The sequence below is a fragment of the Brassica napus genome, chromosome A1, assembly GCF_020379485.1.
Source record: "Brassica napus cultivar Da-Ae chromosome A1, Da-Ae, whole genome shotgun sequence".
In the NCBI taxonomy this organism is placed as follows: Eukaryota; Viridiplantae; Streptophyta; class Magnoliopsida; order Brassicales; family Brassicaceae; genus Brassica; species Brassica napus.
The window spans coordinates 19,286,787-19,358,712 of record NC_063434.1 but is presented as its reverse complement, the minus strand read 5'-3'; the positions used below and the strand labels follow the sequence as shown (position 1 = coordinate 19,358,712).

Here is a 71,926-nt window from a genome sequence, read left to right as displayed (position 1 = left end):
GGTCATGACCACTGAGATCTTGCGTAGCATGCAGTATAAAGGGTCTGAGATTATGAGGGAGGTTGCTTGGATTATTTTTGATGAGGTCCATTACATGCGTGACAGTGAAAGAGGTGTGGTTTGGGAAGAAAGTATTGTCATGGCTCCCAAGAATTCTCGTTTTGTGTTTCTTTCTGCCACTGTTCCCAATGCCAAGGAGTTTGCTGATTGGGTTGCAAAGGTGAGATTCTACCTTTCTTGTGTGGATGGAAAATACATTTCAATCTACATTCTTATGGTTGACATGATAACAAAGTCTGTTCAAGTAAAAAGTGATTGAAAGCTTTTATTTTGTATGGTTGCTATGGAGATGTGATTTTAGTGTTGTTATTGCAGGTTCACAAACAACCATGCCATATTGTTTACACCGATTATCGGCCAACTCCGCTTCAGCACTATGTCTTTCCTGCCGGAGGGAGTGGCCTTTACTTGGTTGTGGATGAAAAGGCTAAATTCCATGAGGATAGCTTTCAAAAATCTCTTAACGCACTCGTTCCTGCTAATGATGGTGACAAGAAAAGAGAAAATGGGAAATCTCAAAAGGGCTTGATACTTGGAAAACTTGGTGAAGAAAGTGATATCTTCAAATTGGTGAAAATGATTATTCAGCGCCAGTATGATCCCGTGATTTTGTTCAGTTTCAGCAAAAAGGAATGCGAGGCACTTGCTATGCAGGTTTGTTTTCTCTACGTACTCACACCAACAATTTTTCAAAGTGATCTTGTTTAGAGTGGCCGTGATAGTGTTCAGAAGACCATTGTATATACTGTTTCCACCAGTCACTTAATAAAGAGTTTCTACGTCCTGAATATTACCAGTATGCTGTTTCATTGCAGCAGCGTTCTATTCATTTTATTTTTGTGTACGTTTTGTTCTTATAAACATTTGAACAATTGTTTTTATCATTCCTCTAGTGTCCTAACCTGCACCTTGCTGTGTCTTGTTTTATGTATATTGTAAAACCTGAAGTTCATTGTGTGCTTGTTGTCGCTCCTACTGTCTAAAATGTGATTGTATTGTCTGTCTATTTGCTCCACAGATGTCTAAGATGGATTTAAACAGCGACGATGAGAAAGACTCCGTGGAGACAATCTTTACTAGTGCAATCGATATGCTTTCAGATGATGATAAGAAGCTACCTCAGGCAAGCATTCATTAAACCTCTTTCTAAGATGCCTCAGACTTTGAATAATGCTTGAGACTTTTACACTTTGATTGCCGTGTAGGTACCTTCATTCACAAAACAATATGTCCGTAATTATTATACTCACTAACATGTAATAGCTTATATTCCGTATTTCTGATGTTCGATAAGGATCCTTTTTTGTTGATCTAGTTTCAGATGTGACTTGGTTGTTAGACATACTAGTTCTGCCGGAAAATTGACATGGTTCATGTACTGCAGGTGTCAAATATTTTACCCATCTTAAAACGTGGTATCGGCGTTCATCACTCGGGCTTGCTTCCAATTTTGAAAGAAGTAATTGAGATATTATTTCAAGAAGGTCTGATTAAGGTAGGTGAAAGCGTAGAACTATATTTTCAATTCTTGCTACCTTTTAGATCTATTTGGTATGAATCTTATGATGTTTTCCTTTGCATTCTTTCTCACCTTTTCATTGCCACTTGAGTTGAAGTATTTTCGTTTAGTGTTTGTTTGCAACAGAGACATTTAGTATTGGATTGAACATGCCAGCAAAGACGGTTGTGTTTACAAATGTACGCAAGTTTGATGGAGACAAGTTCCGGTGGCTATCTAGTGGAGAGTACATTCAAATGAGTGGTCGCGCTGGACGTCGAGGTATTGACAAACGAGGTATCTGCATCCTCATGGTTGATGAGAAAATGGAACCCGCTGTTGCTAAATCAATGCTCAAAGGAAGTGCTGATTCTTTGAACAGGTACCTTGTTAAGTATCTGATAGTATATAGTAAACCCACAGGGTATAAAATGACCAACATACTAAGTGGCCTAGACTGTTTGTTTCTTTTTTTCATCAGTGCCTTCCATTTGAGCTATAACATGCTTCTAAATCAGTTGCGGAGTGAAGATGGTGATCCTGAGAATCTTCTCCGCAATTCTTTCTTTCAGTTTCAAGCTGACCGTGCTATCCCGGATATCGAGGTTCAGTTGCATGAGTAAATGTCAGATTTATTGATTATATAATGTTCACTTTACGTAAATGATGTGATTGTGGTCTGGTCTTTGCAGAAGCAAATAAAAGCCCTGCAAGAAGAGAGAGACTCTATGGTTATTGAAGAAGAAGAAAGCTTAAGGAATTACTATAACCTGATTTTGCAGTATAAGAGCCTGAAGAAGGATATACGTGAAATTGTGTTCTCTCCGAAGTACTGTTTACCCTTTTTGCTGCCGAACAGAGCTGTTTGTCTCGATTGCCCAAATGATAATGGAGAGCAACAATCATTCAGCATTGAAGACCAGGATGCGTGGGGAGTGATAATGAAATTCAACAAAGTCAAAAGCTTATCTGAAGGTTAGAATTCTGACAATTACTTTTTGATTTTAAAGTTATTAATCGCTTTAAACGGTGATGATTCAATCTTGACATAAGCAATTCTTTCAGATGATGATAATAGAAGACCAGAGGATGCAAACTATACCGTAGATGTACTGACCAGATGTTTGGTCAGCAGAGATGGCGCTGGCAAAAAGAAAAGTAAACCTGTGCCATTTAAGGAACGTGGTGATCCCATTGTCGTCTCTGTACCTTTATCTCAGGTAACATGATGGCTGCTTCGTTTATAATGTTTACACATTCTTATGTGGCTTATCCTCGGATTCTACTTTGATGATCTGATTTTTTTATTCCTTATTATCATGGACAGATTAAGAGTTTAAGCAGTGCAATTATGAATATACCTAAAGACTATTTACAATTGGAAGCTCGAGAGAATGCTCTGAAGAAGGTTTCTGAATTACTCTCGAGACATCCTGATGGAATACCCCTGGATCCTGAAGTTGATATGAAGGTATATTGTTTTTACTCTAGTACTCTTCTGTTTTTTATTTGTCGTCAGAGGTGAATACAAACTTTTACCCCGTTATTAGATTCGGAACAGCTCTTACAAAAAGACAGTTCGTCGGCTGGAGGCTCTAGAAAACCTATTTGAAAAACACAAAGTTGCAAAATCTCCTCTGATAGCGCAGAAGCTGAAAGTTCTACACATGAAGGAAGAGCTAACAGCCAAGATTAAATCACTTAAGAAAACTGTAACGATCCGATCCCAGTCTCGGAACTTGTTAGCCAGCTAAAGTCCAAGCACTACCTAAGGACTCAAGATATTTGTCTATAAATACCTCATCTTCATTGTTTTCTCCTCCTCCAAGAGAAAATAAAAATCAGAAGTTAGAGAGAAGAAGAAGTGAGAGAGAGAGAGAGTAAGAGAAAGAAAGATAGAAACCACTGCATGTTGCCACCAGAGATCGCCGGAGACATCACACGTCAGGACATCGTCAAGCTCGTCATCACCATCAACCGCAGCTTGGAATCGCCGGAAACCGCCGCCTCTTAAGCTTTGTTTTCGTCCGTTCAGTAAATCGGATATATCTCCCTAACCGTTGAAATTCTCGTGCATGCAAGACCATCATCGTGTTCCTCTCGTCGAGACGAATCTGTAGACACCGACCACGCCGCAATCGGAGCTCAGACGAAGCTGTACGCGCCTCCAGAAGTTACGACGACCGAGCGCGTGGACTCAACGCGCTGCCACCGGAAATCGTCTCCGCCGTTCTCCGCCGACCAACTTTCCGGTAAGACGCCGCCGCCCTCCGCCGTCGTGACCGACACCGGTGACTCGCCGGTGACTCGGTCAACTCGGCCGAGTCAACTCAGCGAGTCAACTCGGTTGACTCGGTAAACCGGTTGGTTGACTGGTTTGACTGGTTTAAATTAATTTCGGTTCGGTTAAAGTAAACCGGTCGGTTATGTCAAATCGATTTCTGATCAAGGGTTGACCGGATTGACCTTTGACCAGCGAGTTGACTTTTTCGCAAACCTTGACCAATTCCGTTTTTAACCGTTCGAAAGGCGTTCTGACTCAGAATTTCGATCTGATTTCAGATATGGAGTCTATTTGAGCAGCTGGAGTTCATAGATACCACGTCTTCTTGTTGCTAAGGTGAGGGCTTCTCCGTTTAAATCCCGAACTAGTTTAGTACTACCATTATGGAAAGTTTAGTTTCGAAACATGATCCGTCTCTGTGAATCGAGTCTGTTTGAGAGTCTTGCTTGTTCATTATTGATATTGATTGTTAAACCGGAAATAGAATAATAGAGGATTCAACGGTTGATTGAAATGATTGATGTTAAGAACTGTTAAATATATATATATTTATATATGCTAGTCCATGTGTTGATGAGATTGCGGGGTGCAGAGGTGATGGCACTAGGCCGCATGTTTGAGAGATCACGGGGTACGGAGATATCTGTACTAGGCCGTGTGTTTAGCGGGGTACAGAGACGTTTGTACTAGGCTGTTTTGTTTGAGAGATCGCGGGGTACGGAGATATCTGTACTAGGCCGTGTGTTTAGCGGGGTACAGAGACGTTTGTACTAGGCCGCTTTGTTTGTGGAGATTGCGGGGGTACAGAGTGGACTACTGTACTTACGACGCTTGTAGAGTCATATATAATTATATCCTTATAAGGAAATGCGGTATGCTATTATCGCATTGGTTGTAGCATGTCTAGTCCACTAGACATATGTTGATTGTTTTGTGTGGTGTAATAGACGCCGTGTTTGTTTCATGCTAGAGCTAGGCCTACATTTTAGTAGTGCTATGAACTCAGTCAGTGGTTTGCGGTTTAGCATCCCCATACCTCACTGGGCGATTCCCCTGTCGCTCACCCCTCCTTTCCCCTTTCAGGTGAGACCGATGGGCAGGAGTGATTATACCGGACCGGTGCTTTTGGGCTTTTACTACTATCGAGCTTTGGACTTCTATCCCTTTTATCGTTTTATCGCTTTTGGGCCTTTGGGCTCCTATCTATCGTTTATGTTATCTCGTATTTCGGACTTTCGGTTTATGTCGTACTTTATATTTCGAATGTTATCGTTATTGGGCCTTTAGGCCTTGTGATATTGTATTGACTTTTATATTTATAAATGGAGATTTCATAAACTATTATTTATCGAATTGTTTTTATTATTTCGAAAGTGACGGGTGTCACAGTTTTGGTATCAGAGCGGGGTTCAATCCCGGTTCCGTCCGGGATGGCGGTCAGGGGATTCGGTTTTCATCGGTTTTAAACGTTCTTTTTGTTTTAAAAAAATATATTTATTTATATATTTTGAAATTCTTTTAGCACCATTCTGTGCAGTAATTACTAACTCAAATGTCTCTTTCTATGACGATGAGTAAAATCATCGTCATTCGTCCGTCGACTAGCAGAGTTCTCGCCAAATGTTCAGCAGTTGGGTGATATCCAAGTTCGTCAGTTTTCCCAAGAGTTATCAGTTCCTTCGGTCATGATTTCGAGGTTATCCTGGAGTGGATATGTGACGTTTCTGCCACCAGCCCACTTCAAGCAACCGTTCCACGAGTTTTGTTACTGGAGATTATGTGGTGTGTGGTATGACCAATTGGTTGGCATGTGCACGAGTATATTGACTATTGTGGAGGTATATTTGTTTTGTGAACTCGTGGAGATCGCTTTTGAATTGGGGTGCAGCAGCTTGTGTTGTGTGGATGTTGGAGTTACACTTTGGTATGTTTAACAATTTTGGCACGGTTGATCTTTTCAGAGATGTGTCAGTTCGGACAACTGACATAGGATATTGGGAGCTAATTATATTCATCACAGTGCACCAGTTATGCTTGGAGGGCCTATTTGTCTGGAGACTCGTCAGAGATGAAGCTACATTTTTACGATGTCATCCTTAGGGTGGATTTGCTGTCATGGCATCGAGTAGTGTTGGATTGCCTGAGGGCACGAGTTCATATTGCTGGAGCAGATGAAATTTTCATTGCATGCATGCTACATACTGAGGAGTTATGGAATATATGAACATAGAGATTTTTGGCTACCATTTCGATGGTTAAGAACGATGGACAGCATGAGCTGCAGGATCTTCCGGTTTTTGCAGAGTATGAGGATATATTTGTGACCTTTGGAACGGTCACTACAAGACACATGGACGCTCTTGCAAATTGTTTGGAGCAAACAGCACTGGTTTCACGAGTTTATTATCATCTATCACGAGCAGGGATGACTGAGTTGAGAAAGCAATTGGAGAAACTCTTTGATAAGGGATTTATCAGACCGAGTACCTCACCATGGGGAGCATTATTGTTGTTGTAAAGAAGAAAGGTGGGAGTTTCAGATTTTGTATCGACTACATAGACTTGAAGATGGTAACCATCGTATTGATGAGTTGTTAGAAAAGCTTAATGGAGGTTCATCGTTCTCGAAGTTTGTCTTGGCATCAGGATACCATCAGTTTGCTACAGCTGAGGAGTATGTATGGAATGCAGATTTCCGTTATGGATATTATGAGTTCGTAGTGATACCATTTGGGTCGACAAAGGCACCGTTGCATTCATGAAGATATGAATGACGTTTTCGTGAACAGTTGGATAGGTGTGCGATTGTATTCATCAACGACATCCTGAACTATTTTGGAATAGAAAGGAGATTTATAAGCATTTCGCGGATTGCGTTGGATAAGCTTGGAGAGCATCAGTTGTTCGCTAAGTTGAGGAATTGTAGCTTCTGGCAGAGGAATGTTGAATTTTTGGGAAACATGGTTTTGGAAGCAGAATTTTGATTGATCCAAAGAAGATTAATACCGTTTCGGGGAGGTCGAAACCTAAAAGCACTACAGAGATCTACCGTCCTTTTTGGGTTAACAATGTACTACTGGAAGTTCATCATGGGTTTCACCGTTATAGTAATGTTGAAGACGAGGTCTACATGTAAAGATGTTAAGTGTGGTTGGATAGATTTTTGTTTGAGGAGTTTACTGAATTGAAGCACAACTAATGAAGATACGAGTTTTGGTTCTACAGAGGCTAAGGCTTACTTTGATGTGTTAGATACTGGCTTGAATTTAAATCGAGGTAAGAAGATTAAGTGATTCTTATGCATCACGCCAGAGAGGTTGTAGTGATATTTGCGTTACGGCTTTGGAGATCATAATTGAACGAGAAGAAAGTCCAGATTCTCTGGGATCATTAGAATCTGAAATTTATCTTCATTCGTTAAAGCTTGTACTTGGACAGTGCAATTGGATGGAGTTTTTAGCCGGCTACAGTTTGGATATCGCATGCCATCTGGTAAGGATAACCAGGTGACAAATGTCTTGGGTAGGCATATGAGCGACGTATTTGGAACAAAGGAGGTTCAGGAGTTTACTGGGACAGTTGCTAGTCTCAAATTATGTGTCGTTATTGTCAAAGCAAAGACATATGACCTTGAGGATTGGAGCATGCAGTTTTGCTATGGAGGATACTCCATGCGCAGGTTAGCGTTATGGTTTTGGCTGAATAGATCGAGATTGAGGGTATTGGATATCATACAGCTTTGAGCAGGATGCACCTATATCGAAACCGAGTTTGTGTGTTGGACGATAAGCTGTTAAGAAAAGGGATCTTACAGCAAACACATCACTCGTGTTACTCTATCCATCGGAAATATCAAGGAGTTCAAAGATATAAAGCGTTACTATCATTTGCCTATTATGAAAAAGATTGTAGCTACATTGCGTCTATGTCAGATGGTTATGACAGAGGATCAGTTATCAATCATGTTATTTTGAGCTTGCTTTTGCTGAAGTGGAAAAAGAAATGAGACATGGTGATTATGGATATCGTTATTAGATTTTTAAATCACTGTATGTGGAAAGGATGCCACATGGGTAATCATGGATAGACTTACCGAGTCAATCCATCTCCTAAATAATTTAGAAGGCAGAGAGAGCTGATCAGTTGGTGCAGATTTTCATCAACATGATTTTGAGGTTGCATGAAGCTCTTGTCATCATTGTATCGGATTGGAATTCAAAGTTCACCTCTACATTTTGGATTCATTCAGAAGGCGTTTGGGATAAGCGTTCACAGGAATACAACTTATTATCAACATACAAATGGTCAGTAAGAGAGGATTACTCAGAATTTAAAGGATATATTCAGAGATTGCGTCTTCCAATGGGATGGAAGTTCAGAAAGCATCGACCTCTAATAGAGTTTGCCTAGATCTACAGTTATCATTCAGCATTGAGAGGGAACGTACGAGGCTGTTTATGGTAGGCCTTATCATATACCACTTTGTTGGACCAAAGTGGGGGAGCGACATGAATTAAAATTATTAATGGTTCAAGAGACGGTAAAGCAAATGGATATGCTCAAAGATTGGCTTAAGAAAACCCATAGCCGTCAGAGGAGTTATGCAGCTAACCGCTGTAAGGAATTGAAGCTACATATGGGCGATGTAGTAAACCCGAAAATGAGAAAATTTCAGGGAGGATCAAAGACTTAGAAGCTAAAGCAGCTTAAACCATGGTACATGGGATTGTATCCTTCGAAGGAGCGGATTGGAGCAGTTGCTTGCAACTGATTTATCAGCAGTGTGTCAGATTACTACAACGTGGTGATTACTACAATGTGGTTCATGTGTCAGCATTGAAAAAAGCTAAAGGAAAACCAGAGTTATTTTGCAGCCGACGTCAAATCACCGCAGGAAGATTGTCCTCACCTTGTCAGCTAATGTAGAATTTGGATCATCAAGCGGAAGCATTTCAGAGATTGTCGACTGTGTTTGTCAGAATTTGTTAAGAGTGAGATGAAACCTGAGAAACCGATCATATTGATTATTCAGAAGTTCGTTTCAAGGATGTTGGAGAATTAACGAACGACTCGAATTCGGGGACGAATTCCTTATTAGTAGGGGAGAATTGTAACGATCCGATCCCAGTCTCGGAACTTGTTAGCCAGCTAAAGTCCAAGCACTACCTAAGGACCCAAGATATTTGTCTATAAATACCTCATCTTCATTGTTTTCTCCTCCTCCAAGAGAAAATAAAAATCAGAAGTTAGAGAGAAGAAGAAGTGAGAGAGAGAGAGAGTAAGATAAAGAAAGATAGAAACCACTGCATGTTGCCACCAGAGATCGCCGGAGACATCACACGTCAGGACATCGTCAAGCTCGTGATCACCATCAACCGCAGCTTGGAATCGCCGGAAACCGCCGCCTCTTAAGCTTTGTTTTCGTCCGTTCAGTAAATCGGATATATCTCCCTAACCGTTGAAATTCTCGTGCATGCAAGACCATCATCGTGTTCCTCTCATCGAGACGAATCTGTAGACACCGACCACGCCGCAATCGGAGCTCAGACGAAGCTGTACGCGCCTCCAGAAGTTACGACGACCGAGCGCGTGGACTCAACGCGCCGCCACCGGAAATCGTCTCCGCCGTTCTCCGCCGACCAACTTTCCGGTAAGACGCCGCCGCCCTCCGCCGTCGTGACCGACACCGGTGACTCGCCGGTGACTCGGTCAACTCGGCCGAGTCAACTCAGCGAGTCAACTCGGTTGACTCGGTAAACCGGTTGGTTGACTGGTTTGACCGGTTTAAATTAATTTCGGTTCGGTTAAAGTAAACCGGTCGGTTATGTCAAATCAATTTCTGATCAAGGGTTGACCGGATTGACCTTTGACCAGCGAGTTGACTTTTTCGCAAACCTTGACCAATTCCGTTTTTAACCGTTCGAAAGGCGTTCTGACTCAGAATTTCGATCTGATTTCAGATATGGAGTCTATTTGAGCAGCTGGAGTTCATAGATACCACGTCTTCTTGTTGCTAAGGTGAGGGCTTCTCCGTTTAAATCCCGAACTAGTTTAGTACTACCATTATGGAAAGTTTAGTTTCGAAACATGATCCGTCTCTGTGAATCGAGTCTGTTTGAGAGTCTTGCTTGTTCATTATTGATATTGATTGTTAAACCGGAAATAAAATAATAGAGGATTCAACGGTTGATTGAAATGATTGATGTTAAGAACTGTTAAATATATATATATTTATATATGCTAGTCCATGTGTTGATGAGATTGCGGGGTGCAGAGGTGATGGCACTAGGCCGCATGTTTGAGAGATCACGGGGTACGGAGATATCTGTACTAGGCCGTGTGTTTAGCGGGGTACAGAGACGTTTGTACTAGGCTGTTTTGTTTGAGAGATCGCGGGGTACGGAGATATCTGTACTAGGCCGTGTGTTTAGCGGGGTACAGAGACGTTTGTACTAGGCCGCTTTGTTTGTGGAGATTGCGGGGGTACAGAGTGGACTACTGTACTTACGACGCTTGTAGAGTCATATATAATTATATCCTTATAAGGAAATGCGGTATGCTATTATCGCATTGGTTGTAGCATGTCTAGTCCACTAGACATATGTTGATTGTTTTGTGTGGTGTAATAGACGCCGTGTTTGTTTCATGCTAGAGCTAGGCCTACATTTTAGTAGTGCTATGAACTCAGTCAGTGGTTTGCGGTTTAGCATCCCCATACCTCACTGGGCGATTCCCCTGTCGCTCACCCCTCCTTCTTTCCCCTTTCAGGTGAGACCGATGGGCAGGAGTGATTATACCGGACCGGTGCTTTTGGGCTTTTACTACTATCGAGCTTTGGACTTCTATTCCTTTTATCGTTTTATCGCTTTTGGGCCTTTGGGCTCCTATCTATCGTTTATATTATCTCGTATTTCGGACTTTCGGTTTATGTCGTACTTTATATTTCGAATGTTATCGTTATTGGGCCCTTAGGCCTTGTGATATTGTATTGACTTTTATATTTATAAATGGAGATTTCATAAACTATTATTTATCGAATTGTTTTTATTATTTCGAAAGCGACGGGTGTCACAAAAACTGTCCGATCTTCAACAGCATTGGCGTTTAAAGATGAACTTAAGGCCAGAAAGCGTGTTTTGCGAAGGCTAGGGTAAGTATTTCCTAAATTTCTGTCATTTTAGTTTCTGAATATATCTTATGTAACCAAGTTAATGTCGTCTGGCTGTAATACTGTTGTTTGTTCTGTTGATAATGGTGTATAATTAATACGCTGTTTTAACACAGATACATCACAAGCGACAATGTTGTGGAGTTGAAGGGGAAAGTTGCATGTGAAATCAGTAGTGCAGAAGAATTGACACTAACGGAGCTAATGTTCAGTGGTGTCTTCAAGGAAGCAAAGGTGGAGGAGCTGGTTTCTCTCCTCTCTTGCTTTGTGTGGCGAGAGAGGCTCCCTGACGCAGCTAAACCCAGAGAAGAACTCGACTTACTCTTCATACAGTTACAAGACACAGCAAGGCGTGTAGCTGAAGTTCAGCTTGACTGCAAGGTATTCGCTAACACTCTTTTCCCTACTCATCCAAGAAGATTTGGGTCCCAAACTTTGTCTTTTTGTGACAATGTGGCAGGTCGATATCGATGTAGAGAGTTTTGTGCATTCGTTCAGACCGGATATAATGGAGGCGGTGTATGCGTGGGCAAAAGGCTCCAAGTTTTACGAGATCATGGAGATTGCTCGTGTTTTCGAAGGGAGCTTGATCAGAGCGATAAGGAGAATGGAGGAAGTTCTACAACAGCTCATCGTAGCTGCAAAATCCATAGGTGAAACACAGCTTGAGGCTAAACTTGAAGAAGCTGTTTCCAAGATCAAGAGAGACATTGTGTTCGCTGCATCTCTCTACTTGTGATGGCCATTTTGTTTATTTCTTGGCAACATTATTTACACCAAAGTACCGACAAGTTTTGTTTGTACCGTCATTCATTGTTCTTAAGACTTTATAATGTGTGCTAAAGAACTACACAAACCAAGAGAATTTTTTTAGTTTCATATTTTTTTATTGACCATGCTGATTGGTTTGATGTTGAACAAGAAAACGCTTACATCCAAGTGACTTGATAAGACCTGGAGACATAGTAAAACTTCAGTGCTATACACAGACATCTCATTTTTCAACTGTCTTACAATCTTTTATGCTCCTGCTTTCATTTTTCCTACGAGGCAAATGCGTTAAAACAGTGATATAATCATCTTGATCCAGCCATCGATGATGACCTGCCCTCTGTGTTCCCATTTTCGTCTGCATCAGTTTTGGGTTGCATCCTAACATTGACTGTGAGTTTGTTCTTGGGTGAAAGTTTCTTCACTTCTTCGGGTGTGTAGATAAATATCTTTCTCACCATTCCACAGAACTCACTGCATCACAAAACAGAAGACCAAAAAGATTATCCATAGGAAAAAATAAGTGCTGCTCAATATTTGTGAACACAAAAAAAAATTAGAGTTTTTAGACGATAAAGGCACTTACTTCCATGGATCGTCACCAACCATCATCATGTCATCTTCATCATCGGTGTAAACAACTTGCCATTTTTTGGTAGATTCTAAGAGTTCACCCTTGATGTCGAACATCTCTTCCAGCTTCTTGAACAGATCCTCGTAACACTCTGACCTTGTCAAGTCAACAGCTCTGCCTACTGCACTACCTTGCATGTGTACCTAAATCAAATTGCCAAAGCAATCAATACTGTCAATTTTAAGACAAGTTGTGAGCCCCCAAAAATATTGAGATACAGCGAACAATCCAAGAGGCTAGTAATCCACCTTTGTGCAGCTACGTATCTGCCTACTTTGCGATTTTTGAGGAGACCTCAGAGAGGATTTCTCATGATCGCCACTACCCGAAGGAAGATTAGCTTGGTTGATATTTAACGATTCAGATTGCTGACCAGAGTCAAACTCATTGGATGGGACAGGTTGATCAACAGCGACAGCACCGGACACAGAAGCAGCAGAGAAACATTCGTCCACATTCATATTTTCAACCAGCTCAAACCCAAAAAGCCTGCAGACATTTCCATTAGTTTGCTTCTTTTCAGTAGGAGACTCGTTGTTAAGCGCTGAAGCAAAGGATTCAGCTGCACCATCTGCATGAGTGGGCCAGAAGGCTGATCCAATGGATACTCCAAATGATTTGTTCCCACCAAGACCAAAGGCGGCGGTCTTGGCAGGAGGAGAGAATAACGGTACCGAGGAAGGATTGTCTGCCGGGGATTTCCACACACCATCTGCAGTAACTGAAGATAGCATCAATGAAAAGATAATGGAGCTGCCACAAGAAGAACAGTTCAGAAGAGAAAAGAACACAGAATACCAGGAGTAGATGGAGCGGTGGTTGGTGACAGCAAACCCGGAGGTCTCGGTCGTTTGTTCCTTTGTGGAGGAAGATGTGCAGAAGGAGTATTATTTGCAACTAGGGGCTCAAGTTCCCATGGAGAAACTCTTTCAGGACGAAACACAGATGAAGGCTCGTCCCATTGAACCTGAAACATTATCAGTTTGGTAACAAGCATGTTAATAGGATGCATCATTGATTCACTATATTATTTTCATTAAGAAATAAAATTTCACAACTTGCTCCACTGCAAAGTATAAATATTCCAACCTTCAGCGATCTCCATTCAGAATCATGCCAGACCGAAGATTTATTTTCCTGAACACCAACTATTGTGCCACTGAACCTGCAGCATTGTTCAAAAAATAATAAAAAAAAAGAACTTGGAAATATATTGCATTCAGCTTTATCAGCAAAAAGAAAACAAGAAAGTTAGATGTAGTTACCTTTTCTCGGGAGCTTCTTCACCCTCGAATCTCATCTTGAAACGCATGCCTACAGCCAGCTTCTGGTTCTTGGCTTCGAGATACCTATTGACGCTCACAATAAACTCTGACCTACTAGTTCTGATAATAGAAGATATGTCAGCCTGGATTTGCAGCCAAATGATTATCATCAAGCATATGCAAGCAACAGTAACTGAAAGGCATTACAAGATGCATATTTAGAAGAAAAAAGTGTCTGTTCCAGACAAGATACGTCTAAGATAGTAGAAGTTTAACTTTTATATATTAAGCTGACAATACAATGAGGTGGACTGATGAGTTTTGGACCATTAAAGTATTGTCAGAGTTTTTGTTTCCAGACCATGACTCGATTAAGCTTAAAGTAAGAAAAGAAAGACCTTGGCTTGTAGAAGACGGAAAAGATTGTTCCTGTTGTAATGGCATGAGCGGCAGTCGCAAGGACCCCAATATGCATGCTGTGACTTGAAATGACAGAGGAGGGGATATTAGTCTGTTGTCTCATGTGCCGCCTAACACCAACTCGGAGCTCTTCATTCTCACCCCTGAAAGGCATATACTATGTCACTTGCTCAAATATTTGAAGAAAATTAATATTACCAACAACAAATAAAATGATTAAGGAACTTGCCTTAAGAATATGAAAGCATCACCAGCAACCAGTTTCTTCGAGCTAACAAAAACACTCCACCCAGTTGTTAGCAAATGGCGCCTTGGCTGGCCTGGTAGTCGCGATCTCATGATATTTAAATAGTCGTAAAACAATAACATTGTTGCAAAATGTAGAGAGGTCCCAAAAGTTCTAAGTAGAAGTAGCATTGGCGTAAAGGAAATGAAATTGAAAAAACCATCTAATAATTCACCTCGGAAAATGTGCCTAAAATGCCATTCATTATTGTGCAAATCAGTTGCAACCAGTTCTTGCCATGGTGGTTGTTGGGACATATCCTAAAGAAGAGAAAGCAACGTATTAGAGAGAGAGAGAGAAAAGCAGGTGGAGTGGTTTCCAAAAAGCAACAAGGAACAATGGAAGCAAGTCTGACCAAGGGTGGAAGACAATCATCTGCGTGTCTCCGTAGCACAGAAAATCCACCATGTGTGCTTGTGTCCGAAGCAGTTAGTGTCTTGCAAAATGAATGCACTGTGCACTTTTCAGGTTCTTGAACAGGGGCGTCAGGGCTCATAGGTTCACTTTGCTGATGATCAAACAGAAAACGTAAATACAGAACCGTAATTAATGACATAACAAACCAATCTTTTAATGCTTATTAATAAACTTACATCCGCTTCTGGCAATAAGGTTATTTGCGCATATACTTCGTCAGTCTCGGGCTCCGCCTGAGCTTGCAAAGTGAAACACAAGACGGCTCAAAATTGTTAGCCAACACGTTTCACGAACAAAAGGTGAAGAAAATTCTATCAATAGCTATAATGAAATTCAGCCTACCCTTCGCTGGATATTGATCACTTTACAGAGAATCTTAGATGGGAGATTAAAGGAAGGCATCTGCTGTTCCAGACCTTGATGCATTGATGCCTCAAGCTGCATAAGGCAATTAAATGAATAACCGTGATAATAAGATAAGATGATCAAATGATCTTGTGAAATCAAAAACAGGCAGTACAACAAGACATGTTTTTTTTTTAAATTTTATTTTATTTTAAGGTAGAACGCATTAATTTGGAAGTGTTAATATGACATACAGAGTAAGAACATTCCAATTAATATAACCAGTTTTAGCAAAGAGCATGATACGGTACATGAGAGTGTCAAGTGATTCAAACAAATAACAAAAATACCTGCTCCATGTGACCTTCAGGGAAATAATAAACTCTTTCCCCTTCACGAGGTAGGGTTACAAGAGGTCCGGCACAAGCATGCCACAGCTCCCTACATAAAGCATCACTTAAAGCCCCTACAAACAAATGGATTGACGTCAAACACAAAGAGAAAAAAAAGAACGGTTATAGGATGCTACATCGTACCTCAAAGCAAAGCAAGTGCACTTATATTAACAAACTAACGCCAAGTTAAAAAAGAGCAAACACACTGATATAAACAAAAAAATAACCTCCAGGTTTTCCAGATGGATGATTGCTAGCTGCCATTTGAGAATCCGTTTAATTTTGGATACGTTTACCTGAGAAAAGAAAGAGAAACTATAATAAGATTGAAATGTATTTCTGAAGGAGAAAAGAAGATGGACCAATCCTCATCTAATTTGGACAAACAAAACTCTGATATATGTCATGATGATGCATCAACATTTAAACCCTTGCTTTAAATTTTACTGACAAAACTGTGGGCCATTTATGTAACTTTTTTTACTCTACATTGTGTCTAAAGCACACACCACAAGACTCAGATTCTCAGATTTCATTACCCGAAACACTCAAACAAAGGGGGGTAAAAGAAAGAACCATAAAAAGCAAAAGCAAGACAAGAACATATTTCAGTAATTAACTTCACATCTTGCAAGACCAAAACTGTCATTGTTAACTTCAGTGTACAAAGATTTCAACTCAGAACCTAAAATTATCACAGATAGAATCAAATCTGTGAGAAGAGAGCAAATCCAAAAAAAAAACAAGATCAGTATCGATTATTTATCTAGATTGACCCCCAGGATCAAATCCAGGTGCAATCGAGAAACTAAAACCCAAATCTGACTATGGATCTTCGAAAGTCTCCTCCTTTCCCAACATTAACTAAGCAACAAGCAGACCCAAGTGATAAAAATCGAACCTTTCCAAGATTCAACGATCTAGACAAAACCAAGAGCCAGCGAGCTAGGGTTCAAACAAAACCCAGATGAAAAGATTGAGAATCTAGAGGGGTATAGAAGTGGAATTGCTGTCAGAACAGGAGATGTAAGATTAAAAATAAAAAAAGCGTGTAAGTAAAGGTGTATACATACACCGTCAGTGTTTGGTTGAAGCCGACACGAACCCTCTGGCTATGGCTGCCTCTTTTTTCTCCAATGCTTCCTTTACTTTTCTTTATTTTTATTGTCTCTCTCTCTCTCTCGCGGTTGTTCAACCACATGTATGACATGCTCTCTAGTAGTCTCTTTACTTTGGCAAAGGGGCATTTCCTTCAGAAAATTAACCAAAATGAGTGAGCACATGATGTTAATTTATTTTTCGAAATTTCACAATTATGTGAAGTGATCTGTGTTATACTTTTTTTTCCTCAACTCCTTGTCTAAGTGTTCTCTTTTAACTCTTCTTTAATGTTGACTAGGTCCTTGTCCGCGCGTAGCGCGGATAGTATTTTGATTTTTTTTTCATATTTTTGTACTATTATGTCAATTGTTTATATTTTATAAAATGTTATGTTTTTACTGTAAATTTGGAATTAAAAATCTAATTTTCCCTTACTGTAAAGTAAGTTAATTTTTTTGAATCTTACCACAACACATTATACATGAAGAGAATATAGTTGGTCTTTATATACTTATTCGGTGTAATATTAAAAATTTTGATGGTTTGTTTAAATGGTTTTTAAATTATATATTTTACGATTGATTTTCGTGACTATATTCTATAATTGTCTAAAAAAAATTGTTTGTCCCATATAGACATCCATATAAATATGGACTTCTGATAAATTTGTTCATTGGGATATTTAGTTTCACTTTCAACTTTATTCTCTTTTTTTGGCATCCTCATGCTAGCTTGTGGGGCTAGCCAACTTGGTGCAAAAAAGTTTACAAAAGCTGATTGAGATGCGCGTGATCTGACACCTTTTGCTAGGCTATTCGTACGGAATTTTAAAGATCTAAAATATGAGTAATAGAAAGTTCAGAAAATTCTTTGGATACAGCCTGTATTTCGTCAAGCTCCGATTCCAACGCAGGCCAATCTTCCTCCTTTTGAATGAGTATAACCAGTTGTTCACAGTCGATTGAAAGACCATCTCTCTGTGTCCAAACTTCAGTATCACTTGCATTGCCCATAGCAAACCTTCAGCTTCCGCTTGCAGTGGTGATTTGGTGCGTGTATATCGGCTCTTGCTACAAACCTACGACACTATTAATGATTGTTTTTTTTGTAACACCGATACGACAAACTTATGTTTTATTTAACAAAACTCTTATTTTAATTTTGTATTAAAGAATCAATCATATTTTATATTATCCATAATTTTAGTAAATTTGCTTACTTGTCATGTTTTTATTAGGTTTTAGCTAAATCATTGATTTATTATTTATTTTTAGCTAAGTCACTAATTTATTAATTTAAAAATACCCTTAATTAATATTATATATATATATTAAAAATAAATTTTATTTTAGTAATATTAAATTTCTATTTTATATTAAAATTTAGTTAGTTTTTCTTATTTGTCATATTTTATTAGGTTTTAGACTTTTAGATAGGTTATTGATTTATTATTAATTTCTAACTGATTCGCTAATGTGTTAATAAAACAATACCCTTGATGAATTTATATATAATTAAAAATGAATATTATTTTAATCATATAAAATTTATATGTTATATGAATATTAAATAATTGATTCTAAAATAATATAATAAAATTATCAAAATTTTTAAAAATAAGATAATTCTTATATATATTTTGTTGCTATCTGAAAACAATATATTTATTATAAAAGTTAAAAAGATACAAAAAATTATAATTAAATATTATTCAAGAAAAAATACATTTATATAAAGATATTTTCTAAACTATTTCTAAGATATGAGTGTTTTAAAAAATTTAACACGGGATGTTTACAACACGGGATTATGCTTATGAGAGAGTGGCTCGGGAATGGGCTTCGAGATAGGTCGAATGGGCTCTGAAAATAGCTTGTTTTTTAACACAAGCCTAGTCCGGAAGACATGGCATCTTGGTTGGTTCACAATATTTTGCCCATGTGGCACGGCTTAGAAAGGAGGGATTTAGTCCCTTTTATATAGTAGGATTGTATATTCTTTTTTTTTTTTTGGTTTATCAGTATTTTTCGTTAGTTAATTTTTGATATAAAGCAACATTTTGGCTACCAAAATATTTATCTTTTATCGATGTTACTTTTTTGGGGTTCATAATCTCTCTATTATTAGTGGTATTTAGGAACACCTTACTGTTAAATGGACATCTAGTGCTTAGAATGGTTAATTGGAAATCTAAGATATTATTTAAATTTAAATGGTAAAACATACAAAATAATATATATATATATATATATATATATATATATATATATATATATATATATATTATATACACATTATATAAAAATATGATTTAAAATAATTAAGATTCATATTTTTTTTATTTCAAAATAGTGTTTATAGCATAATATATTAAATACTACTATAATTTATAAATAAGCTAATTATTACTCTATATGTTTCATTTTAATTATCATTCTAGGTTTATACACAAAGATTAATAAAACATATGATTTTGTATATTTCCAACATAAAAACACAGTTACCTATACATCTAACCATATTTTAACCAATAGAAAAATAAAGTAGAGAATCTTATTAATAAATTTTGTACTGAAACTCTAAAACGACATTTATTTTGAAACAGAGATTTTTCCTACAACGACAATTAAATCAAAACGGAAGGAGTATATTGTAATAATATTATTATTTCGTAAATGGTTTTTAAAATTATTGTCATGTTCTTAAGGGTTCAGCGTGTAGACATTACCTAAACGATCCTCTATAACATTTTTACAATAAACCAACATGTGAAAATACATTCTCCAAGCGATGCCTGAAGTAGAATCACTATAGTTTCTATACTTGGTTTCCGTAATGCACATAATAGATATTTAGAAAATTACAATTTCATATGAAGGGAAATGAGCATTTTATTCTCCAACTATTTGAAATCAGCAAATTTAATATTGAAATATTGTTCGCACGATTTTAATCCCAAAATTAAATGTTGACTTGGAAAATTAATGATAAAAGTGTTAGACGTTAAGTTATTAACGGGGCATTATAGAGACATTTGTTCTTCTGAAATTGAAATCCCTAAACACAGGTGATTTTCGACGAATGAATGTGACTTCCGGCGAGAGGAGACAAAATCCGGCAAGACATTAAGAAGAACAAGAATCGTTAACAAGAATCCAAAATTAAGGTAAGAAGATCATCGACTACCAAGAAGGCTTGTGCGAGTTCTATGATACCTTTGTCTCAGCCTAGTCGAATTGTTGAGTGTCCATCAGAGATGAAACTGGGTGTGTTCTCTTCACTGCTCGTAAGTAGTAATGATCAAGGTTACTCACACTTTTCTATTATTTTTAGGATGATGTACAGTATAACCTTTAAATTAATATTCTATAAATTAATATACACTAAAAATCTCAATAAAATAATATAATTTTATAGTCCCAAATTGAGTTTTTGGTTCAATTAGTATATCGATAAATTAATATCTCTATAAATTAATAAATAAATTATAGTTTTGGTGTAGTCTTAACATTATTAATTTATAGAGGTTTCAATGTATCTATCTAGCCTTGTGAGATAAACATATTACAAAAAGCTATCATCTTGTGTGAAAATAGGAACACATTTACTGTGGAAATCTGCTCAAGATTAGTGTTTAGTCTTCATTGTAGGGATGTCTTTGATGTTGGTGTGATATCATTCCGAAAATTTGACGGGAGTTGTAAAACGTACATCATCTTGCCATTAGTACTGGTGAAATTTGCTTGGTTCTATGTTGGATGGTACATGATTCCAGAACACTAATAGTTTTTCCTGTAAAAAAGTTAGTATGTACCACTAACTGTGGAATTCAATGTGGCCTACTTGTTTGATTCATTAACTTTTGTTGTTGTTGCTGTATGTATAGTCGATCTCATGAAACTGGAGAAACTGTACAACTAGGCAATTCGAGGATAGACATGTTCAAGGTACAATGAGGCTTGAAGTTGAAAATGGGGACGCATCGAAGCCACATAATCCGTATCTTGCACTGTCAAAGACGGCAATAATTTGTCTCTTGTTGAATACGAACTGATTAACGTTAATGATCAGCGATCTTCTTTAGTATGTTTTCGGATTTTGAAAAGTTAAGAATGCTTGGTTCTGATTTTCTTCTACTGTGAAGGTCTTTGATTTAGTAGGGATTGTATGACTGGTCCAGATATGCTTACTTGTAGGAATGCTTTATTTCTTTCACCCTAAAACTTCAAATCAAGATCTCGCCTTGGGAAATTATTTGAGTCTATGATAATGTGATTGTTCTTTTTAATTTGTGTTGATGTTTGAGACAATTGTAAGATTTTCATGATTTTAATGAAGTAAAGAACCTAGAATTAGCATAACTTATATAGTAGAGAGAGGCTTACAACACAATAAACAGGTTCTTGTTCCTACTATTACCCTCACTATAACAACACAATCTCTCATGTTTGAACACATGTATCCCATCAATGAAGGAACTAGGAACAAACAGAGAAAAAGTAATATTTTATCCACTTTGCATCGTTCATGGCTCGCATTTTCCCAATAGCTTTGATATAGTTTTTGGCAAGTGCGTATTTCACAATATCCAAAACGTTCAATGATGTATTTTGCCTCATTTAGCCGGAAATGCTCTTCGCTCGTCAGGAATCACCTGAGTTTATGGATTTCAAGTATCAGAAGAACAAATGCATACGAGCCGCCTAGGGTTAGGGTTTTGGCGACGCTCTTGGCGATCTGGATCTGTGAAGCAATCCCGAAAAAGCGGAAGAGGAGAGGGAGACTACCGTACACTCCTCTCTCTCTAACGGCATCCTGTAGTGCATACAGCGACGTTACTTTGTCTCAAATAGTTTTCCACCTCTTTGGTGCGGTTCGCGTGCTAGGAAAGGTCTCGTTTTGCTTTTGGCTGGTTTGATGAACCGTCTGGCTGGATCTTGTAGCAATGGAGACACATACCGTCCGGTGAGGAGGCAAAAACAAGGAGAGGAAGATGAAATCATTAGGGTTCCTGCCTTTGATAACTCGGACCTAATAGAAAAGTTCAAGCTCCCACTGGTTGGGAGGATGTTCCATTCCGACAGTAGAAGTGTAGAAGCGCTCTTGAAACACATGCCAAAACGGCGAATTTGGGACATTGAGAATAGAGTTCGAGGCATAAACCTAGGGAACAAAAAATTCCAATTCGACTTTGAAAATGAGGAAGATCTTGAAAGAGTTCTACAAAGACGTCCATGCCATTTCAATAAATGGAGCTTTTCTCTTGAAAGATGGATACCTACCATCAAAGAAGATTTCCCAAATACTTTGGCGTTCTGGGCAGAAGTGTCCGGTGTACCAAGCCATTATAAGAAGATTGAGACTTACCGCGCTGGGTGTTTATGATAAAGCGGATGTGGATGGCAGTAGGGTTCATGTTTTCATCAATCGGGATAACCCTCTAAAGTTCGAATGTAAGGTCGGTTTTAACAATGGAGATGTGGTGAAAGTTACAATCAAATATGAGGACCTCCACCATCATTGCTTCACGTGCAAACGTATCTCTCATGAAGAAGGGACCTGTCCTGAGCTTAATGAAGAACAAAGAGAATGCAACCGCGTCTTAAGAATCGAACAGAAAGAACTTGAAGAACGTGCAACATGGGAAGCCTTCTCACTCCCTCAACGACAGAGTCTACAAGACCCAGGGAAAAAATCTTACAACCGAGATACCGGAGTAATGGAACCTCGGAAGGACATACATAGATCGAGCTCATCACGAAGAGAGTGGAGCAATGATAAAGACTACTCTCGTGACTTGCATGGCAAGATCCAAGAAAGAAGATACTATCACTCTAAGAATGTCTGGAACAGACTGGATAATCCTAATACGTCAGAGTTTCCCCAAAATCAGGAGAGGTATCACCCATACCAGCATAGCTCTCACGTGGGATACAAAGAGAGGACCAGAGATACGGCCTCATCCTCTGAGTGGCGAATCAAGGACCCCAATAAAAAGAGACAGGAGCATAAAGCCGGGATTCTTGGAACAAATCAGAACAAGGAGATGGCAAGAGAAGATCACCTCCAGACTCACAGCGAACCATCTCTGATAACTATAGACGCTCGACTCATAGTCCCTACTACAAGGGTCGCTACTCTCGCTCCCCTCCCCCCAAAAATATGGAATGGAGACCAGTTATCAAAAACAGAGAAAGAGAGGAGGTAAGGGATGTGAGAAATAGAAGAATCGAGCTTACCAAAAACACAGACGCAGCAAGATATGTAGCTTTGAAAGGGAAGGATATCCTGGACTCCTCATCTTGAAAAGAGGTGACCCCGACAGTGATCCCTCCGACCCAAGCCCGAGAGGACAGTTCAGAGCTCCAAAGGGGCTCGAAGAATCATGAAGGGTCTCTGGGACAAAAACCACCTAAGGAACTAGGGGGAGAGCGTACAGACTTGATAAAAGAAAAAAGCATGGAAAAGGAAACCAATATGGCGTCGCCCACAGCTTCAGAAGTGGATAAAGAGGAGAATGAACTTAATAAAAGTATTGATGAATATGCTGATCTTTCTATGGATGCAGATATGGTGGAGGATGATGATCTCTTGGACGAGAATTTTGAAACCGTAGAGAATTTTGAAAGTCCAGATAATGAGAATACAGAAGAAGCTGAAAAGGAGGATGGCTCGTCTCTCCCAGAATACCCTGAAGAACAAAGAGTCATCAAGGCCGAGCTCATGTACGTTAATTCAGGGAAAGACTCACAAAGCTGGTATCAAAGATCGAAAAGAGAAGAATGAAGCTTCATATGCCATGTCTTTGGGGAAGAAGAGAGGATCGAGAAGCCCTGACCTCAGGGGTGCAGCAGCCTCACGGAAACTCGCAAACCGAGGGAGGATGTCTCCAAAGCCAAAACAGCTAAAGCCACCCCGGGAAGCTCTATTCCAGAACAGGAACGCAACAAAACTCCCTCGCCATGAGGTGTACCCTTTTCCGAACAAAAGCAGGAAACCAGTGACAAAAGCAGGTTCGATGGTGTCCCAGAAACCATCCAGTACTCATATATGAATGCAATAGCTTGGAACTGTCAGGGGGCTGGTGCGTACCTGACAAAGCAACATCTTTGGGAGTTGCATCGATGCTTTAAACCTCGCTTTCTTTTTCTTTCTGAAACTAAGAATAATTTTTATTTTTTGCAAGATTTTAAATTTGAATTTGGTTATGATAATTTGTTCACCATGGAGCCATTGGGGTGAAGCAGTGGACTTGCTTTGTCTATATGGATGATGCTGAAGTGAGCATTGAGTTTTCAAATAAAGAATGATTGATATTGCAGCAAAAATTGAAGGACATAAGGTTTTTATGACCTTTGTGTATGGTGATCCGGTTGTTGAATACCGCGAGATGGTGTGGGAGAGACTAATGCGAATCAGCCTAAGAAGATCAGGAGCATGGCTCATGCTGGGAGACTTTAATGAGATTACCAGTAACTTAGAGAAGAAAGGTGGGAGGAAACGTTCTGACTCGTCTTTCCTTGCCTTTCAAAATATGCTGGCGACATGTGGTATGATAGAGTTCCCACACACCGGAAACAAGCTTTCTTGGGCAGGTAGAACAAGATCCGAGAGGGTCCAATGCCGTCTAGACCGAGCTGTGGGGAACGAGGATTGGCATCATATTTTTTCCCACACTGATGTGGAGTACCTCTTGAGATGGGGATCAGATCATAGACCGATCTTAGTCCGTATAAAAACAAAAGAAACGACAGGAAGGAGAGGATTTAAGTTCGATAGAAGGTGGCTTGCGAAGGAGGGGTTTTTAGAGACAGTCAAACAAGGATGGGAGAATCATGAAACCAGCCAGCCTGTTCGGCTCTTTGATAAGATCAGCAAATGTCGTACAGCTATCTCTCGATAGAAGAGACGGAATCCATCAAAACAACTGGAATTGAAATGGAAGCTCTGTGAAGCATATAGAGAGATAGCTGTACGACATTTGCTGATCTTACGAGCCCTTGATGTTGTCTGTGATCAGACGTCGAGCCACAAAGGCTGATTGCGTTTCCGATATGAGATCAGGAAACACTTTTTTCAATCTCGAAGATAGGACTTTTGAGATTATCTTATAACTCACGTTACACAGGCTGATCGGGTGGAACTCTGTCATAGACGTGGGTCTATCCGTCTTTGGTATCAAGCAGATATTGAAGCAACAACTCGAACAAGCCCAAAATGACGATAATTTTTCAAGCGAGGAAGAACTGGAATTGAAATGGAAGCTCTGAGAAGCATATCGAGAAGAGGAATTGTTTTGGAAACAAAAACGTCGGGCCTTATGGCTAAGAGCATGAGATCGAAATACAATTTTTTTTCATGCTAAGACCAAGCAACGCCGAGCACGTAACCGGATTACAAAACTCCTAGACTCTATGGGCAATTGGATAGAAACCGAGGATGGACTGGAGCAACTGGCATCAGACTATTTTACTGATCTTTTTGTGGCTTCAGTTCCAGGAGACAAAGAAGAAGCTTTACGTTATATTACCGCGTCTGTTACCCATTATATGAGTATTTTCTTGACTGCGACGCCTACAAAAGCTGAAATCAAAGAAGCGGTCTTCGCGATAAACCCAAAGAAGGCACCGGGACCGGACGGTATGACTAGCCTCTTCTATCAAAGGTGCTGGAAGGTGATAGGGAAGGATATCATTAAAACAGTACTAGACTTTTTTGCGTCTGGAGAGCTAGATGAGCGCATGAATTATACCAATATCTGCTTGATACCAAAGACGGATAGACCCATGTCTATGACAGAGTTCCGCCCGATCAGCCTGTGTAACGTGAGTTATAAGATAATCTCAAAAGTCCTATCTTCGAGATTGAAAAAAGTGCTTCCTGATCTCATATCGGAAACGCAATCAGCCTTTGTGGCTCGACGTCTGATCACATACAACATCATGGTAGCTCAAGAGATGTTCCACGCTCTCCGTACGAACCAGAGCTGCCAAAATAAATACGTAGCCATCAAGACAAACATGAGCAAAGCAAACGACCGGGTGGAATGGAGCTTTCTCAAAATTCTCAAGGGAAAAATGGGATTTGATCCCCGATGGATTCATTTGGTTATGCGGTGTGTTTCCTCGGTATCATACCAAGTTCTTATTAATGGAGAAGCTAAAGGGAACATAACACCTTCTTGTGGACTACGACAGGGTGATCCCTTATCGCCATTTCTATTTATTCTTTGCACGGAGGTTCTGATATCGCAGATCAAGCAAGCGAAACCAGAAAAGAAATTAAATGGAATGAAAATCGCACGAGCTTGCCCAGCTGTATCGCACTTACTGTTTGCGGACGATTCTCTTTTTTTTTCTGCAAAGCTGAAGTTGAAGAGTGCAAAGAGCTGATGCGCCTTATTGACATCTACGGACAAGCCTCAGGACAACAACTGAATAAAGAAAAATCTTCAGTTCTGGTCGGTTCTAAGGTCATAGCGTCCCTAAAAACTGACCTGAAAAGGTCGCTTGCTATTAATCAAGAAGGTGGAATGGGAATGTATCTCGACCTACCAGAAAATATTTGTGGCTCCAAAAAACAGGTGTTCAGCTTCGTTCAAGAACGATTAAACGATGGAGCAAATTCATGGTCTTCTAAACTCCTCTCCAAAGGTGGAAAAGAAGTTCAAATTAAGTCGATAGCCCAAGCAGTTCCTACATATGTTATGTCCTGCTACCTTCTACCTCACGGTATTATGCAGAAGCTGACGAGTGCAGTATCTCGATACTAGTGGAGTACTAAGCAAAATAATAAAGGTCTGCACTGGGTAGCATGGGATAAGATATGTATCCCACTTGAATGTGGTGGCTTAGGCTTCCGAGATTTCAGAGATTTCAATTTAGCTCTGCTAGCAAAACAAGTGTGGCGACTGCTTAAGTATCCAAATTCCTTACTTGCACGTGTTCTAAAAGGGCGATATTACCGTCATTCCAATCCTATGAGCGTGGACAATGCGAGTAATCCGTCCTATGGCTGGAAGAGTCTATTGGCCTCATGGCCAATCCTACAATAGGGCCTGAGGAAGAAGATAGGGAACGGGTATGATACAAATGTGTGGGAAGACTTATGGCTCCCGACCACGCCAGCTAGAGCAGCCTCTAGGAAGGATAACCATAGAGACTCTGATCTTCGGGTACATCATCTTATAGACTTTAATTCACAGACATGGAACATGGAGATGCTTAACGAGTTCGTTGATAATGGTGACATCCCGATAATCTCATCAATCCACATTAGCCGGACAGGTCGAAGGGATAGTTTTTGTTGGGACTTCTCAAAATCTGGGCTGTATACGGTAAAAACGGGTTACAATGTAGCTCGCGACCTGCGACTTTAACAAGCCTCCCCACCGATGTTTGAACCAAGCACTACTGGCCTTGAAAAAGCAGTGTGCAAGACTCAAGCGCCGAGAAAGCTAAAACACTTTCTATGGCAAGCTGTCTCTGGTTATATAGCGACTGCAGGCCAACTCAAAGCTCGTCACTGTACCAGAGACAGTTCATGCGTGCGTTGTGGAGCTGAGTATGAGTCTATTAATCACATGCTCTTTAAATGTCCGCCTGCTTTTCAAACTTGGGCCTTGTTCTCTGTTCCTACAGTTCCGGGTGTGTTCCCGTGCCAATCTCTCTATGCAAACATAGATTATTTACTATGGCGAGCAAAGGAATGAGGCGTCGACCCGCAAATGTTGGCTGGATTCCCATGGACTATATGGTACATATGGAAGGCTCGCAATGAAAAGGTCTTCAACAACAAGGACATTTCACCTTTAGACACCATGCATACAGAAAGTAAAGAAGCAGAGTGTTGGAGGATAGCTCAGAGTGCAGAGGAGATTTTGGAGACTGATTTGGGTTTTGAGGTAATGGATATGAATGGTCCCCCGCAGAGAAACGCTCAGGCCAGATGGAGATGCCACGCTTCCTGGATAAATGAAAGAGACATAACTGGAAGTGGCTTTGTGTTAATGGACGTTGACTTTCCAATGCTGTATGGAGCGAGGACCAATATATGCATCAAATCACCACTACAGGCGGAAGCTGAAGGTTTGCTATGGGCAATGTAAGAGATACTGAACTTTGGACGCAGAGAGATGGTATTTGAAACAGACTGTGATCAACTAGTAAAACTCATCCAAAAGAAAGAAGATTGGCCTGCTCTGGCCTCGAAACTCGATGAAATACAAGCTCTTTCCAAAGAATTTTCTGAAATATATGTTGCTTATATTCCTAGATCTTTGAATTTTCGTGCGGATAGCCTTGCAAAAGGTGCCCGATCACGTGCTTCTGATACAGCCTTTGTAAACCCTTTTGCACCAAGTTGGTTAGCCCCACAAGCTAACCTGAGGGTGACAAACTAGAAATGAAATGGCTCTTTCGATAGTTGGGGAATAAAATGTTCATTTTCCCTTCATATGAATGATAAATATTAGCTAACAGCGATCTAGAATCAAATGGCTTGGAGATGGTGATTGTAATACTCTTTTTTCCATCAGGTTACAATGGCTAGAAATACTTCAAACACTACCAAACATCTTCTTAAATTTGATGAAACTCGAACAGCTTCTTTGCAAGAGGTTCATGAGCTAGTAGTCAATCATTTCTCTGGTATTTTGGGCTCAGTTAAGGGAATCCATTTCCCTCAATTAACAGAGATCTTTCATGCTTTCATCTCGAAGAAATGTTTCTCTGCTCAACTAACTTCTCTACTTGTGCCAGTTACAACCGAGTCCATAAAAATAGTCTTTTTAAAATGACCCAAAGAAAAACCCTGGTTCTGATGGTTCCCGGTTGAGTTTTTCAAGGCAAGTTGACAATTCATAGGTGCATATTTCACCCGAGAAATCCTTATGTTCTTTAGACCACTTAATGCCATCCGCTCTTAATGTAACATCTTTGGTTCTACTTCAAAATAGACCATGAGCTGGGGAGATTCAGGAATAATTATGTCAAACATCAAGTATTAACGCAATATACAAGCTCATCTTCTGTTTAATAACGGCGAGACTAAAGGCGATCTTTCCAGATCTCATTTTGCCCAACCAGGCGGCCTTTGTCAATGATTGATTTCTATTGGAAAATGTTCTTCTAGCTTCAGAAGTTCTCGAGGGATATTACAGAGGCAATATTATTACAGAGGCAATATCCACAGTAGAATCACACTAAAGGTAGATATCTCTATAGCCTTTGATTCTGTCGGGTGTAATTTCCTTCTACCTACTCTTCAGGCTTATAAAGTTCCAACGGTATTTATTGAGAAGATTGGAGCTTGTGTGTATACACCTACGTTCTCAGTGAGTATTAACTAGGTTACTTCCGGAAACTTCAAAGGAACTCAAGATTGCAGCAAGGTGGCCCCCTTTCACCAGTTCTCTTTGTGATGATAATGAATGTTTTGTCCCATATGCTAAATAAGACAACTGGTAACTGGAGTAGTCAACTATCATCTGGGCGGCAAAGAACTCAAGCTTGCGTATGTTTACCGATGACTTGTTGATACCTTTGGAAGGTTTTGAATCATCTTTCTGGGGAGTTCTTCAAGTCCTTACAGAGTTCAAGCATATTTTTGGGCTTGGAATGAATATTCAAAAGACCTCCATGTTATGTTCCGGTCGCAGCAAACTGATGTTGGATCAGTGCAATCAAGATTCATTCTATCGCCATCTCCTCTCTGTATACTTTACTTGGAAATGCCACTTTGCTCCAAGCATTTAGCATTAGAAGATGTGATCCCTTGATTCCACTAATAACTAGAAGACTGAACTCTTAGACTAGTCGGCTCTTGAGTATGGCTTGTAGGCTAACTCTTTTTTATTCAGTCATTTCAGGCCTTGTGGGCTTCAAGCCCAGTTCTTTCTTGCTCTTTAAACGAGTAATAAAAAGATAAATATTCTATCGAGTTTTTTTTTGTGGAATGGTACTTCAAGCAACCCATCGGAGACAAAAATTTCTTGGATGATTATTGTTTTCCAAAGAAAAAAGGCGGATTGGAAATGAGGAATTTTAGAGTCCTAGCTCTTTATGTTAGGGTTGGATAGAATTAAGTACATGTCTTACTCTCCTTTGGGCACTTAATGAGAAGAGCTAGAGGTTCTATTGGGATTTTAAGAAGTTATTAGAGCTAAAACCAGAAGCCTTGAAGTTGCTGACTTGTCAAATTGGAAATGGAAATTCAACCTTCTTTTGGTGGGATCCATGGACTCCATTTGGTACTTTCTACAGCTACATTGGTGCTGAAGGAAAAAGTATGTTAGACATACCTTTTTGTTTTTACTGTTTCTGATTTGAGACAAGGAAATGGTTGGATACTACAATGGGCAAGATCAGATATACAGCTTCAGCTACTTGCTTACATGTCTACTTTGGTTTTCTCATCAAATCCAAACACTTATCAATGGAAAATCTAATCAAAAGAACTTCATATCCAAGCGTTTTGAACCTTGTTGTCCTTGGGCTTCACTTGCCTGGAATAAAGCCATTATACCTAAGCATGCAACTACAATTATATATATATATATAGTGGAAATCTAATTTTTTGTTTTGCTTTTAAAATTCACTAAATTGCTGAAAAATTACATATATATATGTATATATATATATATATATATATATATATTTGTTTTTGAAAAAAATCTTTCTTTTTAAATTCAAAAGTTTGATACAAATGATTCACACTTGTAACCAAAGAAAATAAGATTGCATGGTGAAACATTCATATAATGCAGAATATTTGAAATCGGGTGATGAGGCCAAGGATTATGGTACTAGTGTTTAAGACCATGACCACGACCTTGTTTACCTTTTCCTACCTCTGTCCATTCAAACTTTGCTGCTTTAAGTGAATGTTTTATGAGTCAACTTCCTCGAGTTCTATGGAGGAAGTGTCCATCCAAGACGAAAGACGAAATTGGAACATGTATAAAAAGTGGAAGGGAGGAGGCAAATACCTCATCCAAGGGTAAGTTACCAGCAGGAAAGGAGGTGACAGAGACAAGGCGTCTGGCGTCAGAGGAGGCTATCTCTTTGGCAGATTCCTCAAACGATTCAATGGCATTAATCCACCACTTCTCTAACGGCAGGAGCATCTACTTTGTTTCTATAGGAGTAGCAGATAACGTACCTTTGTTTAGGAGAGTATTGAGCTGAGTGTAACACTTGTTGAGCAACATAAGCTGATAATGTAGCAGTCAACTCGACTGAGAATTAATATAGATAGTTACTGAATGGCGCTCAACACAAGCTGATAATGTAGCAGTCTCCAATAGAAGTAGTATCTAACCAATACTTTCTAGTCAACATTGGTTCTCTAATACATGAAGCAACCCGATCAATGCCTTCAATAGAAATAGCTGAAAAGGGATTTTCTTAAGGGTCAACTAGATTGGAATTTTCTTGATTTCAGGAAGTGAGATTGTTTATGAAGAGTTCCAAGGAGAAACAAATATCAAGCTGTCATTTCTATATCAGATTCTTCGCACTAGCACCCATTTCCTAGTATTTGAATATCTGAATAGGGTGAACCACTCCGTGGATATCTTGGGCTTGCAGAAATGAATGGATCAGAAAGAGGTAAGAAGATTCACCAACCTATTTAGTGGAAATCTCACACTTATTTCCCCAAATTCGGGAAGCAACTCCATTGATTAACCCTCCAGGCAGTGTTGAGCAGTTCTTGAACTGCCCAACAACGAATTCGCATTGATGATTTAATCCTTTTAGAAGAATATATGGCGTAATGCATACCATTGGAGTTTCATCTTTTAGTAGGTGGGAGTGGTGACCTACAGAGATTGCATTTGGGGCCGCATCTTCGCTGTCCATGGTACTCGCTTGAGATATCACGAAGATCATATTCTAATACAAAAGCTGGAGTTGAGGAATCTGCCAAGCTTGCAGCCTGATGGGAAGACATGTAAGCTCTTTGCTTACGAGACTTTCTGGAAGGATCAATCATCAAAGCCGGACATTCTTCAGACATAGACAATTTTGAATTACCAGTATCAGGAAGAGAATCCATCGGAACCTGTCTGACGGTGGGGCCCCTGAAGATAAGCTGTGATGCCCAAGCTCCAAGATGCGGTTGAGAGGCTTGGCGTGACCGCCCTTCGACATCCAAGGCCTCATTTCCAAATAAAATCTCATATATCGACTTTGGAGATGGGTAAATCTTGGACACTAGTAAAAATCTACCGCATAGCCACTAAAGTGCCACTACAAAATCGTGGCTAAAAAATAAAAGCCACGCTATCGCCACGTTTTAAGGACGAGGCGAAATAAGCCACGGTAAATCTAAATAAAGCCACGGTGTAGTCACGAAAAAGAGCGTGGTTATATTAGCCACAAAAAGCAACGAAGTATTCGTGGAAACAAATATAGCCACAAATTTGCCACTAAGAAAAGAGTGGCCAGGTTTTGTTTTTTTGTGCCGACATCAAAAAGTTATTGCTACGTCAAATTGTTTGACGAAAAGAGATACAGCCACGGTTTTTTCATGGCTATCTCGTGGCTATATGTACTTTATTCAGTCCGGGGCAGAGAAAGATTCGATTGGGCTGTGATATTTTAAAAAAGCCGCGGATTGTTCGTAGCTAAAGAGTGGCTACTTTGTAACATATATACACTACACAACCGTAACATTCAGAACTTTTGTTCTTCACTCAAATTTTCTAAACAAAATGTCTTTCTACTTTCAGTCTAGAGAATGGATGGATCAAAGGATTGATCCTGGGAGTAATTGCGTTTCAGAAACATTTCTCGGAGGTATTGACGCATTTATTCAATATGCGTGTAATCAAGCTGATTACAAAGAAAGAGAAACTTTATTGTGTCCGTGTGCTCGATGCAAAAATGTGAAGCAACGAGAAGCAAGAGTTGTCACAAGACATCTATTCTTATACGGTTTTAAGGGAAATTATTATGTTTGGACGAGTCATGGAGAGAAATTCTACGATGTTGGTGAGAGTTCCGGGGCGAATCATTCGACGGGTGAAGAAGAAATGTGAGAGAATCCTACTTAGAATGCTTATGAAGATCACCATCAGAATATTCCAGAAGTACAAGAAGACATTGCGCCACCTTACATGCTGGAATCTATAGAAGAGATGGGCATAGCGGAACCATATCATGATAGTGTTTTTGAAGCATTTGAAGCAGCCACTCAACCTCTCTACGAAGGATGTGCAGAGGGAATATCTCAGTTGTCTCTTGCTTCACGGATGATCTCTTGCTTCGCGGATGATGAAAGTGAAGACATATTATAATCTACCAGAAGCTTGTGTAGATGAGATATCTGAAGTATTTAAAAACATACTTCCACAGCCAAATAAAGCTCCAGCAACATATTATAAGACAAAGAAACTGACACGAGTGCTTGGGTTACCCGTACAGAAGATTGACGTTTGCGTGAAGAATTGTATGTTATTTTGGAAAGGAGAAGATGCGAAGTTGGTCAGTTGTCGGTTTTGTGGAGAAGATCGCTATTACCCGAAGAATGGAAAAGGTAATAACAAACCAAAAAAGAGAATGTTTTACCTGCCAATTGCAGATCGTCTGAAGCGTCTATACCAACTCGAGGCGACAGCTTCCAATATGCGGTGGCATAAGGAACATGTGACTCCGGAAGGAGAAATACATCACCATCTGATGCCATAGCGTGGAAATACTTTAATGAGTTATATCCTAGTTTTGCTGCTGAAAGCCGGAATATTTATCTATGCTTATCAACAGATGAGTTTAATCCGATTGGTATGAATGGCGAAGCACATTCCCTTTGGCCCGTTATTGTAAGTCCATTCAATTTGCCTCCGGGAATGTGTATGAAAAGAGAATTCTTTTACCTTTCGGTGCTAATTCTGGGGCCCAAACATCCAACAAAAAGATTAGATATTTACCTTTAGCCTTTGATTGAAGAATTACATAGTTTATGGAAGGATGGTGTGGAGGCATATGATATTTCAAGGTAAGAAAGATTCATAATGCGAGCAGTGTTGATGTGGACGATAAGCGATTTTCCAGCGTATGGGATGCTTTCAGGTTGGACGACGCATGGTCGGTTGGCGTGCCCATATTGTCAAGATGAGACAGGTGCGTTCTGGTTACGTAATGGACGAAAAAATAGTTGGTTTGATTGCCACAGAAGGTTTTTAGATGAAGATCATCCTTACAGGAAAAACACTCAAGCATTTACACGGGGAAAAACAGTTCTAGATCCTCCTCCACCATGGTTGACCAGAGAAGAAATATTGCGTAAGAGGATAAATAATATAGAAGGTTTATCAAAGTCCGTTGAATGTGGAGGGAATGGACATGATAATCCATCCAAGACAATATCTGAATACAGAGTTACTTACAATTGGGTATCTCTGTCAAAAAGGATGTAGGTTGCTCACAAGGGCAAGAGGCTTCTTCTCCAAGCAAAATCGATGGAATTGATGGCGAGGAAAGAGGCTCCTTTGTGTATTGAATGCTTCTGTTGGAGATGACGACGGGTCTTATGGGGTATCTCCGCCGTGACTGAGATGACGGAGATGAAAAATGGTGAGGAGGTGAGAGTAATTGTTAGATCTCGCTGTGAGAAGTTAGGTGGCGGAAAGAACAGCGGCTAGTCTCCGACTGAACAACCAAAAAAAAAAGACGGTGGCTAGGGTTATGAGAGCTAAGATTTATTCTTTAATCCCTAAGTTAAACTAAAAAATTAACAAATGTAGTGCTTTTTCTTCTCTTCATCGACGGTAAACATGTGACATCTCCACTACATAAATTAGCTTTTTACAAAAAATATAATGCAATAAAAATTTCAGCAATAATGGTAGACAAAATATCCATATAGGCTCCAAGAGTTTCTCTTCCAAAATTAAGAAAAGTTGTATTCCAAACATTTTCCAAAGACCAATGTTATTTTATTTAGGTAATACATAATCAATAGTTTCATACAAACATTATATCAAATTATTGTTAGTAGGTCAAAACATGTAGATGGAAAATGAAATCGAAAACCACAACAGAGATGGTTTAGCGGTAGATTGACTTTGGAAAGATATGGATTTGAAACATCTTATTAAGACCATTCATACATCATTACATTTATTAATAATCATAGCAATATATGTTTTTATCATGTGTGACTAAAAAAACAATCTTTCCCTTTTAGAAAACCATATGTTTGGATTTAAACATAAAATTTTATCAATAAAATTGAATATTATGATATCAAAATCTTTTATTTGTCGTAAAACACTACTAATATATATAATTAAAATGTCATAGCTACTTTTTAAAAATTATAAATATTGCTTTTTAAATCTTATAAATAAATTGTGAAATTTGTTTTAAATTTTTGTACTGATAATATTCATTATTATTTGCAAAAACAATTCGTGATTTGTTACTTTAAAAAAAGCAACAACAGAGAAACTCAATAATACAATTTATTTTTGGGAAAATGCCACAAATACCACATTCATAGTATCACTTTTCATGTCTACACTAATCACTTTTACCTTCACTTTTAATGAAGGGTAAAAGCCACTTATACCCACAAGGTTAATTAATTTAGACCTAATGTTTAGAGTTGCGGGGTGGAGTAGACTTTTTGGAATATAGAATTTAGGATTCTAATAAATAAATACTTTTGATTTTTTTAAATAGTTTCAAACATAATTTTCTGATTTCAAAAAGAAAATTTTCGATTCTAATAACTAAATACTTAAAAAATATTAAAAAAATTAAAAATAGTTTCAAACAAAATTTTCGATCTTCAAAAAAAAATTTTGAAAAAAGAAATTCAAAAAAAATCATAAAAAAGTTTGATTTTGGAAAAGAATAATTCGAAAACATAAAAAAAAAAATTTTATTTTTTATTTAAATAATGATTTATTATATATAGAGAAAACAAGGGTATAAAAGTTTTTTGTCACTTAATGAAGAAGGTATTTTTGAAAATGTCTCTTTAATAGTGGTCAAGATGAAAAGTGGTACCATCAAAGTAGTAAACATGAAATTTCCCCTTTATTTTTGTAAGATTAGGCATCTTTTAGTTATAATCTCATAACTAAACAAAAATGTAAACATATAGGACCTATTAATACTAGACCAGAAAACACTTATAATAAACTTCATCTGTTTTTAATATTTTGCGTTTTAGAAGAATTTATTTTTTTGGGAAAATTTCATGTTTACCACTTTCATAGTAGCACTTTTTATCTTTACCACCACTAGATGGACATTTTCAAAAATACATTCTCCATTAAGTGGCAAAAGACTCCTATACACTTGTTCTCTATATATATATATATAATAAATCATTATTTAAATAAAATAAAATAAATAAAAAATAAAAAATATTTTTTTGATGTTTTCGAATTATACTTTTTCAAATTCGGACTTTTTTATAATTTTTTTTCGAATTTTTTTCGATTTTTTTTTCAAATTTTCTTTTTGAAAATCAAAAATTATGTTTGAAACTATTTTCTAAATTTTTTTATATTTTTTAAGTATTTTTTAATATAGTTATTAGAATCCTAAATTTCATATTCCAAAAATCTACCACACCCATCAACTCTAAACCCTAAGTCTAGATTAGTTAAGGGTATACGTGTTTTCTACCCTTCATTAAAAGTTAGGGTAAAAGTGATTAGTATATACATGAAATGTGGTACTATGAATGTGGTATTTGTGGTAATTTTCCGTATTTTTTTTCAAATTAGATAATGTTTCAGTTTTTAATATAAAGTTTATTAACTTTTATGTTATATGATGATTTGATATTATAAATTTATTTTCTTATTGTTTGAGTTGTTGTTAGGCGAACAATCAATGATATTTTGTATAAAAAATAAAATATTTTTTTTTGTATGAACAGTTTTAGAAGGTCATTTATTAAAACCAAAAGACATACGCAAAATAAATTTTGATTATATTTATATTTTGATTTAGCATAATTATATATAATCCTTCCTCCATTTTTTATGTTTGACGTTTTAGAGGATTTTTTTATTACACATTAGATGACATCTTTAATTTTTATCTAAAATTTATTAACAGTCAGTATTATTGTTTGGGTATAACAAGGCACGACAAGAATAGTAGGGATCGAAAAAGACACTTTCCCCCTGTTTTATTATTTATTGAATTATGGTTAGATAAAAAATTATTAATAATTTATTAAAGGTTTTTCCCATTTGACTTTTCTTGGTTAGGTTTTTAACAAGGCAGCATCTCACGCGCATAATATACATTAAAGGGAAATGTTATGAATATTGTGTTGATGCATATTATAAGTTTATAACGAGTCTTAGATGTACTTATTCTCCAAGCTTTACTTATTTTTCAAGTTAGACTTTGTTTCCAAACTATTGTAATCCTATATAAAATACTCATTACTCATAGAATAAAACACACCAGTATCTCTTTTTTCTTCTTTACTATAACAAAGTAGATGATAACGACTGAATTATTTATACTAATGTTTATCCATTAAATGATTTTAACATTTTGCAACACTACAAATTTTATCGATTGTAAAATGACGAATACTGATGTTAGTCTCTTACATATATCATCGTCGTTGAAAATTTAACGTATTAAAATTCATTTTAGTTATTTTTAAGACTTCATATGCACAAAATAGAATTAAATTGTACGATTAACACAAATCAGAAAATCAAGATAGGCAATATCAATTTTAAAATGACAAAAGAAGATTAGGTTTTCTGCTATCGATTTGTTTACTATTGACTCTGAATAAGTGATTTAATTTTCTACCTCTATAAAATCGTGCTTATGTTCTCATTTCTGTGTTAGTGATATGAGTTTTTTTCTTTTTAAATTTCTTATGTGAATTCGGTGAATTACATAAGTGTCAATTTAAGAAGATGGACACCTGTAAAAGTTAGTTCCACTCCAGATACATATCTAAGAATTAAAATTTTGAAGAAAATTACCGGTAAACTCTATTCAGAGGTTAGTTTTCAAATTTAATATATCAAGCTGTTATCAAATATAAGTGCAAACTCAAAATATAAATGTATGTTTAGTATATATTCACCTATTCGGTTTAAAAATTATCTATTTTTTGAACAATAAAACAAATTACTTATTTTATTAACCTACGTTTTTGAGGTTTAGTTACTTAAGAGTATATCGATAATATATATATATATATATATATATATATAAACTATGTATAAACTAAGACTTTCAACTCTAGCTATATATTATATATAAGTGCACTGAAGGTTAACTATATCAATCTACAACTCAATGTGATTGGCTTCAGAGCTGTTTGATTTATTAAATGATAAACAAGAAAAGTTATAGTAAATAGTTCAAATCTCTCATTTTTACAATTATAACAGCTAGATAAGGTATTAGGGAGAAACAAAAATGAGAAGAACAATTAAATCTCTCATTCTTCGAACAAACTCAAAAAGAGGTGATCGAAATCTTGTCATGATATTTCACTAAAAAAAATTTAGGAATAAAAATCAAGACTAAAATATTTAATCTGAATGAAATAATATATATATAGTGCTTCCAATATTTAAAATCATTTCGATTTGAAGAAAGTGTATCTCTGGGATTATGAGGATCAAATAACATATTAAAAACGACCTATTTAAAAAAATATTTTGTATCGATAAAAATATATACATTAGCGTATGCACATAAATCAAAACCAAGACATTTCATTTATTTACGGTCATGTTTCTGGTAATTAAATCAAAACAAACATTTTATTTACTTTATGTGGGAACCGGAATTCACACCGTCGAGATTTGTTAATTGGAGGAAAGCCAAGATAACCTAGCCTTCCCTGAAGGTCCCGGTTATCTGCTGGGCCACGCACAACACAATCAATATGAAAGAGTCGAAAGTAATAAATCGTAAAAGAGCGAAAAGAGAACAAAGAGGTCTTATTTCCGAATTCGCGTTTGAGCGTGAACAACAGGTAAGATCCTAGGCTTCGAGAGCTGTCGGTACGTTCGCTAGTCTAGCCACCTAAGTTCTAACATAGTAGAGTCGCAGCTCGATAGTAAAAACGGAAAAATACCTAAATTGCTCTAAGTATTAAGTTTTCTCTTTAAAAGCTCCCAAAAAGCTCTCCCTTGCTCCTCGCCTTAAGCCCTCCTTATATACTCTCTCTAGGTCGGTTTGCACCTTTTCCTGGGCCGGATTCGTCGCGAGATGGGCTTTTCCATTTTTCGTCACCCTTTATGATTATCTTCGAAAACTTGACATTTATCTTTTCCTGTGAATAAAAAATAGACCCACATATCAGCCTTGGGCTCAATCCTGTTCTAAAATCGTAAGTGGGCCGTTTAGCCGCGGTTCAGGCCCTTTTTGGGCTGTTTTGGGACTTGGACGTTTTTACAATTTTTCCTAAGAAACAGCCGTTGGTTTTTCCGAAAGGATTCCAATTCCCCGTATAGTTAAGGCAACTGGTGTTTAAACTAACCATAACCGTTTTATACAGCAGGCAGGAATCCGTTTCGACGACCAAGTTTTTATAACTTTTCTCGAAGTCTTTCTTTGATAACCCTATACGAGACAAGACATGGGTATTGCGTCCAAGGGCCCGTGGATTGTGTTACGGGAACTTAGACGAGGATGCACGGTTTCGGGACAGGAGATCGGTCCTCGCCCATTGGCGAGGTGACCTCGGTGCAGGTCATCCTCGCCCATGGGCGAGGTGACCTCGGTGCGGGTCGTCCTCGCCCATGGGCGAGGTGACCTCGGTGTGGGTCGTCCTTGGCCATGGGAAAGATGACCCGTGTTGAGACGGTCATCCCCCTAGGGCGAGGTGGTCGGTCCTTGCTTACGATTGAGACCTCATCCAGACTGATCCTCTTCTCGACACTCGGTTCGCATCCACGAAAAAAATGTTTTTTACTTGATTAACCGTTTTCCGGGAATGTCTAATTTTCAAGGATCGATCGAGAGTTGTTTTTCCGAGAACTTTAAGGCATTGATTCCGTCGTGACCGGTTTTGACCCCAACACTTTATATGGTATATAATTAAAATTTAGTGATATTGACATGTGCTTTCAAAGCGCGGGATTTGTTTCTTTTTAAAAATTCTGTCAAATTTTGTTTATTATAAGATTATGTATTTTATATAAGATAATCTAATCTATTAACAATTTTGTTGATTTTTTAATGTTTTAAAATATACTTATTTGTACTCATAGAAATTGTTTATGAGTTCAAAATTTACAAAATTTTATTCTTAGTAATTGTTATGTAATTTATCTGGTATTACTAATTTTAATTATATTACTTTGTTTAATTCTTAAATCTAACCTATAAACTTTCAACATAACTAAGCTTTTTAGTTGATAGTGAAAAAAAAAATTCTACACAAATGAGCTTCTGGGTTAAAGTTGGGTTTGCATGTAATTACGGCCCAAATAAACTTATGTTTGACTTTATGACCATTCCGTTTAAACAAAAAAACAGAATGTAACGTTTTAAAAAAAAATTCTCTTGATATTTTTCTGGAACTCATGGGTCATGTTTTTCTTAGAGATCTATCACGAATTTGCGTGGAATACTTCCCTTATAAATTTTACCTTGGCAAATCAGCTGCTTTATTGTAGTGCGTACAGTCGACATATGTAAATACATAAAAATCAGCTATCATAATCATCATTACCTTTTGGGGTCAGCACAAAAATTTATCGTTGATATTAGTGATAAGTCAAAGTATCATGTTCCAATGTATTATCACTATTATGTAAAATCCAATCAAACAACATACTGAAAGCTAAGGACTATTGCAAGTTGCTAAATGAGCATCACAGATTCACTAAACATCTTAATCGTAGAAGAAAAAATGAAGATTGTATAAAATTTTCTTTAATTATGTACATATAAACATCAAACGCATGGTAAACAATTAGAAAGATTAGATTAGTAACACTCCATATACGGGCAATATATGATATATGGAGTTACTTTGGGAGTAATTCATTAACTGTACATTTTATTGGAGAATATCATAATCCCGTAAATAAAAATATGATTCATTAGGGTTCCAGAAGATTTGATGTCTCTATGTTCTTATAGACATACTTTAAAGATGGGATATTCACTGTTAAATTCGCTCGTAAAGAAAATATTACTATACAAATAATAAAATTCGCACTTCACAAACTCAAGAGCGGCAGGAAAATTGTAGAAAGGCATCTCAAATTATGAAACCCACTTCTTGTAATAACTCCAGAGTTGAAGAACTGTATTGAGTGGAAGATTGTACCAATGCCATAAAAATGGGAAACAACTTGATGAAACATTTTAACCACTACTGAGTAAAGTACCGTTAAATATAGAGAAACTATTGATACATAGTGTCTAAAGGGAGGAGGAGCCAATCTTTAACACAAAACATGTTTCAGACATGTTTCCTACTATTAGATTGTGTCCAAATTGAGAACATCATTGAAGACAAATGACAAATCCATCACTTTTCATCGTGTTCCTCTTTTTTTTTTCTCTCTCTCTTTTTTAAATTACGGAGATTACTTTTGTGGGAAAGAAAATGTTGGTGTTGTGTTTCCTGTTTGTGTACTGTGACAATGATTCCGTAATATTTTAGTGTTAAACATTCGATGTATTTTTATCCTTATACCATTCCCATACAAATTTAGTCCAGTTAAAACTTTAATAAGTTTGGTTACCTAGAATGGAGAAAAATTAGATTCCTAGATTTGCTTAGCCTTTAGGCTAGGTCGACTTGTATGGTCATACAGTCTGAAAATTAATGAGAGTAAAAGATAGTCTTACGGTCGAATTATTTTGGCTTTCATAAAAAATAAAAATACAAGATATATTCAATTATACAGCGATATAAGTATATGTAATTTGTTAAACAAACATAAAATACAAATGGGCATAGTTGTTAAACTGTAAATTTTATCTATCAGTAAAGAACAGTTTACCAAAAACAAGTGGAAATCAAGTTTGTAAAAACACAGAGCTTCAAAATCAAACGGAGTTTAGGAGTAGAAATGGTGGCTTTGTCGGAATTAACCCACAACTGTTTACATCATATCACACGAATCGCACAAATGAGACTTAATGGCTGGTAGCCTAATGAATATATACAATTTCTAATCACTTTCTCTCTTGCACCGACTATCTAGTTTGATGAGCTGTAATTATTTTGATGTCTATATATGGCCATTCGAAGTTCCAAGACCCTAGACTGAACATCCGAGCACACATCCTCATTATATGCAATTCAAAGCTTGCTAACAGAAACTATATTAAAAAGTTAATTTGCTTTGGAACAAGACCAAATATCACATGAAACCACCAAACATCCTCATTAATTTTCTTTTATCGTTCACATGGATCCAGATCACTCAGTTTAGTTTACAAAGTCAATATGAGTCTGTAAAAGTTGATGACAAAAAAAAAATATATATACCTTTTGTATATACATATTAGTCATGAAATAATAATACAAATATATTTTAATAATTTGCTCATAATTGTATTCATATAACATGAAATTTATATGTTGTGTTAATATACATATTATATATATCATGTACATATAGAGATGTCAGTGAGAGAAAATAGATATATCCTGCTTTTCTAATTTCTTATTTATTCATAAGAGGTTGTTTTTTTAACAGCATTCATAAGAGTAACAGTGTAACTTTTAAATATGATCTTCTACCTTTCGGTAAAAAAATCATGTTAACGACTAATTTTAAGCACTTATATGGTGTTACCAAACTCGATTTAATTAAATATGATAACTTTAATCCTAAAAGTTGTTTTGGATTTCTATTTAACATAATAATCTAACATGTATAAAACACGTTATGGAAAACAAAGAGGAGGCAATGTCATATTGAGCTTCTAGAAAAAAAGAGTACAAGGAGAGAGGTGGACTACAAAAGCAAAGGATTAACATAATAATGTATTCATATTAATTATATGCTGGATATGTATGATATGTATTGCACTACACATTATGCATTAAGCTAAATTTTCTCATCCCCCACCACATTAGAGTTGTTGTTTCTCAAAGACTTAATGTTCCAACGAGACCAAAAGAGATAGCTAATAAAGTTCAGTAGACTAAGAACCGCTAAAAGCCAGTAAAACAGATCGAGTCTGTCCTTGTTCAGATCGTTCTCCCCGAGCCACCCTTTGGAGTCAGCAGACGTGGAAGTAATCTTATTCACGAGCGAAACGAGCAGCGAGCTAAAGTAAAAACCAAAGGAATACGAACAGTAAGTCAAAGACATCAAGAATGACTCCATGCCCATTGTAGTTTGTTTGTAAAAGAACTCGATTAATCCAACGGCAGTAAACATCTCGGAGATCCCAAAGATCAAGAACTGTGGCGTGATCCAGAAGATACTCAAGATTCTGCCGTCAAGAACCGAAGAGTCTCTTCGTTTCTTTTCAAGCAAGGCAGCTGAAACCATGGAGAAAGTGGAGAGGAACAGTCCAACTCCTATCCGAGTCAATGGAGGAATGCCTGAGCTATGTCCCGTCAGCTTACTCGCAAAAGGAACGAACAGAGAGTCATAGAGAGGGACAAGGAAGATGAGCATTATGTAAGGGATTGCTTGGAGTGAAGCCGGAGGAATATGGAAGGAATTTGACAGACGAGTGTTCATGGAACTTCCTTGTTGTACCGAAAATGTTTGAAGCTGAGCTAAGATGGTGTTAAAGACGATGGTGCTTGCGAAGACTGGGACAAGTGAAATTAGGGTTTTGACCTGCTCTACTTGGGTTACCGTGCAAAGCCTCCATGGACTTTCCTTTGTATTTGTGTCTTGGATTTTGGTGCATGCCTTGTCCAAGAACCTGCCCATACGATATACAATTTTAATATTTTTTTTTACTGATTTCATGCACATTTGTGTTTGCATTCGACTTTTTTCTTAAAAATATTTAAACTAGGTTTTTCGTCACATGCAGGCATAAACATTTTATAATTACTTATTAATACATAAATTACAAAATAAAAACTATAATAATAAATTATTATTTATGTTTTCATTTAAAACTTTTTACGTATTATAAATTTTTTTGAAATTTATTTTATACACTATATCTAATCTATTAAAAGGGAAGTACAATTTGTACTTAACCCTAAGTTTTCCTCAATATTTACCTATTTATGCCACTTTTATCAAACACAGAGTTTTGATTTTAATTTGTACCAAAAGATCCAAAACCCACGATTCTCTTATTAATAAACCATTGCTAAATCATTTCTTCTCTTATTAATAAACAATCACTAAACCACTTCGTCGCTTATTAATAAAACATTACTAAACCACTTCATCCTTGGTTATCTACATATCGTATTATCTAATTAATAAAATACAATGTTTAGCCTTTTACTAAACCATTCAATTACAAACCATTACTAAACCAAACATTGTATTAATTTGTGATATTACCTTCCTTCCTCTCCGTCTACATCACATCCCAAGGTTGTTAACACTTTAGGTTTTCATCAGTTTGGAGAACCAAACCATCAAATTAGATAGATACAAACCCATGTAATTGATTAATAAAACTTAACAGTATGATTATTTAAATCATATTTTATATCATGATTTACAAAAGTCAAACAATCTAATCTATTAAAAGGGAAGTACAATTTGTACTTAACCCTAAGTTTTCCTCAATATTTACCTATTTATGCCACTTTTATCAAACACAGAGTTTTGATTTTAATTTGTACCAAAAGATCCAAAACCCACGATTCTCTTATTAATAAACCATTGCTAAATCATTTCTTCTCTTATTAATAAACAATCACTAAACCACTTCGTCGCTTATTAATAAAACATTACTAAACCACTTCATCCTTGGTTATCTACATATCGTATTATCTAATTAATAAAATACAATGTTTAGCCTTTTACTAAACCATTCAATTACAAACCATTACTAAACCAAACATTGTATTAATTTGTGATATTACCTTCCTTCCTCTCCGTCTACATCACATCCCAAGGTTGTTAACACTTTAGGTTTTCATCAGTTTGGAGAACCAAACCATCAAATTAGATAGATACAAACCCATGTAATTGATTAATAAAACTTAACAGTATGATTATTTAAATCATATTTTATATCATGATTTACAAAAGTCAAACAATACGATTAAACCAGCAGCATGTATTTGGTTCAAAATCAAAACTTATCATTTATTAACTTCCTAAAATAATTCACCTTCCAAAATTTATTCCTATATTTTAGCAAATCATCATAACCCGTTTGATACCAAATCAAAAACGTTACTAGCACAATTTTTTTTGGGTTTTTAATCTTGCAATTCACGCATAAAATCATGTCATTTAAAGCGTATACTAGCGTGCAGGTTTTTGATTTAACTTTTATATAAATGGATATTTGTTTTGTATAAATAGTAGTATATATATTTTTAACTTTTGTTTGTTTTAAATAATTGTTTTAAGTTGCATTTCTAAACATAATAATAGTTTATATTGAGTAATTTTACTTTTCTCTTAAATTGTCAACTATATCACACATATTTTTGTCATATGTATTCCATTATTATAACTGAAGTACAAATAAAACTAACATTATTTTCAACAGATTTATCACATATTTTATTCCTTTATTTTCATTCATCTTAACTATTTTATTAATTACTATTTTCCAAATAATTTGACACGATTTATTATATAATTACAAGACAGAACTTTACTATTTTAATTATTTTATTATATCTCTTATATTATTTTCTCACATTTCTTAACTACTTTATTTATTTTACGTGTTAACTATAATAATTCTAAATTTTTGGATAAATAAACTTGTATATATTTACATAGTTAATTAAGTATTGGTATTCATGTGTACGTTCTGTTAAAGATCACTTCTTTTGGATATCGAGCTTTTTGGGTTTTAAAATTATATTCCGCTCGATATTATAAATTTTTGGGTGGAGTTAAAGTCGGGGTTTTCTAAGTCCGGATGAGTTCGGTTATGATGTGTAAAAACCTAAAACTAAACAAAAAAAACTTATGTATTTAAAAATGCTATTAAACAATTTATAAAAAATAAAATAAAAAACAACACCCGCACGTGCGGGTCAAGCTCTACATTTGGCTGGAAAAGCTTTTGATCTATATCTGTCCGGATCATTATCTCATATAATATATCTTGACTCCCAAGTTCCCAACTTGATTTTCAATTTCTTAGGTGGCATCTAAAACCGAGTCAAACAAAAATGCATGCAAAACGCCATCCTATATGAATGCGTTCAAACGATAATGAGCATCGAAGAAAATGGTGGTTTACGTGTCCTTGCAATCAATATCTTGGGAAAATTCTTGTCCAACCGAGATAATAACATCAGGTTTTTATCGACTGTACTAGTATCTGAGTTTTCTGTACCCTTGTCTCTGTTATTTTATTATTCGTCGACATTAGTCTTCCAGCTCTTCGTTTACTCTAATGCCATCAGAAGTTGTTCATTCATATGTCTAGTTTTCAGTGATTTTTTATTTGTCTACTTCAAGGAGTAGGGGTGTTAAAAGATAAAAGAAACCAAACCTGACATGTTTTGATAGTTGTGTATAAATGGGACAATTGTATGTTGAAAACAAGTGATAACACACTTCATCTGATGCCTTTCCCAGCTCTCCATTGACTATCTTCCACAAAAAATAAAATAAACCTAAGCTTTGCTTTCTCATATACGTAGCATTAAATATGCTGACGAGAGCCTTAACCGTTGATTCCAAAGCGGTTCAGAGACACAGAGCTACAATACTGGAGTGTGTTAAGGTACTTAATGTGGTGTTACAGTTGCCATTTTGGTGTATCTTACTGAAATACCAGGGTTTTTTTTTACTGGTTACGGAATGCTATTTATTCCTCAGAACTAAAGCATGCTACCCAGCTTGGTATCACAGTAGAATGACTGTATCTTGTTTTTCTTTTTAACATTTAACCATCCAATTCTGTTTAAATGGCCTGAGATTTTATTAAGTGGAATATGTTCTTTGATATCTTCTGGTTTAGGATTCAGATGCTTCAATTCAGAGAAGGGCACTTGAACTTATTTACCTTTTGGTGAATGTGAATAACGTGAAGCCACTAGCAAAGGAGCTAATAGAATATTTGGAAGTAAGAGAACAAGATTTTAAGGGTGTTCTTACTGCAAAGATATGTTCCATTGAGAGAAGTAAGTTGTACGACATTTGAATAATGAGATTTCATAATTCTAAAAGTTAGCAACTGAACATTGTTTGTAACATAGATTTGATTATGCTCTATTAAAAGTAATCCATAAATTTTATTAGAATGCTAGCCTGGATGAATGGTGTCTATCAGACGTGATTAGTTATATGTGTGCTAACTTTTGGTGTTTCCTTGCTGACTAGGTTTGCTCCTGAGAAAATCTGGTACATTGATCAAATGCTAAAGGTTCTATCTGAGGTATATTTTTGACTCATGTAGTGAAGCTACATTTTCCATCAATTTATTGGCACCAATGGTCATGTAGATTTCTTTAATTGATGTTTCTTTACATGTTTATGAAAATAAGTTGATCTTAATTTTGAGATTTCTAATCTTGATTATGTCATAACAGGCTGGTAATTATGTGAAAGATGATGTATGGCACGCGCTGATTGTTGTTATAACAAATGCTCCTGATCTTCATGGGTACACTGTCAGGGCTTTGTACAGAGCATTACATACATATTCTGAACGGCATTCTTGTTTTTGTCAGACATTTCCCAATTTGATCTTGTAATTTAAGAGTAAGACGGTGATTATGATGTTTGGGCAGGAAACCCTTATGCGGGTTGCAATATGGTGCATATGACAATATGCTGATCTCTTGGTTAACAATAATGGAATGCTTGTACTAGAAGAACCAATTACGGTGAGTACCATCATCCGGCGGTTTTTGTTGTGACTTGTGACTGGTACTGCAGGTGGAAGTTATGCGTTCCTCACATCCTCAAAAATGTTAACTCTTGTATTGTTGATTTTCTGCGCTAGCTCGTTCTTCTGCTTTTTTTTTTTAAAGTGAAAAAATGGTTTAAGTTGTTATATACTCTACATATTAAGGGATACTTATTCCTTAATATTTAGATGGGGTTTTTGCCAAAACTAACCCACAGCTTGATTTTAACTCCAAACCTGTATCAAAACTTGAATCAAATGCAAAACTAATCTAAAAACCTTGTGAAATTACAGCTCAGCCCCTTGTGACCAAACAAGAAAACATAAGATATTTTTCAAATAAAGTCCTAGTAAGTCGTCTGAGTCGTCTGAGATGTTGGAAGTTGTCTGGACAACTTCAAAGTAAGTCTTCTGGTGTAGCTGATCTTAAAAATAATTTACAATTTTTTTAAAAAATATTTTGATAAGCGAAAAATTAAAATCATGTAATTATAAACAATTTTAAGTGATATAAATTAAAATATAACAAAATTGAATTGTTTTCAACATAGATGAGTGTAGGTAGTGAATCATGGTATTCTTTGGTCTAGGGTTTGGGAACATATGTTATAGTATTGTATTTATTCTTAGGGTTTTAGATTTTGGAAAGCTTGAATGTTTTTTTGAAAAATTAATTTTTTACTTATACGTATTTATTTTTGTGTATAGTAAACACTTTTGAAGTTTAATTTGATTTTATGAAGTGTTTAGTTAGTTAATTAAGTTTAGGGGTTATGTTTAGGGTCTAGACGACTTACATTTCAGTCGTTTGGTGAAGAAATTAAAACAGACGACTTACATGTAAGTCGTCCAAATATTCCCGCCTAAAATTTTTAAAAAAATTATTTTTCCGCTTAAATAATTTAAACCAGACGACTTACTTATAAGTCACCTGGGAAGTCTTCTATTTTAGTTTCCCGCTAAAAATATTTTAGTTTCCCGCTAAAAATATTCTAGTAAGTCGTCTGAATCAAAAATATTTAACCTAATTAGATTTTTTGTCTCTCTATATAAAGAAAAATTTACACATTCTCTCTCCTCCTCTCCAATGGCTGCAACAAAAATGTAATGTTCATCATTCTAAAACTCTTCAACCTCTCTCTAATCTCTTTGACTTGAAAACACCAAACTTTATATGAATTTTTCATTTTTGTCTCATGTATTTCCTACTAATCTATCTCTTTTGCAGGTTTTTAATCAGTTGATACTCATCTTCCACTAATTTAAAGGTAGATCTATTAATTTTAGATATGTATTTTTTTTTTGTTCTATAATGGTAGATTTATCTAATCTTCCACTCATTTTCTCTGTTTTTAAGTCATTTGAACGTTTTTGGATATGCAGGTTTTTAAGATCTGGATTTGATATGCAGGTTTTTCAGATCTGGAAGACTTCTGAGACTACTTACATGTTAGTCGTCTAAAATATAATGCACTAGACGACTTCCTGGAAGTCGTATGGACTTCCTGGAAGTCGTCTGGACTTCCTGGAAGTCATCTGGACTTCATGGAAGTCTTCTGACGAAGTCTCCCTTTCATAATAGATCTGAGTGTTTTGGTAAGTTTTTATGTCTGATTTTTCTTCATTTGGTAACTTCTTGTTGTATAAAGTTCTTACTTTTTTTTTCAAACTAAAACTCTCCAAACCCACTCTAATCTCGTTGACTTCAAAACATCAAACTTTATATGAATTTTTCAGTTTTGTCTCATGTCTTTCTTACTAATCTATCTTTTTTGCAGGTTTTTAATCAAATGGTACTCATGTTCTACTCATTTAAAGGTAGATCTATTAATTTTATATATGTATTTTTGTGTGTTCTATAAAGATAGATTTATCTAATCTTCCACTCAGTTTTTTCTGTTTTTAAGTCATTTGAATGTTTTTGGATATGGAGGTTTTTCAGATTTGGAAGACTTCTCGGACGACTTACCTGTTAGTCGTCTAAAATATAATGCACTAGACGACTTCCAGGAAGTCTTCCAGACTACTTCCATTTCAGTCGTCTGGACTTCCTGAAAGTCGTCTGGACTTCCTGGAAGTCGTCTGGACTTCCTGGAAGTCGTCTGGACTTCCTGGAAGTCGTATGGACTTTCTGAAAGTCGTCTGGACTTCCTAGAAGTCGTATAAACTTCCTATAAGTCGTCTGGACTTCCTGGAAGTCTTCTGACAAAGTCTTCTTCCATATCTAAGTGGAGTCCAAGCTTGTCTTTGTAGAAGAATGATCTATAATAGTTTTGTTTGTGGTATGTTTTGTGAATTGCATGTCTACTATTTTAGTTGTGACTTTTTTTGTAAAATCAGTAATAATGTTTCCAAAGATGTAATACATGTGCTAACAATGTGTTTACACATTTACAAATCAATGAAATAATAGATTTCAGTAGTCTTTTTCTTATCTTTGGATCTCTCATATGCAATAATAAACTCCAATGGCCTTTTTCTCATCTTAAGAAACAAGAATGTTGGTAGCTTCATATTGATACAACATTTTAAGAAGCATTTTAACCATTCTTCCAACTCGTAACAATAATCATTATTAGTGTCTATAACAATAATACTTAAGAGATGGAAACAAACAATAGTAACTAATCAAGGCATATCATTTTTTTTTTTTGAAAAACTTAGTCAAATTTAGTAAAACTAAGGGAGAGAACATATTTTGTAAATATGAGTTTTACATATCTTGAAGTTACTTATCACTCTTAAAAATACAAGTTATTCAAAAACTAGCGTAGAAGACTTTAAAACTAGCGGAGAAGTCTTCTCGGATTAGTTGAAAACTTTAATTAACGTGAATGTTGGTAACCTCATAAATATCACCAATTAAGTTATAAATTTCATTCAGTAGCCCAAATATTCATTAAGAAATATGAATTAACAAGAAAATGTTAAAAAGTCTTTATAGTTTTAGAGAAAATGCAAGTTTATTAAACATTGACACATACGACATCCACGAAAGTCATCTAGTAGACTTCCAAAGAAGTCGTCCATTTAGGTCGACGCGGACTACTTCAATCTAAGTATTCCAGACGACTAAAATATAAATCGTCTGGTCAACACAGAGGTTATTTTTGCAATTGACTTTGAAATCTGTTATTTGAGACGACTGAAAAATATGTCGTCCACTTTTGTTTGGTTAAAAAAAACTCCGAAAAAGCTAGACGACTTACATTTCAGTCGTCATAGGTTAGTTTTGCATTTGACTAGATTATTTCAGAATTTTGACTTTCTTGGACGACTTACATTTCAGTCCTCTCGTGAAAATTAAAATATCAATATTTTTTAAAACTAGACGAGTTACAATTAAGTCGTCATAGGTTAGTTTTGCAATTGGAAAAAAAACTTCAATATTTAATTATACATAGACGCAAGTGGGGTAAATTAAAGGCTGAACAAATATCTGTAAATTTTGATTCGATTCGTTATCCGTTTTGATTCGAACCGAAAAATCCGGATAGCCATAACTCTACGAAACAAAACAAATATTAATATCCAATATCCATAAAAAATGAATCAAATCACAAATACTAATATTTTTAGTAAAGAATATTCGATCCGATCTATTATATGCATAGATATACAAATATTTAAAGAATTATCTATATAAGTTATATAAATAGTTTCTTTTATATAAGGTTTGCACTATTTTTATTTACAAAATTTATTATATTAATTATTAGAATTTTAAAAAGAAAATAACATTTTATTTTTGTAATTAAATATTATTATTTTATATTTTTTGGATTTTTTTTTAAAATATTTATTTTTACGGATCGAATCGGATATCCGGTCAAAACCTAATATTTTTTAGATATCCAAAACACCGAATATCCCAATAGTTTTGAATTAAATCGGATCAAATAATTAATTATTCGGACGAAGCAGATCGATCATCACGAATACCTACCTGTAAAATCCAGATATTCGATTGAGTAAAGACAAAAATGAAATGAAAATGAAATTTACACCCAAAAAAAAAGACAAAATGAAATAAAAAACGTATGGATAGTATTTTTTTTGTCGGTGTTGGATAGTAATAGTACTAGTATTAAATATTAAATAAGCAGTATGTTTGTCAATGTGACTTTTCTTTTCGTATCCACACATTTTTCGATCGATTAATCTTATATATTAAAATAGAAGTCACAACCTTATTTCATGTGTGATTTTTTTAGTTGGACCATCTCCTAAAAAAGAGTCATATTTAATTTCCTTATTATTTATTTATTAATGTTATCTAAATGCTCTTATAAATTGTCACTACAAAAATCGTGTATTGTGTGTTTCACTATATAGAAAATAAACTAACTATAGAGTCTCAATTTCTATGACCATTAACGATAACTATTTTCTTATAAACTTGTTATGAATCAAATTTCATGTGTCTTTGGTATTACAGGTGATTGATGATTCCATTCTAATTTGTGTTCTTTCTTTGAACAAACTTCTATGAACTTAAACAATCATACTCAATACTCACGAAAACAATAAATTTGCTAACAGTGTTTTTTTTTTTCTTCTGAATTTCTATGAACATGAATAACCATACTCCAGAACACAGCAAACTCGCTAGACGTGTTTTTTTCTGCATAATCTCTACTCAAGTCATATTTCATTTAAAAATAAATTATTTCAAATGTGGCAGTGTTAACAACGAATAAACTTTTTATGTTGTTAGTCTTAAACATGAACACTGTTCTTTTTGTAAATAAGATTATTATTTTTTAAATCAAACACAATTTACTCTTGGAGAAGATGAAGTGGTGCACTATTGACGTAAATATTAAAATCAGATATAAAATATCACACAATTTAATAAAACATATAATTCAAATCTACCGCAAATATCGTTATACATATATTCCCTAAAATGTTGTTAAATTACAACATATATATACCATGATTTATTCTATTAATATATGGGAATATTCTTTTTAACTATATCAACTGTTGAATATTATTTACAAATTGAGCTAAATACATGAACATGATCGTAAAATATCTTTTTAATAAATTGAATACAAATATGAATATACTTTTTACATACATGCCAATAATAGTCTACTATTTATTAGTCATATGTATTCAAAATCCGGCTAGCTATAAACCAAGAATATCAAAAATTGGTCTTTACTCTTTAGTTATTTGTGTACCGGTTAGCACTCCATTTAGTAAATATTCACATGTTATTATGAATACAGAGATACATTCAGTAAATAATACATAAAATTAAATGAGATTTGAGAACACATATATTTATTGAACTATTTAAATATATCATACAAATGATCTAATATATCAAAACTGCAATACAAATGAACCAATTCTGCATAAATCACATATGTTTTTATTCAAATGAAAACCACAACTAAATGTTTTAAAAACCACCAAGATCCAAGATCAATCATCTCTTAATTTTGAATATATATATATATATATATATATATATATATATATATATATATTAAAATATATGCACGTGATGATCCTATCATTTAAAATGATCACATAAATTTTAGTTCTCAATTTTTAAAACAAAAAAATATCCACAAAGATTGCATTCTAAAAACACAAAGATATAGCAAATCTTAAGCTGTGAAAATGAAGTTTTTATTAGAATATATATATTAATAATAAACATATTAAATGGTATGCTTTAAACAAATACACATTAAAAGTGTCATTTTGACATTTTTCACACCCATTAAGAAAGTGATTAAAATGTATTTAAGTTGTTACAAATTACACATATTTGACCAATAGTATTTGAGATAAATATAATTATTTATAAAATTAATGCAGTTTTTAATTAATTTTAAATTGGAAGTAAGTATAATTTGTATTGAAATTCTAAAGTGACGCTTTTGTGTAACAAAAAAAAATGTTAGAATGACCCTTACTACGAAATAGAGGGAATAACTTCGTTTTATATATATCAAAATCTGGTATCATACAATAATACGATTTACAAACAATTAGGAAATAATAACAATAATAAATTTTGAAATATAAAAATTGAAAAGAACATCGGGTTGTGCGGGTGAAGATCTAGTAATAATTAAAAATACACTTGCTTGACTCGCAACGACTCATTCATAGTCTCCTTCCATATTATCAATTTTCTCTTTCTTCTTCCGGTCCCTTTTTTTTTTTTTTTATCAAACTTCTTCCGGTCTCTCTTAGTTTTCTTCTTGAAACTTTTCTCTAGTCAAATATTTTGTCTTGAAATGGCTCCTCCCAACGAGAACGATGATGCTCTCAAGCTTCCAGTTTTAGACACATCTTCATCATCTCGTACTAGGCCTTTCACTTTCAGGTCACGTAATGTTTCCCTCCCAAACACATCTTCCACCAGTGAGGGATTAGACAGCTCGACCGTTGTTTTACGCTACACAGATCCGCATCGAACCCAGAGACCACCTCCATCAGTGCAAATGAATGGCCCTCTTTTCTCTACTAGCAGTCCTGAGCCTCTCATTCTTTTTCCTCCCCCTTCTACTGGTGGTTCTTCTGATCCTGTTGGTGTCTCCTCCTCTCAGCCTGAGAGGTATCCTTCTTTTGCTGCTCTCGAGCATGACAACTCAGACGACAATTCCGTCTTAAACCCACATCTCTTGAGATCTGAAAAATTTGGGGTGTGTAATGATCCTTACTGTACCACTTGCCCTTCTTACTACAACCGCAAAGCTGACCAAGTCCCCACTTCCAGAGTTCCTGCCATTTTTTATTCTATGGTATGTTGTACTGATTTATTTACTTCACAGTCACAAAACTGCTTAAGGATCAAGTAAGTACTGTTGCCGAAACACAAATTGTTTCTTTTCTTTTGCTAGTTCCATAGTGCTTTGTATGAGGATGCTAAAGCCCGGGCGAGGCGATTTGCTACATCTGTTAATAGACACTTACCTGGAATCATGAATCCCCACTCCATATTCATTCAGAGCTGGACTAGATTGTTTTCCCTTTCATGCTTGTTGTCTATTTTCTTAGACCCCCTCTTTGTCTTCCTCACATTAGTCAAACAAGTATGAAATATCTCTCTTTTGCTTCTCATGTTTTGTATTCTTGCGCTTGACCACCACTTTCTTTCATACTGCAGAACTACAAATGCATTGTAATCGACTGGCCGATGGCTAAAGCATTTATAATTGTTAGAAGTGTAACGGATGCTTTATTCTCTGTAAACATTCTGCTTCAGGTGTGTTTCTTTTTACTTACATTATGTTATAAAAGAATTGCAAGCTTTTAATTCTTCTTCTTTGTAATTTGTATTTCAGTTCCGATTGGCCTATGTATCTCCTGAGTCTATGGTTGTTGGTGTTACCTGGTTGGTTGATCATCCAGTAAAAATTGCTCGCCATTACTTCCAAGGAAATTTTTTCCTAGACTTGTTCATAGTGATGCCACTTCCACAGGTACCATAATGTTAAATCGACACCAGTTTTTAAATCAACCTAACTATAATATGTTCATTTATCGTTGATCTATCCATTGTCTTCTCTTTTGGTTACAGATATTGATATCATGGATAACACCAGCATGGTTAGGCGGATCTTGGGAAAATAATGCATATAGCCTTTTACAGGCTGCAGTTCTTTTACAATACACTCTTAAGTTATATAGGCTTCTTCCTCTTCTTGCCGGAAAAACACCCATTGGGTTCATACTTGAATCATCTTCTAAATTTGCTATTAATTTTCTCACCTTCATGCTTGCTGGTCATGTTGTTGGCTCTTGCTGGTATCTTTTTGGTCTGCAGGTATGGAAAAAGTTCAGAAACTTGTATCATTCACTTTAAATTAATTAACATCCTTTCTGTTTATTAAATTACTTTTCTTGTCCTCACCAACAGAAGACGTATATATTTCTTCTGGTTTGTTGATTCTGTTGTTGCCCTGATTTCCTTTTTTTCTTTTGTTTTTCGTTTGTCTCTTGCAGAGAGTTAATCAATGCCTTCGAGATGCTTGCGGTAATACTGATCGTGCATGCAGAGAACTTATAGACTGTGGTCGTGGAAGTAGTGATGTAGTATTAGCTGCATTGAAATATAATACGAGTGCCAGTGCTTGTTTTCAAGAGAATGGTTTTCCTTATGGAATCTATTTGAAGGCTGTCAATCTCACCAATCAATCTAGTCTGATCACAATTCACAAGATACATTTACTCTCTTTTTTGGGGTTTTCAGGTAACTGGGTTTATTCAAGTTTTTCATAGCAGATTTTATTGCAAAACTGTCCAGCTAGATTGCATAGCTAAAGTTCTCATCAGAGCCATACTTCTTTAGAGGTTAAATTTGAAACAATATATAATTTTCACAATTTTTTTTTGGAAAAGGTCAATCTAAACTATTTCAAAATTCAAAAACCATAAAATTAATAACTTTAAAAGTTATTTTTTATATTTATGTGTAAATCATAATAATATAAAATGTTACCTGGTTATTAAAAAAATATATATATATAAAAGGTTACCTAATATTTTAGTTAATAATATAAAATTTACCTAAAATTTTAAAATAAAATTTCTCTTTTTTGTTTTTTTGGCTAATTTTGTATCCTATAATATTTTTTATATAATATGCAATATGTTTTTTGAAATTGAAAGCTAACCTTATTAGAATGTTTTATGGGTTTGATATCAAGTCCGCTCTGGTTGGTATATGTGGAAGTCTGACTCTGGCCTATTGTCAATTGTCAATTGTTTACTATTCTCCGAAGCAAATCAGCACGCTTGCTGGAAACCAAGTCCCAAGTTACTTTATTTGGGAGGTCTTATTTACAATGGGCATTATCGGACTGGGACTTTTGCTTTTCGCATTTCTTATCGGTAATATGCAGAACTTCCTACAGACTCTTGGCCAAAGGTAATTAACTCCCATCGTTGTACAAAAGAAGATATGTCAAGACATGGTGGATGCTCTCTAAATTACAAAGTACTCAGTTGAGTCTGTTTGCCCACCTTAGGAATTTGGAAATGACGCTAAGACAGCGAGATGCAGAGCAATGGATGAGCCATAGACGGTTTCCAGAGGGGATAAGAAAGTATGTGGACTATGCCTCTTAAACTTTGCCTCTAAAGTTGAATTCTGAAGAATTATGTCGTCCCAGTCTGTATAATGTCACTAAACATAAAGCTAACTAAATAGTTTTTTCTATATTTTCAGGAGGGTGCTAGAGGTTGAGCGGTTCCACTGGGCTGCTAGAAGAGGAGTTGACGAAGAATTACTCTTTAATAATATGCCTGATGACCTTCAAAGAGATATAAGACGACATCTCTTCAAATTTCTCAATAAGGTAAACATAAGAGTAGGCATGGGTGTTTCGGCTGGTTCGGTTAGGATTGAGAATTTTGGGTATTGGATAGTTCGGATAGGGCCCTATTTTCAGGATCCATTATTTTCAGTTCAGATCGGTTTGAATTGTTTGGTTTCAGATCGGTCCTGGTATTTATTTTAATCCAAATAATAACTAGAAAATTTTCAAATACCAAACAGTCTAGGCTCGGTACAGTTAGGTTATTTCATGTAAATTATCGTATAATTCGAATGATTTAGATAAAAATCTCGGATAGTTCCGATTTTGGGATAAAAATATCTGGATAGTTTCAGATAGTTTTGAGTAGTTTGGATAATTTAATTTTTCAAATACATTCAGATCTTTTTAATATATTTTAAATAATATAACTATATATATGGATACCCATTAGATTTTTTGTTCAGTTCGGATATTTAAATATAGGAAAAATTCGAATATTTGAAAGTTTTGGTCCGATTCCGGTTTTAGTTATCTCGGATTAGGTTTAGTTCAATTCGATTCTTTGGATTCGGGTATAATGCCTAGGCCTACATCACACTCCATCTCCCCATTGTTCTTACTCCCTCACTATTCACTCACTCTCGCTCTTACTCTCACTCACAACCTCACAACCTCTCACCCACCCACCCAGTCTCACTCACTCTCTCTCACACAGGTAGATTATTGAAAATGTTAATGGGTCTGCAGGTAAGGATATTTACGCTGATGGATGAATCAATCTTAAATGCCATCCGTGAGAGGCTAAAACATATAACTTACATATCGAGTAGCGTGGTCTTTTCCGCTGGAGATGTAATTGAGAAAATTGTATTCATAGTAAGAGGTGAGATGGAGAGCATTGGAAAAGACGGTTCAGTTATATCTTTGTCAGAGGGAGACGTTTTTGGTGAAGAACTTCTTTCTTGGTGCCTGGAACGAGCAGCTTCAAACACCGGTACATCCTTTGTGTACTTTATGTGCTCATAACTCTCAATGTTTTGTGATAAAATCTGAAAACATGGACTAAACCACAATATAACATTGCATCTGGGTACTTAGAGCAAGTCCATTGGTTAGAACCCATAATGGGTTCTAATGAATAATTTAATAGTTGATTTTGTGATTTGAGAAGTTTAGAACCCTTGTTAGTGTTATTAATTTTTTCATGGTCCAATGGGAGAACCTCTCTTTGAGGTTCTTAAAAATTTTTTAACAAACTGATTCCATTTGATCAAAACAAGTCATACATCAACTAGCATAAGGTTTTAATGATTACTTTCACTTATTACATATCATATTGTTGTTCTCTCTACATACTACTTACCACAAGATCATTGTTACCTGTGGGCTCAATGCTCTGAGACTCGTCTCTTTCATCCGCCATTGTGGTAACCATGCGAGTCAAAAACACTTTGATGATTGAAGTCCTCTTCTTGTAGCATATCTGCACATTCATCACATCATCTCCCTCGAGGAGTTTCCATCAAGCATCCTAAAGAGAGTGTTCTTCACATTATCGAACATGTCAAAGAGTTCCCATCAAGTAAGAACCTACTTCAATTTACCAAAGGACAAGAATGTTTGGAGAATCTAAAGCAAGTGAGAGGGATTTGAGATAAAGTACCTTGACGTTCTGCTCACCACCATCAACAGCGATCTTATCTGGTTGTAAAGCCTACAACCTCATGTCTGCACATCGATTATACTACTATGAGAACAAGTCTCAATCTTTTTCCTTCACAGCAACAATAAGAAGAAGCTATATGCCACTGGAAATGATCTACTTCAAATTAATCTGTACACCAATCTAAGATTCGTATCAATAACAAAGTAAGCATCTTTAAGGGTACCCCCAATACAAATAATCCCACCCACAACAAAAAAAAAATTGAACTTTCCATGAGAATCCAAAAGATTTACCTTCACTTGGCGTGTCGTTGTGTAAGAGAGCTTGCATACGAAGCCCTCCGTGGCTTGATCCGTTGCTGATTCTCAGATTGTGGATTCACGGATTACAGGACCAACACGAAGACTGGGGCAAATTAGAGAGGTGTGATGATGTTGAGAGAGCTTCCATGGTCATTAGATTCGACGGAGAGGATAATGAAAGATTTTATTAGCTTGAAGAGTTACCAATCTTTCACTGTTGAAATAAAGTAGAGCTTATTGGAATCGACATAGAAGATGGAGAGATCGAGCTTGGAGGAGGAATAGAAAAAATGGGATTTCGAAGGAGAGAGAGAGAGACATAAATGAGCCGTCAAATAAGAATGTGACACGTTAGGGTTCCTAACAATCCTAAAAATCCCAGTTTAAACACGGGTTCTGTGTTTTATTTTCCTTTTTCATTTATTTTTTTTCTCTTTTGTTTGGAACCTCCATTTAAGAAGCGCCGATGGAGGTGGTCTTAATATGCTTTGAAATTTTCAGATGGGACTAGGATATGGATTAAACGAAAGGGATTGTTAAGCTACAGATCTGTTAGGTGTGTGACAAATGTGGATGTGTTTTCCCTCAGTGTAGCAGATCTTGATGACGTCACGAGATTGTTCTCGAGATTCCTAGGGAGTTGTAAAGTGCAAGGAGCCATAAGGTACGAATCTCCATATTGGAGGCTACGAGCTGCTATGGAGATTCAAGTGGCTTGGAGATACAGAAGGAGACGGCTTAAAAGATTGTACTGTTCAGTCTAGTCATCGGTTTTAGATTATTGTCTTCATTCTCGATGGATATTTGATGATATATGCTTGGTGGTTGTCATATAACTATATGAGTTTTTTTTGGTTCACCTTCTAAAGACCTAAGGTGAATATATATGTTCACCATTAAAGTAATTATCAGTAAGAAACTGCCAAGTAATATTCTATTTATAAAAGAGAAAGTAAAAATAATAAAAATAGTATTAATTGTAAAAAAAAAATTGACATTGTAAAACTCTCACTACAAGAAAACATCAATTTTACAACTACAACAATAGTTACAAGGTAGTTGCAAATATCGAAAATGTAACTATTTTGTAACTACTAAATGTAGTTAAAAAAACCTCGTCGCAGAAAATGTTTAGTTGCAAATTAGTTGCAAAAAAAAGCAACTATTTTAACTGCGGTGAAACTACGGTGAAACTATTTAATCGGTGGTAAATTAGCAACTATTTTAACTAATAGTTGTAGTTGCACAAAATTTTATACCACTTTTTCTGTTACGCTTTAGTATCAAAAAATAGTTGCTAATTAGTCTCAATTCTAATTTGGTTATAAGTTAGTTGCTAATATTAGTGACTACAATATTATAAACCTTAAATCCAAAACACTTTTTCTCTAGCAAAAATTGCTTCTCAACACTTGATTCCATAGGTTCTAGACAATCTTAGGAATTGTTTTGCAGGTTGAAGATGAAGTCCCTAAACTTCACCACCTATGTCAAGAACCAATTTGGTAAAGACATAAAGTCACTTCAATGTGATAACGGTGGTGAGTTCGATAACAAACAGTTTCATGATTTCTTCGCTTCAAAGGGCATAACCTTTCGTTTTTCATGTCCCTACTCTTCTCAACAAAACGGAAAATCTGAGACGATGATACGCACAATTAATAATGCAATGCGTAGCTTACTCTTTCAAGCTCATCTACCATCAACTTTTTGGGTAGAATCTCTTCATACGGTTGTCCATATCCTCAACCTCTTACCCTCAAAGGCCATTCAAAACAGGAGCCCTTTCTCTGTTCTTTTTAACAAACCGGTATCATACTCACACTTAAAAGTATTTGGTTGCTTATGTTACCCAAACATCAACCACACTCATCTTCCTAAACCCTCACCAAGATCCTCTAAATGTGTTTTCTTTGGCTATCCTCACGATCATCGAGGATACATGTGTTATGATCTCGACACCAGACGGATCATCATCTCACGAAATGTGAACTTTGATGAAACAAGCTTTCTTTATGAAAAATCTCAACAGAACAAACCTATCTCCTATGACTTCTTGTTACATGAAACCGAGCCTTCTCCTATCTTCAAACAAATACTTCAGACTTCATCTACACAAACTCTTCCGGTTGTAGAGTCTCCACAACAGGGGGCGCCAACTCAAGTTGCTCCAGTAGCAACAGAGGAACCTAGGCACGCTATGTCAACAAGATCAAGACATGGCATCTCCAAACCCAAAAAGATTTTCTCACTTCTTACTCAAACTCAATCACCTTTACCAAAAAGCTATCTTCAAGCTCTAGATGATCCAAATTGGAATCCATCCATGAATGTCGAGTATGATGCTATTATTAAAAGTGATACTTATGATTTGGTGCCAAGGCCTCCAAACACTAACATAGTGCGATCAATGTGGCTTCATAAGCACAAGTATGATGCTAATGGTGTTTTCAGGAAACATAAATCGAGACTGGTAGCTAATGGAAAATCCCAGGAGCATGGCATAGACTACGGCGAAACGTTCAGCCATGTCGTCAAGCCAGCCACCATACGCACGCTGCTACACCTAGCTCTTGCCAATAACTGGGATGTACATCAACTTGATGTGCAAAACACATTTCTCCATGGCACACTCGATGAACCTGTCTTCATGTTTCAGCCACATGGGTTTGTTAATCAATCAAAACCAAATCATGTATGCAAGCTTAAGCAATCTATCTATGGCCTTAAACAAGCCCCAAGGGTTTGGAATGCTCGCTTTGTGAATTTTATTACTAATGCTGGTTTTGAGCAAAGCAAAATGGATACAAGCTTGTTTATATACAGATCTGATTCTATACGTCGACGACATCATTATCACAGCCTCGACGACAACTCTAAAGGAAACGATCATTAAGCTACTGAAGTCAGAGTTTCCTATGTCAAATTCAGGCATCATCCATTCTTTCCTTGGCATCTCAACTACATTCAACGACAAAGGGTTATTTCTAAATCAGTCCAAGTACGCTGAGGACATCATTGCACGAGCTGGAATGTCCGAGTGCAAACCATGCGCTACACCGGTGGATTTGAAATCAAAAATCTCGGAAGATGAAGGCAAACCACTCCAAAATCCGACTGAATATCGAAGCTTGGCCGGGGCTCTACAATACCTGAAATTCACTAGACAAGACATATCCTATGCGGTGCAACAACTCTGCCTCTTCATGCACGATCCACGCGAAGGCCATCTCCTTGCTCTCAAACGCGTTATCCGCTATATACAAGGTACCAAAGAGCTCGGTCTACAGCTTCTAAGACAACAGAAATTGACGCTAACGGCTTTACCTGATGCTGATTGGGGTGGATGTCCAACAAAAAGATGCTCCACTTCCGGTTACTGTCTCTATCTTGGCAACAACCTGGTCTCATGGTCAGAAAAACGCCAGCCCACTGTTTCAGGAACAAGCGCGGAGGCTGAGTACAAAGTCGTGGCGAATGCGGTAGCTGAAGCTTGCTGGCTACGAAACCTCCTCCTCGAGATGGGCAATCCACTTCAACAAGCTACATTGGTATACTGTGACAATGTTAGTGCGGTATACTTCTCAACGAATCCGGTACAGCATCAACGTACAAAGCACATTGAGATAGACATCCATTTCGTACGGGAAAAAAAGTAAAAATGGGTGAAGTTAGAGTAATGCACATACCTGCTACTCTCCAGTACGCTGACATCTTCACAAAGGGCCTACCAACGACCTTGTTTACAGACTTCAGATCCAGTCTTGGCGTGATCAAACCCACGCTCCAACTGCGGGAGCACTACAAGAAAACAAGTAGTTCCCGACTGCAGAATCAGAAGCGAAACAGTCGCAAATGACGTTTTGTGACTGAATAGCGACTACTAAGCATGGTCGTCAATCAACGCGTCAGTAGTTATATTGGTCGTAAATCAGTCGCTATATTACGACTGTTCTACGACACATTTACAACTAAACAATTCAGTCGGCATATAGTCGTCTAATAGTCATAATGTGTTACGACTACACTCTGATTGCTTCACGTCCAATATAGGACTATTTTTAGTCAATTACTTAGTTTATCAGCAGTTGTTAATCAGTCGGTTATTAGGAGTCATCAATTAGTCGGAGCATGAAGTCGTAGTGTAGTCGTTAAATTTGCGACCGTTTAACGACTAATTGTTTAGTCCGAGTGTAGTCACTGATGTAGTCCCAATGCAACGTTAATTTTGCAACCATTTAGCGACTACCTGTTTAGTCTGAGTGTAGTCACAGTTGTTGTCGCAGTTCAGTCGCTAATGTTGCGACTACTTCGCGACTACATGTTTTTATCAGTCGCGGTTTAGTCGTAAAATGTTGTAATTTTATCCAACTGAATTACGACTCTTCATTTTGTTTCTTTGAATTTGCCATTCCGATTTTAGGTGCTTTCTGGTTTGTAATGCTAATAAATCTATGCTATCGAGCATTGTAAAATTAAAAAGCAGTGGTTAATATTGAAACTGAAAATGTTAAAGCTCCAAAAGTTTGAAACAAGCAACTAAACAAAAGAACTTACAAAAGTCATAAGTTTCTAGGTAAATAAACAGGAAAGCATGATCAGGTGCTGGAATTAGCAGCTACAAACTCATTATATAATGGATTAGTTGCAGCTAGAAACTTCCCCACTATAGAGAACTCCTTGATCTGCTTTGATTGCTCTGCAATACAAGCACCTTGCTCTTCAATAACAGCAGCATTTGCTGCATTAGAAGCAGCCTGCTCTTCTATTTTGTGGTGAGCATCTTCAAGAAGCTTATTCATGTCGAGGAATGCAGATGAAGATAATTCACTGAACGTCCGTTTCCCATTGACGAGAGTTTGCTGGAGGCTTCCAATGCCATAGTGCTGTCCTCTTTCATTTGTGAAAGTTGACTACAAAAACAAATCAAATTGTTACTACAAAGCAGAAGAAAAGAGTATCAAGTATAAAGAACAAACAAAAAAAATAAAAGAAACAGCTTACCAAAAGGAATATCTTATTATCCTCCTCTATGGAGAGCTGTGGATCATTGGAAGCACTGTCTGAAGTCTGTGAGTTTTCAGCCTCAAGGGCAGTCAACTTGGCTTCTTTGTTCTTCTTATACATCTCTGCAACCTTCTCTGCTTTCAAATCGACAAAGGTCCCATCCTTTCTTGTATGTGTCTCCATGAAAACTTCACCAAGAGTAACTGGTCTGCCCAATTTCTCAACCTAAAAAGGATAAAAAAAAGAAGTAAAGGTTAAATGCCACAAATACAAGTTTAACTTGTATGATTGGAGGGAGAAAGGACTTACCATTTCATGTTCGATTTGTTCGAAAGACTTCTGGCCGGAGTTGTGCTTGTGTGGACCAAGTCCGTTCCGGTCAGACAACCGAGAGTCCGATGCTGTCTGACTCTTTTTTTCCGCTTCGGGAGTGTCCCAATACGCAGTCATTTGTTCCCACAGTTCACCGTGGATCCAGGGTGGTCGCACTCGTGACCTCCTACGAACGCTAACCATGTTCTTCATACGTCGCTGACATACCGCCTCAAACTTCTCCTGAACAATACCAGTGTGTATTTGATCCCAAGTGTGAGTTTTCTACAAAAAAAAAACAGAGAAGGTTGATGTTAAAAATCAATTTAAACAAAAACTGATATTAAATATAGAAGATAAAACTTAACTGCAAATTCTACAAATATCGTCTCTCTTTTGTTCTGAGGCACAACACTCCAACTGTAATAAGCTTCATCAAACTTTTTTGTAAAAGTCTTTGTGATCTTCCGGGTCAGTTTCCCTTTGTCACGACCAAACCTCAAAACACAGAAGCAAAATAATGAATATGTTCGAGTGAAACACAAGTAATTATTCAGTGACAAAGCCAACCAAAGCAAGCCAAAGTCAATTAAAGAACCAGTGACTAGCGAAAATGCAAGTAAATAACATCAACAATCACTCCAAACACAGAAACCAGTGACTTGTCAAGCCTCAAGTATATAGCATCAACAATCACTCCAAATATTTATCTTACAGTAGCAAAGCCTCAATTAAAGAATCAGTGACTAACGAAAATGCAAGTAATTAATATTACAGTAGCAAAGCCTCAAGTAAGTAACATCAACAATCACTCCAAATATTCACAAATTGACAAGTCGAGTTCTTTAAAAATATATATAACACTCAAAACACATAAACAAAAATAGTTACCATGTTGTTCCAGGCTCAAAGGCTGGAGAAAGGATTGGTATGTCAGTGCCCCAGTTTGGCTGGGATAGCAGTTGGTTGAGTAAACGAGTCTGCTCATCAGAGAGCGTCGGTTCCACAGCTTCTGGACTTTCTGTACTCGCAGAGTCTTGAGACTGAGACCTGCTGGGCGAACGTCGTGTCGCTGACGTTTCGGACCGTCGAGATTGTGACGGTGGAGATGGTTGATGAAGAGGCGGTGGAGATGGTTGATGAAGAGGCCCTGAAGCAGCTTGAGTTTGGGCCTCTGAGTCTTGGAAGAGCTGCCTCGGAGGTGGGTAGTCACTCACGCCTGGTGGAGATCGGCGGTTGGGGACAGGAGGAGCTGTCGTCTTAGGAACGAAATGGTACTGCGAGGGAAGGGGAGATTTTTTTGAAACTTTCTGCTTCTTTTTTGATGACATCGTTTCAAAGAGAGATGAGAGATTAGGGTTCTTTAGGTCTCAAAAGAGAGATGAGGCGTTTCTGGAATTCAGCGATTAGGAATTGGACATAGTGAGATTCGAGAGAGGGTGAGAGATTAGGGTTCTATGGTTTCGGTGGAATCGAAAGAGAGTGAGATTCGAGGGAGGGTGAGAGATTAGGGTTCTATGGTTTCGGTGGAATCGAAAGAGAGTGAGATTCGAGGGAGGGTGATAGATTAGGGTTCTTTCTAATCGAAAGAGAGTGAGATGCGGTTGTCTGAGTGTATTAGGCTTAGGTTGGTTTTGTTTTGGTTTTGGGTCTAAAAATTGGGCTTAGCGGGATTTGATTAATTGGTTAGGCGGGAGTTAGGAAAATTTTTCAATTGGGTTTACACTTTACCGGGGGACTTAGAAAAATTCAGGGGGAAAAGTCGGGTTTAGGGTAAAGGGTGTAGCAATTTTTTTTCCTTTGCTTATAAAAATTTAGGGTTTAAAATTTTATTTTTCTTTGCTTATAACAATTTAGGGTCTAGCAAATTTTTTTTTGATCAATGGATATAGCAATTTAGGATATAACACTTAACAATATAAAAACACATTATTAGGAAGTAAACAACACATTATTTAAAAGTAAAGAACATAAGTTTAGGGATATGACTTAATAAGTTATGGTAAAACATTTTAGGATGGTGTTTCTCCATCTTCACATTCATCATCAGAAGAAGTCGAGGATAGATTACACTGGAATTCATCCTCCGGTTCTGCATCTTCGACATCAATATCAAGATTAATCGGTTCTCCTTGAGCATGTAACAAATGGTCGACTGGTATATCTTCAATTGTAGTCATCAATACAGCATCATCATTGTCTTGTTGTAACACTGCCGGTTCGCTGTCTTCGTATTCTCCTGAAATGATTCCCCTCGGATTCACTTTTAAAACATTGTACCACAACTGCTTTGGTTTCTTTACGTACGGATACGGGATATAACAAACTTGATGTGCTTGAGATGCTGTTATCATATAATAAAAATTTAATAATACATATTTATTTATATTAATTAATATGTATAAATAATACGTACGTACCTAGAATAAATGGTTCGTATTTATAGTATTTCCTCAATGAAAGAACGTCCACGATGCCACCATTGCTCCGCCGAGTGCCTCTACCAATCATAGGATCATACCACTTACACTTAAAAAATGTAATTTTCAAATTCACTGCCCCCTCATACTCAATTTGAATGATATCAGTTAAGATCCCATAGTAATCAGCTTCATCTGATGCATTTGTCGACCGACCTACATGTGTAAATATATCAGGTACTCCGCTGACACAGTATACAGGAACTTCACCTTCATCAAATCGTGTAAACCTGCACAAATTAATGGACCACATTACATTGAAGTAAGAACACGAGTATACAAGAAAAAAGGAATCTGCAGGATAATGAAGGTCTTTAACTTGATTTTGTTTGTATATGATCAGCAAAGTAGTGCTCAGAAAAGTAAGCAATCTCCTCATTGATATATGATTCAACAATCGATCCAGCAACAAATCTTTTGTTCTTTGCTTTTGCTTTCAACTTTTTGAAATTCCTTTCAAAGATATACATCAACCTATAATTGACAGGTCCTCCTAATTCAGCTTCATAGGGGAGGTGTATAGGGAGATGTTTCATCACGTCAAAAAATGATGGTGGAAAGATCTTCTCTAAATTGCAGATGATCAAAATAATGTTTTTTTTTAGAATTTGGAGACGATCTTTCTGCAAAGTTCTCGAGCAAAGGTCACGAAAAAACAATCCACCACCTACAAAATTAGGGATATTCTTCAAATCACATATCAAGTTGTATCATTAAATATAAAAAAAATATAACAAAAAATTAGCACCTGATAATGCAAGATGGACGTTTTTGTCTAGAAGTTCTGAAAAGATAAATGGAAGTAGCCGCTCCATAAAAACATGGCAGTCGTGACTCTTCATGCCAGAGAACTTGTTGTTCTCCATATCAACACAATTAGCTAAGTCTGAAGCATAACCGTCGGGAAATTTAACTGCGAGTTTCACACATTCCAAAAAACTTTTTTTCCCGGCTTCGTCCAATGTGTAGGGAGGAAATGGAGCTTGACCATCATCATCAACATGTAAGTGTGGCCGATCACAAAACTCTGATATATCCAATCTTGACTGGATTGTGTCTTTCGACTTACCCTTCACATTCATAAGAGTATTCATGATGTTGTTGAAAAAATTCTTCTCGATATGCATCACATCAAGATTATGACGGAGAATTAGATCCCTCCAGTATGGTAACTCCCAAAATATGCTTTCCGTGTGCCAATTATGGTACTTTCCATATCCAGGCTTCTTCTTTTCATGACCGTTTCCACCGCAAACAGACGTTTTAGGAGGATTGACACCATTTAACCGCTCTGAATAAACTTGCTCACCAGTCAAAGAATCTGGTGGAACTTCATTTACCGCATTTTTTCCCTTCAAGAAGTCTTTTCTATTCTTCCTCAGTGGATGATTACGAGGAAGAAATCTTCGGTGACAATCAAACCAACACGTCTTACTTCCCTTAGGCAGATAAAAAGACTTAGTATCTTCCATGAAATTGGACATGCTAATTTACCATGGGTCGTCCATCCGGAAAGCATGCCGTCCGCCGGATAGTCGCTTATCATCCACAGAAGCACGGCTTAAGTTGAAATTTTGATTCAAGGACACATCATATGCTTCAACTCCAGTTGACCATAGTTCTTTTTACTCCGCAATAAGAGGTTTGAGGAAGATATCAAGACTAGCTCGTGGATGATTTGGCCCGAAATTTAGAATTGTAAGAAACAGGTACTCTGTTTTCATGCACATACCGGGGGGCAGATTATACGGAGTCAAGATTATAGGCCACAACGAATGATTATGAGACATTCCAAATGGATTGAATCCATCAGTACATAATCCAAGATAAACATTACGCGGTTCTTCGGCAAACCGGGGATGTATTTCTTGAAAGTTTTTCCACTCCGCCGCATCAGATGGATGACACATTTCTCCCTCTTTTGCTTGGTGCTCATCATGCCATCTCATTGCCGCTGCAGTCTTCTTGCTCTGATACATTCTCTTTAACCTATCAGCTATAGGGAGATACCACATACGGCTATATGGGACTTTGGTTCTACGGCGTTTGTCCCACCTTTCAGCACCACAAAATTGACATGTTTCCCACCTTTCATCTTCTTTCCAAAATATCATACAATTGTTGATACAAACATCAATTGTAAAATATGGGAGCCCTAAATTGCGCATCAACTTTTCTGTCTCGTAGTGTGAGTCGGTTGCCATGTTTCCATCTGGTAAATAGTCATTCAACATTTGACACACCGAATCCACACACTTTTCACTCATATTATAATCTGCCTTAGTTTGTAAAACTCGAGCAGCTAAGGATAACTGCGAGTGACCTTCACGACAACCATCATACAAGGGATTTTTTGCTCCTTCTAACAAGTCGTAAAACCTTTTCGAATGTACATCGTCTACTACATTCTGGTAATTACCAGGACCATCCTGGTAATTACCGTCCTGGTAATTACCATCCTGGTAATTACCATCCTCGTGATAATTATCACACCTCACATTATCACAAAATGCATCATTTACCATATCAACATATATATCTTCATTACCAACTTCTTCACTACCACTTAAAGGTGTCGGAACATGACTCGTTCCTAATTCCATATCAACTTCTTCTCCATGATTATACCAGACATAATAGTCACGCATGAAACCTCTACTATATAAATGTTTCCAAATTTTTGATCCCGGAAGAAATTTATCGTTCTTGCAAACACTACATGGACAGAAAAATTTACCCCCATTGCTCTGCGTGATAGGCTGGCTATTTGCAAATGTCATGAATTTATCCACCCCTGCTATGAACTCTTCTGAGAAATTTCCCGTCTTTTCATCGATCCTCTTGTACATCCATTCTCGAAAATGGGAATAGTTGGAATTTCCCGACATTGTAACACTGCAAATTTTTTTTTTTTTGAATGTCAACGATTTTTTGTTGTTTTCACTTTCTTTTTATGTTTCTTAGCAGAAATGTATGGTAAACATCGTGTAGTATTTATAGAAACATTTCCGACTTATTAGCGACTCAATACCGACAAAGCCAGCAAAAATTAGTTACACCAACCATGGAACGTAAATCATGTGTTACGTACCGGTATTGACTGACTGATTAGCGACTCCGTTACGACCACAAAAAAAGCAGTCGCTAAATAGTCACAAAATCTCCGACTATATTGCTACAGAATTGCTCCGAAGACGCCGTAGTCGCAGATCAGTCGTAATGGTTCGACGAATTCGGCGGTTGACTTACAAAAATTAGTTACACCAACCGTAAAATGTAAACCACGTGTTTTGTACCGGTTTTCACCGACTGGTTTGCGGCTACCGTATGACTCTATACATCAGTCGCGAAATAGTCGCAATATTCAGACTATATTGCGACTACATAAACTCCGACAACAATGGGGTCGCGGATCAGTCGTAATCTGACGATGGCATAACGACTAAACGTCACAGTCGCTATTGTGCGACTGATTAACGACTAAAATTTCCGCGTTGCAATTCAGTTGTCCGTCAGTCGCCAAACAGTCGTAAAACTTAACGACTACGTTTTCAGTCGCAAACTGTGGTCGAGAATCACCTGTTTTCTTGTAGTGGAGGGTATTAGATGATAAGCATTATCTCTTGTATTAGTTAGAATATGCTTGTGTATATTCCTATTAGTTAGGAACTTCCCTGATATCTCTCATTCGATTGTACTATATATTTTGAGGAATGATAATGTAAATATTCACGGGAAATCATATTCACTTACAGGGAGAATCTTCGGCCCTGTTGCTATTTACTGTATAAGAATCACTGTGCTTTGTGGCTATTTAGAATTCAGTTTTGTTTGGCCTATCTTTAGAAAGGTAAATAAGAAAATCAAATCTACTGGAAGCCAATACACTGTTTGCGTGTTTGCTGATGATTCCATAGAAAATGAGTAAACGGGTAGCAAGCGACCCCTAATACAACTTTATACAAATGTTAAAAGTCGATTAAAAACCAAAACCAAGTGAGGCTGCAGACCTGAGTTTTACCCATATGCAAAAGTAGAAGGTGGCTAGCCTTCCGAAGAACATGAACAAAAATTATTAGATATTTGATTATGTTCCCTAGTTTTTTTTTTTGACACATTACGTAGCAAAAGAAATTCATAGAACTGATTCTTCAAACTTGCAGATCCATCTTTGCTTCTTTTTTTGATTACTTTCCTTCAAATCATTAATCTTCATTTTATATTATGTTTTTGATATTTTATAGTTTGTTCAGTGTGATTATCCACTTACCCTTGCCACCTTTTCATACAGTCTTCATCATATTTCTCTGCAACAGCTGAAATAAATCATGATGCATTACAACATATGAGGTCTCGATCGTCAAACAAAATATTCTCTTAACCATTAGTGCAAGAAAGATCAGACAGAAATAAAATCAGATTGACTCATTTCGAAGCTGGTGCAAGATGGTGTATAAGATATTCCGAACGACGTCAATTAAAGCCAGTGAGAGAATGCAGAGAAACTGACTTTGATCAGATTAGAACATCAGTAACTCAAGATTTTTTTTTTGTTTCGGATCACATCAATGAAGTCATTCGATCTATATTATCATAAAAGTTATCGACCAAAGAAACTATAGATATTCAAGTTTTATCAGTCAAGCATGGTACGTAAAATAATAATGAACGTGGTGTTATCGTCACATTTAAGTATACTATTTGTCCGTTTGTTTCTTACGCCCAGATAACTCTTGAGGATGACATTGAGGTCAGGCCGTCATGCGAAGGATATCTGTTGTATTTGGTATAACCATTAAAAATGACACAAAGTGAAGATATATAAGTAGATTATATAAGTGCTCTAATTCTAATGTACGAATAGATCTAAGCATGATGGGTCTCTCGCTAATGTAACCAGATCCAGTTTTGTTTACATAGCTAATTATGAGAGTTCTGTACTAAGTAATGAAGCAACAACATAAGGTGGGGATACGTTATTAAAGTGGTTGCCAAACTGTATACTAATCTGTGTTTATGGTTGACTCCAACCATTGAACATGAAAGGAAGGTCTTAAACACCACAGAAGAAGTAAATCACAAGATTCATACACCACAGAAGAAGAAGTAAACATAAGAGTTGACCAGTGCCGGCTCTATACGAGTGCCGAAGGCGCAACAGCACCGGGTCCACCAATTTCAAGGATTTAAATTTGGTCTTGTGTGATATTGCAAATAATTCTGTGAAAGTCAAAGATTTTTTTTGGTGTGGTGCAGCGTT

The 71,926-nt window shown here is 36.5% G+C and overlaps 5 protein-coding genes, 1 long non-coding RNA gene and 1 pseudogene across 18 annotated transcripts in view; 3 read left to right on the top strand and 4 right to left on the bottom strand.

Moving 5' to 3' along the window:
* Positions 1–11,906, top strand: part of LOC106376939 (DExH-box ATP-dependent RNA helicase DExH9-like) — a 12,784-nt gene extending 878 nt beyond the window's left edge. The window contains exons 3-15 of one of the 8 annotated variants that reach the window (XM_048744243.1): positions 2–220; positions 376–714; positions 1,079–1,183; positions 1,445–1,555; positions 1,690–1,940; positions 2,040–2,163; positions 2,251–2,533; positions 2,624–2,778; positions 2,886–3,029; positions 3,109–3,270; positions 4,926–9,492; positions 9,803–9,860; positions 10,611–10,871. In XM_048744243.1, coding sequence (XP_048600200.1) covers positions 2–220; positions 376–714; positions 1,079–1,183; positions 1,445–1,555; positions 1,690–1,940; positions 2,040–2,163; positions 2,251–2,533; positions 2,624–2,778; positions 2,886–3,029; positions 3,109–3,270; positions 4,926–5,129 — 2,097 coding nt within the window. In that variant the 3' untranslated portion in view covers positions 5,130–9,492; positions 9,803–9,860; positions 10,611–10,871. Of the gene's footprint in view, position 1; positions 221–375; positions 715–1,078; positions 1,184–1,444; positions 1,556–1,689; positions 1,941–2,039; positions 2,164–2,250; positions 2,534–2,623; positions 2,779–2,885; positions 3,030–3,108; positions 3,811–4,120; positions 4,179–4,925; positions 10,872–10,901; positions 10,993–11,126; positions 11,392–11,470 lie in introns of those variants that run through there. The other 7 variants (XM_048744296.1, XM_048744172.1, XM_048744209.1 and 4 more) reach the window with 7 other exon arrangements.
* On the bottom strand, positions 11,865–16,840 carry LOC106376940 (auxin response factor 1). Of its 5 annotated transcripts, none has more exons than XM_048744417.1 (16): positions 16,617–16,739; positions 16,445–16,488; positions 15,771–15,839; positions 15,499–15,614; positions 15,146–15,241; positions 14,980–15,036; positions 14,742–14,894; positions 14,562–14,646; positions 14,330–14,420; positions 14,079–14,243; positions 13,681–13,800; positions 13,505–13,580; positions 13,214–13,382; positions 12,664–13,136; positions 12,368–12,558; positions 11,865–12,255 (listed from the first exon to the last, which is right to left on the bottom strand). In XM_048744417.1, exons 3-16 carry the CDS (start codon positions 15,805–15,807, stop codon positions 12,087–12,089), a joined length of 1,998 nt encoding a protein of 665 aa, XP_048600374.1. In that variant the 5' UTR covers positions 15,808–15,839; positions 16,445–16,488; positions 16,617–16,739; the 3' UTR covers positions 11,865–12,086. The 5 variants fall into 5 exon arrangements, with proteins under 5 accessions (XP_048600374.1, XP_048600436.1, XP_048600353.1 ...); XM_048744479.1 differs by having other exon boundaries at positions 12,664–13,127; positions 16,617–16,738; XM_048744396.1 differs by having other exon boundaries at positions 16,445–16,527; positions 16,617–16,737.
* A 6,603-nt stretch (positions 16,841–23,443) lies between these two features.
* Positions 23,444–24,547, top strand: LOC106373833. The gene is made up of 2 exons (XM_013813955.2): positions 23,444–23,657; positions 23,967–24,547. The coding sequence occupies exons 1-2, from the start codon at positions 23,444–23,446 to the stop codon at positions 24,545–24,547; spliced, it is 795 nt and encodes a 264-aa protein (XP_013669409.2).
* Positions 24,548–42,676: 18,129 nt separating this feature from the next.
* Positions 42,677–43,519, bottom strand: LOC125575790 (protein NRT1/ PTR FAMILY 4.3-like). The gene has a single exon (XM_048734888.1). The coding sequence runs from the start codon at positions 43,517–43,519 to the stop codon at positions 42,677–42,679; it is 843 nt and encodes a 280-aa protein (XP_048590845.1).
* Positions 43,520–53,263: 9,744 nt separating this feature from the next.
* Positions 53,264–59,726, top strand: LOC125575895 (annotated as a pseudogene).
* LOC125575896 lies at positions 57,829–59,361 on the bottom strand. Of its 2 annotated transcripts, none has more exons than XR_007314438.1 (2): positions 58,859–59,361; positions 57,829–58,733 (listed from the first exon to the last, which is right to left on the bottom strand). It is a non-coding gene; the product is annotated as an uncharacterized LOC125575896 (long non-coding RNA). The 2 variants fall into 2 exon arrangements; XR_007314437.1 differs by having other exon boundaries at positions 57,829–58,627.
* Positions 59,727–63,222: 3,496 nt separating the features above from the next.
* Positions 63,223–65,790, bottom strand: LOC125575893. The gene is made up of 5 exons (XM_048735097.1): positions 65,078–65,790; positions 64,555–64,684; positions 64,184–64,471; positions 63,872–64,099; positions 63,223–63,780 (listed from the first exon to the last, which is right to left on the bottom strand). The coding sequence occupies exons 1-5, from the start codon at positions 65,515–65,517 to the stop codon at positions 63,466–63,468; spliced, it is 1,401 nt and encodes a 466-aa protein (XP_048591054.1). The 5' UTR covers positions 65,518–65,790; the 3' UTR covers positions 63,223–63,465.
* Between the last annotated feature and the right edge of the window lie 6,136 nt (positions 65,791–71,926).

Excerpts from the sequence above, each read along its gene's own strand:
- LOC106373833 (XM_013813955.2), top strand. The coding sequence starts at position 23,444 with ATGTCTTTGGGGAAGAAGAGAGGATCGAGAAGCCCTGACCTCAGGGGT. Across the intron at positions 23,658-23,966 it reads GAAACCAGTGACAAAAGCAG|CAAAAATTGAAGGACATAAG; the intron begins GTTCGATGGTGT and ends TTGATATTGCAG.
- LOC125575893 (XM_048735097.1), bottom strand. The coding sequence starts at position 65,517 with ATGTCATCAAAAAAGAAGCAGAAAGTTTCAAAAAAATCTCCCCTTCCC. Across the intron at positions 64,685-65,077 it reads TTTGAGCCTGGAACAACATG|GTTTGGTCGTGACAAAGGGA; the intron begins GTAACTATTTTT and ends CTGTGTTTTGAG. Across the intron at positions 64,472-64,554 it reads CGATATTTGTAGAATTTGCA|AAAACTCACACTTGGGATCA; the intron begins GTTAAGTTTTAT and ends TTTTTTTTGTAG.
- LOC125575790 (XM_048734888.1), bottom strand. The coding sequence starts at position 43,519 with ATGGGCAGGTTCTTGGACAAGGCATGCACCAAAATCCAAGACACAAAT.
- LOC106376940 (XM_048744358.1), bottom strand. The coding sequence starts at position 15,807 with ATGGCAGCTAGCAATCATCCATCTGGAAAACCTGGAG. Across the intron at positions 15,037-15,145 it reads TGATCAATATCCAGCGAAGG|GCGGAGCCCGAGACTGACGA; the intron begins GTAGGCTGAATT and ends TTGCAAGCTCAG. Across the intron at positions 13,137-13,213 it reads CACCGCTCCATCTACTCCTG|TTACTGCAGATGGTGTGTGG; the intron begins GTATTCTGTGTT and ends TGCTATCTTCAG.